This window comes from Symsagittifera roscoffensis, chromosome 3, assembly GCF_963678635.1.
Source record: "Symsagittifera roscoffensis chromosome 3, txSymRosc1.1, whole genome shotgun sequence".
NCBI classification, from domain to species: domain Eukaryota; kingdom Metazoa; phylum Xenacoelomorpha; order Acoela; family Convolutidae; genus Symsagittifera; species Symsagittifera roscoffensis.
In genome coordinates this window covers 72,698,063-72,770,151 of record NC_087064.1, presented here as the reverse complement: position 1 = coordinate 72,770,151, position 72,089 = coordinate 72,698,063, and the positions used below count along the sequence as shown (strand labels likewise).

The 72,089-nt window shown below is 37.1% G+C and overlaps 3 protein-coding genes and 4 non-coding genes across 7 annotated transcripts; 2 read left to right on the top strand and 5 right to left on the bottom strand.

The window, feature by feature from the left end:
- Window positions 1-10,130: 10,130 nt before the first annotated feature.
- LOC134841822 (carbohydrate sulfotransferase 8-like) lies at window positions 10,131-11,798 on the bottom strand. The gene is made up of 2 exons (XM_063857861.1): window positions 11,546-11,798; window positions 10,131-10,996 (listed from the first exon to the last, which is right to left on the bottom strand). The coding sequence occupies exons 1-2, from the start codon at window positions 11,796-11,798 to the stop codon at window positions 10,131-10,133; spliced, it is 1,119 nt and encodes a 372-aa protein (XP_063713931.1).
- Window positions 11,799-17,211: 5,413 nt separating this feature from the next.
- Window positions 17,212-60,654, bottom strand: LOC134842756 (glycerol-3-phosphate dehydrogenase, mitochondrial-like). The gene is made up of 13 exons (XM_063859236.1): window positions 59,900-60,654; window positions 38,372-38,496; window positions 37,455-37,552; window positions 31,481-31,644; window positions 31,033-31,182; window positions 30,525-30,669; window positions 28,690-28,883; window positions 28,204-28,338; window positions 27,296-27,459; window positions 26,701-27,012; window positions 26,065-26,253; window positions 24,980-25,078; window positions 17,212-17,825 (listed from the first exon to the last, which is right to left on the bottom strand). The coding sequence occupies exons 1-13, from the start codon at window positions 60,264-60,266 to the stop codon at window positions 17,724-17,726; spliced, it is 2,244 nt and encodes a 747-aa protein (XP_063715306.1). The 5' UTR covers window positions 60,267-60,654; the 3' UTR covers window positions 17,212-17,723.
- On the top strand, window positions 46,539-46,611 carry Trnak-cuu (transfer RNA lysine (anticodon CUU)). The gene has a single exon. It is a non-coding gene; the product is annotated as a tRNA-Lys (tRNA).
- Window positions 46,991-47,062, bottom strand: Trnam-cau (transfer RNA methionine (anticodon CAU)). Its single transcript has one exon. It is a non-coding gene; the product is annotated as a tRNA-Met (tRNA).
- Trnak-cuu (transfer RNA lysine (anticodon CUU)) lies at window positions 54,596-54,668 on the top strand. The gene has a single exon. It is a non-coding gene; the product is annotated as a tRNA-Lys (tRNA).
- On the bottom strand, window positions 55,055-55,126 carry Trnam-cau (transfer RNA methionine (anticodon CAU)). The gene has a single exon. It is a non-coding gene; the product is annotated as a tRNA-Met (tRNA).
- A 268-nt stretch (window positions 60,655-60,922) lies between the features above and the next one.
- LOC134841392 (large subunit GTPase 1 homolog) lies at window positions 60,923-65,953 on the bottom strand. Its single transcript, XM_063857353.1, has 3 exons — window positions 65,561-65,953; window positions 61,520-62,530; window positions 60,923-61,350 (listed from the first exon to the last, which is right to left on the bottom strand). Exons 1-3 carry the CDS (start codon window positions 65,939-65,941, stop codon window positions 61,021-61,023), a joined length of 1,722 nt encoding a protein of 573 aa, XP_063713423.1. The 5' UTR covers window positions 65,942-65,953; the 3' UTR covers window positions 60,923-61,020.
- Between the last annotated feature and the right edge of the window lie 6,136 nt (window positions 65,954-72,089).

Here is a 72,089-nt window from a genome sequence, read left to right as displayed (position 1 = left end):
TAGTGTATTGAAATTATCAACTATTTGTTTAGCAACTATTTGTTTAGTGGTTGAGTAAAAATGGCTCGGATTCCGGGACCATGTCCTGGATTCCGAATTCAAGTAATTGTTCGCTATACCATGGATTCCGGGATTTTGCCAATTTTCGGTGGTTTAATTGATTGTCCTGGATTCCGGGATTTTGCGTATATGCCTGTTCGTGCCGCCATGCGAGTATTTGAACGCGGAATCCATGGCATGTGCATGTTATATCATTTGAATTCGGAATCCATGTACACTAATAGTCAAATCTGACTATTGAAATAACACGGATTGGCGACGTAATGTCGACTGTCCTGTTGTCAAACTGCCAACTACATCGTCATCGGCCAACTATACTTATCGCAGTAGGTGAAAAAGTAAACAGTTTTTTCTTATTGTTCCCACTTTCGTAACGAAAGTAACGAAAAATTTGTGCTTTGAGTGGGTTTTTTTTCATCAGACAAATTTCGACTTTTTAACTCGCCATTTTGACTAGTAAAGTGATTATTATTTGTAAAGTTAAGGGGGTTTAAGGGGGAGCGGTCAAGTTAAAATTGAACTCAGGATTTTTGGCGTCAAACGCGTTGTTGGTACAACCATTTGAAAAATGGGGAGGAAATTTGTATTCGGGGTTTACCTTTTTTTCTTTTTGTTTTCCAAGCAAAATGAAAAAACACTAATCATTAATGGTATGGGTCGAGTGATTTATCACTTTAAAGCTCTTTTCGCATCCAAAAAAAAAAGAAAAGAAACGAAAAATTAATGAAAAAAAAGCTTCAATGGGAGAAAGTAAAAAATGGAATAAAAACAGGATTCATGTGCGAAAAAGTTTCGTGGGATGCAGCAAATGCGAAGAAAGTATTTTGAGCGAAGCTTTGTAGACAGGCACCAACAAAATGACAAAAACTGGAAACAACTCTATGACTAACTCGTAAAAATGGCATCCAAAGTAGACTGTGTGGACAAAAAGTACAAATGGTCAGATGGCATGTTCAGCGCACACATTGTAATCGATAAAATCAGAGACAAACTTTTTACAGAATAATAGACACTGATAATTCAATCGATTACTTTCTCAGAAAAGAAGAAGAAAAGAAGATTATAGATCAACGAAGATTACCAACATCTCATTCCAACAGTTGTGATTCTTTTTAGTATTAGTTCTTTTAATTCAGTTGTGCATAATTTTTACAAACCTAATTACAAGTTTCCAGTATTTTATTATGGCGCAGTCAAACGAACCGAACTTGCGGGTAATTTTTCCATTCTGGCCAAATCATACCATGGAGCCGCCACATTTTGGACCCGATGAAGCGACCAATTGCAATTGGCGATAATTGCAAAAAAAATTCTGGGCAATAATAGCCTTAGTGAACCAGAGTTCGCGAAAACTCAGATTCCCATCTTGGAACAAGCAACAGGAATTGAGCAGGACACAGAAAGAGCCGGCCAGGAGACAGGAATAAGAAAGTCATACAAAAACCGCCAAAGAACTGGCTCAGCTAAACAGTTTAACGGATTGAGAATATTAGAAGTCGGCAAAAATGCGTTCGATTACATTTCTACACGCCGGAAACGAGAGAAAAAGATAATCGTCCAGACAAACCCTCGAGTGAAAATTTTAGCAATCTCTTTTAGTGAGTTTTGGGGTCTATCAAACGTCGTTTTTAACAAAAACACAAATACCACATTTGAGAGGTTTAAATTTTAAAATCGCAAGCAAAGAGACCAAGAATCATTTGAACAACTTGGAGGTCGTTGACAGATCTAGCAAATACTTTTATTATCAGAGAGATAAACAATTTGGAATGGTAAAGAGATCTCTGCTTTTCTAAAATTAAGAGCAGTGAAAGCCAACGGAAACTTTTGTCAGCCACCATCCGTCCATCGAAAGCTCTAAGTCAAGCACTTGTCGACAAAAAGGAGTTACTCAACCACAAAAGTGAACGAACATGTCTAGATCAACGACTAGTGAGGCGGCTTTTAATTTTCTTAATGTAAAAAACCATATAAAGGAGGAACCGAATCTCCATAAGGAAAAGAGCACTTTGTGCAAAAACTTTTGGAGCGCATTCATCAAGGGACACATGAACATCTGAAAAATGTAACCATAAAGGACATCGCAAAACTCAGAAATCAAAAAACAAACGGTCCACTGTAAATATTGTAAATAACAATGTTCAGGTCAATCATTTTACATAAGTCTCGCCAAAAATCCTGGAGCAAAAATCAAGAATGTGGAATGATAAACGCATGGAATGAGAACGGTAACATCGACGGTGACGCTTATTGGGTGTTAAGCATAAGAACAATCTACGATGAAAACGGACTCGAATCCAAAAAATTTCCTAAAAAGTTGGGAAATGGTTGTAAATATGAACATTCCTGTAGATTCAGCACTCGCAGTCATTATTGACTACGCAAAAAAAGTTCTGCACAAATTGAATCTTAGATGCCCCAATTTGCGATTTTATCCAATGGATAAACAAAGAGAAGACCTGTATTGCGGATTAACAGTTGACAAAAACAAAATCTTAAGAAATTTTCATCAGGACCCAATACAACGGCTGGATTTGCAAAGAAAAGTCTTTTTTTATCACAATTGTCCACTAACATAACCTTCTGCAACCTACCGATTTTAGGGAAAGAAGTCAAACAGAAGAAATGCCAGCAACCAGTCTGTTCTTGGTCTGGAACCTAAGAATCAGGAATCAACCTTCAATAGAGTGCACTCCTTTAAAAAACTTTTTAATCGAACTAAAACTATGCTAAATCTAGATGAAAACCTTGGTTTCCTTTGATAATCGTTTTGTTAAAATTAAATCAATCCATTCGGAACAGCGGGCCACAAACTGAGAGTTGAAAGATGGGAATGGGGCAGATGGATAACCTTCCATTCGCATCTAACGAAACAGAGACCAATACCACCCATCGTTCAGGACCCAAGCAAATCGGCAAATCCCCGAAGAAAGTTGCCTCTAGAGATAATTTTTACAGAAGGGCTACTAGCCAAAAAAGGGTAACCATATTTAATCTGGTCAACGAAAGCATTGTCGTCTCTTCCGACTACACAGGAACGCTTGATAACGGCACTATTTTGCGAAAGTTGGATCTAGTTTTGAAAGATAAAGCGATCCCTGACCCTACTAAAATTTGTGGAAATCAACACCCAAGGAGCCAGTTATTGACATTTTACAAAATTTAGCCAAAAATAGGAAATTTTATCGATAAAAAAGGGCCTCATGAACGAAAAATTTTCAGACGACCTCAAGTTTTCGCAGATCGGCCTCAAATACTGGAAAATCTCGAATTCGAGCCGAAATATTAGTGATTCCCGAGTCGCCACAAAACACCTCAGGCTCCTTTACCGCTTTAAACCTACCCCTCTATCTTGTGATGGGATAATTGACGACTATTTCGACTAAGCCTAGTTAACGAATATTTCAAAAATCATGCTTCCATTCATTTGTCATGATTTACCGGCAAATTATAACCGTGATATGTGGATTACAAATGGCGAAATCACTAACCCACGCCGAGCTCACTTAAGCGGACCGGCGGTCTCATCCTCAGAATCCGACCTACAGGGAGCTTCAGGCATCAGAAGATTTAAGTCCGAACGAATTCAGTTCATTAGTTCGCTAGATAGACCTCCAATTGTCGAATCCCAAGCAAGACCATCCAGACCAAGAGATCTAGACCCTAAGGTAATTATCTAAGACGAAAACCTCTTTGCAGAACCAACTCGTATCCGCTTCACATATTGATCAACATCGGATTTGCGAACCCCACCAAAACGATCGCTTGTAGTCGAGACCACAGTCCTCATCAAATTCTGTTTCATCGGATCGAGTCCAATCGACGTCTATGCAGACAATCTTATCTATTTCACCCAGGAATTCAACCGGGTATTTCATCTAAGAACACCAACCAGCAATAAAGATACGGGCTATGCGAGCAAAAAATGTCAACGATCGACTCAGACCTTAGAAAGAGATTAGATGGCTTTGACACAAACTTCAACTAAAACTTTCCACCATATAACTTTCTTCGAAGTTTGAATTTTTTGAATTTATTTTTAATTTGTTTTTTGCTTAGTTAAATGTGTATTGTAGATTTTAGCTGTACACTTGGCAGATTAGATTTGTTTTTTAGCTTAGATACCATCATTTTAAAATCTGTAATTTCACCCAATTTGTACAACTCCGTACAATCTAAAGTTTCCATTGAAGAATCCTTATTTCAAGTCACGTGCAGTGTGTTAATTTTGATCATCCTACATTGAAGGGGGAAACAGGTGTGGATAGAATTAGTTTTATTTTATTCGGTAGTTTTAAAAAATTTTCCTCTTGAGAAATGTTGCGACTTGTTTTAATAATCTTTTCTTTTGACCTTCAGTATCGATTAGATAGCAGTCAACATACTCTATGATTTTACCATCGGTCGATCATTCACTGTTCAAGTTAATTTTAGAACAAACAGTTTAATTCATCACATTCCTTATTTCTTTTGTTCTTTCAGTTTAGTTGTACATAGTTTGTACAAACCTAGTTAGAGTTTTCCAATATTATATTATGGCGCAGTCAAACGAATCAAAGTTGCGGGTAAGTTTTTCGTTCTGGCCGAATCATACCATGGAGCCGCCACATTGCTGAGCCCAAGGAAGCGACCATTTTCAATTGGCGATAATCCGAAAAGAGAATCTGGGCATCAATAGCCTTAGCTAATGTAAGCCTGCTCACTCGCACGCAATTAGACGAAAAATCAAAACTTTTTCCCAACACTGGGAAAATCTTTTTTGAATTTTTTTTACATCGTTCGAATCATCACGACTGAAAGGGCTTCAATATGATATATCACTCAACCCAGTCCGATGAATATTTGTGGTAGCTAATTTTTCGTGGAAAACAAAAATACCAAAACACACCCGAAAACAAAGTTATTCACCATTTTTAATGGTCGGAAAAATAATGGAAGATGATACTCAATAGCAGAGGCCCAAATAGTACAGAACCAAAGATACGGATCAATACAACCGTCTCAAACCGGGGAAGAGGCAGCGGCCAGTAGAACTCAGACATGAAGAGTTCAAAATATGGAAACAACAACGAACAAAAAGAAGGAATTTTGCGAAAACTTGCGAGGTCTCCATCAACTAAATGGCAAATAACAAGTAGTATGAGGAAGAAAACGGTACGCGAAGTACAAAACACAATCTGAGTGCGAGGAAATTCCAATGAATAATAAGAACGTGTTATTCTTCAACAAAATTGTGAAAACGAGTTCATTCAATCGCAACGATCTGAACGAACACATCGTTAGAGTTTGAATGGCAAAAGAATTTGGTTGAGATGCTCGAAACATACCTGAAATTGTCGAGACCGCCGAGAAAGGCCAAATTTTTATCGATGCGGCGAAAAAATTTAGTGACTATTTCGGCCCGGTAATCTTGCTGAAATTTTCCAATTTCTTTAAAAATCTGAGCTTACTATTGCGGCGAGGTAGCAACAATTAGAATACACGAAAAAGGGCAATTGATTTTATATAGTGTTGATCAGGGGCGGATCTAGGATTTTCTCGAGGAGGGGCGGATTATCGAAAAATTTTCGAAAATTTTGTCGACCTTTTTTTTAGATCGACCAAATTGATTTTCTGAGCTCTCCCGAATCACTATGAAGACCCCATTTTATCCAAATTTTCTGTGCCGCAGGCAATTTTTGAAAAAAAAACAAAAAAGGCGTTTTTAGGCAATTTTTGGAAAATGTTGACCAAAAAATAGCGTTTTTTCGGCGTGCGCTCCACCCTCAAAATTAGAATACTTTGGCGCCCAAGGCGCCTTTAGAAAAATTTTAGGGTCAGTCAGCCAAAAATGGATATCTCAAAATAGTACAAAGGGGGACCCTTTGGGTCGGCATGGGGTTGAATCCCTGAGGTACAGTTTGAACCTAAGCTGTTTAAACTGTAAATAGTTTCAACAGTTTGAACATCAGCCTCTTGCCTCTGTCACCCATCTCCCGGAAATTTTTTGGGACCAAGTTAACATCCTCCCCCCAAAGCCATTTGGGGGGATGATGTTAACTTGGTCCTAAGCTGAGAATTTTCAGCCAATCAGAATACAGCATTATACATGTAGCAATTAGCAAATTCAATATAAATTAAATGCTGGTGTGGACATGGAGGGTCTTAACTTGGTCTATTGAGGGGAGGGGGGAAGGATGTTAACTTGATCCTTTGTTTTTTGTATGATTTTTAATTATGTCTTTGTTGTCTAGTTTGGTTTAGGCGTCAAAAAATAGGCATTTGATTTAATTAATTAATTACAATATTCGTCCACATGCAAACTCGTAAAATCAACGAATACGCTTAAGATTGATGTTTAAATCTGGCGGCAGCAAATGGTTGATTAAGCCAAGTCTGTATATTTTTCTTCCTTGGCCCTCTCCTTAGGACCATGAAAGTTTAAGGGGCCACCACGACATTGATAATTTAAACCATCACTGTTTGATTAGCTTTCTGTTTGATTAAAATTCGATTTGCCAGCGAATGACGGTAACTCGGCATCGAGCTGGTGCTACGGTTTGTAGCCCTCCCTCAAAGGCTACAAGTTTTCAATTTTTTTTTGTTACGCAGTATTTTGTACAATTAGATAATTTGGTCTTAAAATTCTGAAATCTTTCAAAGCAATTATTTGATTTTCATATGTTGATTTCTCCTTAGATAACATACCATTGTGTTCATCGGGAAATAAAACTGCACGAGAGTGCCAAGTAGCGGTGAACAAAGCCTATCGCAACAACGACTTCGTCTGCCCCTGTGGACCAGCATGTGATGACGAATTCTACACGAAAGAAGCATCCAGCGCTCATTGGCCCAATATACATTACACTCCCTACCTAATACAGCGACTGAGGAAATACACGACTTCCCCAAGAATTGTGCACTTTCTGGACGCCACTTTGTCCAATGCGAATGCATCAATTGAAGACTTGACTGAGGAAATAAGAGGCAATTTTGCTAGAGTCGCGAAGTGTTTTTCCAGAACCTGAACTTCGAGATAATTCAAGAGCGACCCAGGTACACTTTGACCCAGCTCATCACTGATTTTGGCGGGAATGTCGGTCTGTGGATTGGCTGAAGCGTGTTGACTTTCCTGGAAATTGTTGTTTTTGCTGTGAATATCATCAAAATATCCATATTTGGAAAAATCTGAAAATAAATTACTCAAAGAGGCTCAATTTGTAGATACAAAAACACGTTCTGTAGATTTGTAGATAAAATATTAGAGCTGCTAAGCAAAAAATTAACACAACAATCAGTAAAAATAAAAAAATTAGTACCAGCAACTTAAAGCATACCGGCTTCATAGTGAAGCGCTGTGCTTTCCATAAGTTAGCATATCTCTAACTGATTCCGTAGCGGATTTATGGGAGAGGCTGACGGCGCCTCTTTTTCCTCATGGATTCGACCCCCTGCGGACCCAAATGGTCCTCCGTTTAGTACTCTTTTAAGACCGACCAGAAGTTATTCCAAAAGCGCCTTTGGCGCCAACATATTATAATTTTCAGAGGCGAGCTCGCGCCCAAAATACACAATTTTTTGGTCACAATTTTCTAAAAGTGCCTAAAAACTCCTTTTTTAGCTTGTTTTTTTTCAAAGTTTGCCTGCTGCGCAAAAAATTTGGTCAAATAAGGTCTATATAGTGATATCGGGTAGCTAAAAAAAATCGACAGTATATTGAATTTTTTTTTTGAGAATCCGCCCCCCCCCTCGAGAAAATCTTAGATCCGCCCCTCAACCTACTATTCCATCAATTTTCTAATATAAAAAAAATCCAGAAATAAAATAAAGTTTTTACATACAGGCAATTTACATATTTATGCAGAAAAACAATTGCCGCTAAGTTTTGCTCGAAGCTTTCTTGTCATAGGTTGGGTGGCTTTTTCAAGGGTTGGATTGCTTTTTCCGCCAATGTATTTTCTCGATGATACTAAATCCGAGATTCCAACTTGCTTAATTCCTGGAAACTTTACTGGACTTCAAGTCATTAGTGACAGCCTGTGTTCATCATCAGAGGTTCAAATTCTTGTTATTTTTAATCACCTATCAAATCCTGCTTGCACACAGATCACGACTTTCAAAAGAACTCTACTTTCATTCAAAAAAATTTAATTGATCCAGCTTTTGTTTCGACAATGTTCTAGATTTTTTCTTGGGTCGGTAGTATTAGCCCAGTTGGTGTGGATTTGTGACTATATATTTATATCTATATGCAGCTATACAGACTCTGCTTTTCTTCTTGATGGTCACTTTTTTGCTGTTTTTCATTTATTGTTAATTAGTTCCATGCATTTTGAGAATCCAGGCAATCAGGCAACCCTTTCTCCAATTTAATTCTGCACTGACAAAAGAAAACTTAAATATGTGACTGAAAATGATGTCATTTAGTATCATGTACAGACTTTTAGGGTCGCTCCGCATCCGGACTCAGGCCCAAATTGCATAGTTGCGCCGAGAGTTTGAGTCTGGAAAGCTTGGACATGAGTCGCGCCGTAGGTCGCGAAAGTCTTGACTTGCGAAAATTTGGTCGCAAAATTCTGGACATGGATCGCGAAAGTCTGGACATACGAAAACTTGGTCAACATATTCTGGACATGGGTCGCGAAAGTCTGGGCATACCAAATTTTGGTCAGTACAGACTTTCGCGACCAAGTTTTGGTATGTCCAGACTTTCGCGATCAAATTTTGGTATGTCCAGACTTTCGCGACCCACGGCTCGACTCATCTTCAGACTTTCCAGACTCACAATCCTGGCACGACTATGCAATTTGGGTCTTAATGCGGATGCAGCGCGACTCATCTCCAGACTTTCCAGACTTTAGGCCCAGACTTTCGATACTCAAACTCTCGGCGCGACTATGCAATTTGGGTTTGGATCGGATGCTGTGCGACCCTCGAAGCAACCATGGCGCGACTCTAGCAAAGACGGTTCGACTTTTCAGACCAAGGCGTGGACGGCGCGACTTTCGCGACCAAGGCGGAAACGGCGCGACTTTGCAGACCAAAGCGAGATCGGCGCAACTTTCCAGACCAAGGCGAACGTGGCGCAGACGCCTATCAAAATTAGCGTATATTGGCCTCAAAGGCGCCTCTAGAAACATTTCAAGGTCAGTCAATCAAAAATGGATATCCCAAAATAGAACAAAGGGGGGACCCATTGGGTCGGCAGGGGGTCGAATCCCTGAGGGGGGGGGCGTACCCCCTAAATCCAGTGTTGCTATGGTTTGTGTTATTCGGAGAGGATCTTTGAAAAACTATCAGGCCTGTCTAAGCATAGTCTTTTTCATTAACAGTCCGTTTCTAAACAAAGTCAGTTTTTTCATTAAACTCATCCAGGGGTGGATCTAGGGTTTTCTCCCAAAGCATTAAAAACACCCTGGCCAAACGTTCTAAGCCGCAGGCAAAATTATAAAAAACAGGCCTAAAAAGGCAATTTTAGACACTTTTTTGAAAATTTTTGACCAAAAAAACCGCTTTTTTTCCGGCGCGCGCTCCCCCCTCAAAATTAGTATATATTGGCGCCAAAGGCGCTCTTCGAAATATTTTCAAGGTCTGTCACCAAATATGGATTTCTCAAAATAGTACAAAGGGGGACCCTTTGGGTCGGGAGGTGGACGAATCCCTGAGAAAAAAGAGGGTTCCGCCCCCGCCCTCCCCCCCCCCCCCCCAATTCCGCCCGTGATCTCATCATTAGGAACTGCGATGGTTCTGACATTTGAATTGGTGCTACTGAACATTTGAGCACGGGATCAAATATTGTATGATAGAGTTTCTTCATTTTATAACAACTTTTAAATCATATCATTGAATAGTCTACAGAATTAAACACAGAAAATAAACATATAGTTTCCTGTTATGAGAAAAATAAACAAAAGTCAAAAAACACGGTACATGGAAGAAAAATACACAAAAGTAGAATACACGGTACATGGATAGCTCACAGCTTTTAAACTGTATGAAGTTCAAATGATTTTGCCGACGACCGTTATAATTCACTCGATATTTTCAGTTTTGACAAAAATTTTGCAATATTTTTTTCGGCTGATTCAACTTCAATCGTCGCCCAACTCTATTTGCACATCAAGAATTTTGTCTTTGAAGTATTTAATTGTAGCTTCCGCGTCATACCCAAAAGCTGCATACTCTTGTCTATGGTTTTTTATCAGAGTTTTCACATCTTCAATTGACACATCTCGATAGGCCTCGGGGTTGTCAATTGAATAGCGGCAGTCTTCGAATTTGCCCGAGTACGGCGCATCTTCAACAGGCCTGCTCAACCCTTCGTGGAGAGAAGTTTTATTAAAAATGAGGTATTTCAGATCCCTCTGCAAAGTTTCAAAGCGACCAATGAAATCGTACTCCAATAAACATGGGTCACATTTGTCAAAATAACTCATAAAATGGTCGTCGTGGGTCGAATATAGAGGTAGATTTTCACCGCTGGCCAGTTTTCTCAGAACTTCTCCTAGCGTTGGTTTGTATTTTGCGTCAAATCCAAACTTTTTAGCGTATACTCTGTTCCATTTTGGATTGCAAAATTTGCTAAAGTAAGATGATACAATTTTCATTAGTGGCTCCCGTACAAAAATAACACCCAAATAGTGTCTAGTCATAAATGATATTTTTTCGGCGTCAAACCAGTCTAGTTTGGGCACTTTTAGATCTTCGGAAGGGTGCTGGTAATGATGAGTGTGAATATTTTGTCCCCCGTGAAACGCCTTCCACAAAACAACTGATCGCATAGTTGTGCCAGTTTTTGCAATCCTACATTCGTACAAATTGTATGGCGACAGTACACTTATTGCATCTCCGTGCTTCTTCTTGTACTGCTCTAAAAGTTCGTTTCTGGGCACAAACCCGTTTTTATTTGGTGAGTAGTTTTTGTCGCAGTGTTCTTGCAGGGTGAATAGTCGCTGGGCTGAAATTTCAATTCTCTTATTGTCAGCTAGGAGTTAAGCACTGAGTATTTTTTGATCAACAAAATTGGGAAACACCGATGCAAATTTTTCTGCAGAAAGCAAAATATTTATAGTTTCCTGCAAGCAGCTACCTGGGATCATACATAAACTTACTCAGACTTTTTTTATAACAGAGGAGTAAAAAAACGGGCGTCATTTTTTAAAATAAAATTTCTCCAAAAAATTCATAAAAAATACGCCACCTTTTTTCACACGCCCCCTCCCTCCCTCCCTGTAAGTTTAAAAAACAGTTCTCTTCTCTACACAACGATAATGGAAGTTTTTCTCAAGGTAGCTTTAATATGTTTATGTTTTTTTGTGACGAACTTGATTTTGTCCAACTTGACTACAGGTGAAGACTTTAGTGTAAAATTTTTGATCTATAATTTTCTCGGAATAAAAAACGAAGCAAACGGTCATCACAAATCCTATTTCTTTAAATAACCAATCAAGAACACGCTTCGCTGGCTCTGCGCTCCACTGTCGCTGATTAAATTAAAATTTGTTACCCAGCACAGCCTCAACGTCTACTGAAGTTTCGTTTTCAGGGAAGAATCCCCACTTTTTCACCCCACTGTCCTTTATCCATCCATTTTCAGCATACACATCATCAGAATTCTTTGAGTTTTTTCCTGCTCCCCAGTTTAGATACTTCATGAGGGAGTCAAACGAGTGAGTCTTCATGTAGAAATAGTTCACGTGACATGTCAGAAGGATCAAGTAAGTTAGAATCAAAAGAACCAGTTTTCTTCTCGAATTCATTTCACGAAAAAAATTTTGTCCTTTTTGGAAATTTAATAAAATCTAATCAGATTTTGGAAAGCAAAAGCAACCACTTAAACAAGTGGAAGTCAATGTGAAAAAATGAATATCACATTTCAGAGCAATGGAAATGTGTGATTTCATGAAATTATTGTTCGGTAAAAGACTGTATTATCTAGAGCGTACTTTATAGTTGCATCGAGCAACTAGCGCCTAGTTTCATGCACACTCGCGCGAGATCTATGCACTAATGTTGCGATACCAACTTTGAACTGTTTGCTGGATGCTAAATGCCACGCATCTTGATTTATTAAACAAAACTTCAAGAATGCAGAGAGCACTACTGCAAGGTTTGTTAATTTTGAAATTCGAGTCCTAAATTGGAGCAACCAGGCTTTAACAGCTTCAAATCGACAAAACAAGCTTCTAAGGAATAAAAAAAAATTCGTGTTAGTGCATATTTTTGTACAAATTCATCTGTAGAATCAGATCCGCAACCTTATGAAACCATCGAACCCATAAAATAAGATTTCTCAATAGTATCAAAATTTTAATTTAAGCAATATGATTGATTTTAAATTTTTTGGTCAATTTTGTTACAAGTTAGCGCATTACCACTAATTGTCAAAAATGAGCGCATTAATAGTGGGGTTCACAAGTTTGTATCGAGAAACTTTGTGGAGAAATCGAGACACGCAGTGACAAGATGTGAACCAAGTTCGAGTGCATTATAAGCTATTGGTTATCTGGCATGAAACACATGTGAAAAAATTGAAGAACTTATTACATTCTCTTTTGAAATGTTTTCATGATAACACGCAACTTTTTCTTTCTAAATTGTTCTGGTTCATAACACTAGTCATAAGGAAAAAATAACACTAGTGGTTAGAATATAGCACTAGTTTTTGAAAAGGGTGGCAATAGAACATACTGAACACGTATTGTGAGAGTTTGTTTATTTTCTGCTATACAATTAAAAGTTTATCTTTTTATTTTTTTGAAAATTGTACTGCAGGGCTGATTTAAATTATCCGGACAAACTGAAAAACATTTGATTTTAAGAACGCTTTTTTCTCAAATTGGGTTGAGTTTAGACAAAAATGATGACATTTAAAGCTGCATAAACGTTTAAAGAGTTATTATAGTGCAATTCATTTTGAAACTTTTGCGGCCAAAATTTTAACTCAAAAATGGGTTATTTTGGTTTGTTATTCAATTAAATTATATGCTGAATCTAATTAGTAAATTGATAAGCAAGTAATATCAAGCGAGCCTCTTATAAAGTCCAACAAATTTTTCGATGAGTATAACAGCGAAACATTTGCGCAAAATGTTTAAAAATTGTTTTCAGTCAAAGATTAGGATTTTATGTAGGACAAATTACGTTTTCTTGCTACCAAACAAAAACATTCGTTTATATAGATTTTGGGAAACTATACTTTTCTAAAACTCTAAATTCTTTTATAAAGATTTTTGGTGGTTATAATTTTCTAAACTTTGTTGGGCTGTATAAGGAGCTATATTTGATATAATTTGCTCTTCAATTGACTCAATTGATTTTGCGTAGTTTTTGATTGACTAAAAAGCCAAAATTACCCAGGTAAATTGCAACATAAAAATTATCGTAAGGTTCTATGCACTTTAGTTCTCATCATTAATGTCAAAAGTCAAACAATTTGGGAAACACGCGTTTTAATTGTCAAGTTTTGTTCACTTTGAACGGGTAAATTAAATAAGCACTGTAGCTTAAAGCGTTTTTTTTTTGGCTAATCGGGATCAAAATTTTTCTTCCGGCATCCATGAGCAAAAGTTTTATCAGTTTTCGGAACTATATAATAGCAGTCAAGTATCTCGAAAAGGAATGTGGCGTATAAAAGTGTAAAAAATCAGGATTTATTGGCTTTTTCCTCTGTCGCAAGCAAAATTCTTCCGGCAATTACTTAGTTTTTGGCTCACAGGAATCAAAAAATGTTTGCGACTATTCGGAGAGAAAATAATAGGCAAATCTGGATTTTTCGGACCTCATGTGAACCAAATCTTGTGAGAAGTTTTTCATGTATTGCTTTTGTACTTTTTAGCAGAATAACAAGAAAGACAATTTTGTGCATTTGGTTTATTTTTTAATCGTTTTTTACTTCCCTTCCCTCACTTTGAAAGTTTTCCACTTTCGTTAGACTTTGCGGCTATTACGGCTGAATGCTTACTTTTTTGGTAAACTATGCGAAGAAAAATGTGTTTCCATAGTTTTCAAATATATTATTTTCTTGTCGGCAAGAACAGCAATTAAAAAACTGGCTCTATTTTTGAACGTTTTATGTTAGCCGACGAATTGGTTTAGGCTAGAGGTAAAATCGTCTTGCTCTTGTACAATCGGACCAATGCGATAATGATCAAATTGCGCCAAGCAAGGTCAACAACGCCGTATGAGTATCGCTCCTGGGAAAACGCAAACAATCGAAAGCTCCGCCGTCTAGAATTTATCAATTGCGCAACAATTGATATGGAGCTCGTGTATGATCGAATCGATCTGTATATGTCTGGATAAACAATTTTAACTGTTTAATAGTTAGCCTTGTGATTAATTGTGGTTTCGAAAAGTTGGTTTTAAAGAAAATTAGCCTAAATAGTTACTTTCATAAAATTAGTCTCAAGAAAGCAATTCAAATGTCGAGTGTTGTTTAGACTGAAGATTTTGAGGCGATTTACATTGGCTTGTGACCATTCGCAGAAATCCAGATTTCACAAACAAACCTCGGATGAAAGCGAGCGAGTGATCTATTAAATTGAAGCCCTTTGTGTCGTGAAGAATGAGAATTTTTGACTTATATAAACCAAACAACAAAATAAGGTAGACGTTAACCACGTAAGCCTCGTCACCACTTCCTCCCCCTTTCGCCAAACGAAACTTTAGAAAAGGGAAAAAATCACTTTTGCTTACTTCCTCAACGCGAGTTAAATTTTGGTTTAAAATTTTCGCCAATTTTGTATCTTGACACTTTTGAATAATCCCCATAAAATTAAGACTAGAAAGAAGTGAAACTTGCTGCTACATTTAAAGATGATTTAATCGTTTTTTTTTGCAGGAAGCAAAAAATTTGTTTATTGTTTGTAACTTTTAGTTTTTTTTGTGATTATTAAAGCCTTATTATTGTTTTCAACTCAAAAAGTAAAGGTTTAAAGCGGTTGATTTACACATAATAAATTGTTCAAAATGTACGCTCAAGACATTATTTTTCGAATCAGTAAAAAATTGAGGTTGAAAAGAAGTTAAATTACATATGCAGTTTAAAATTTAACTTGGTACAAATGATTATATAGGAAAAATCATGAGGCCGTTTCAAGATTAACCCAGAGTACACATCCAACAACAACTATTTCAGTTGATAGAATTGTTTTCAAAACAAAAACGACGAGTTTTTGCAGATACACTGTTTCACTAAATTTAAGGTGCGATAAAGTCAGGAAAATAAAACTTTGCATGATGAAGGTCAAGAATAGCAATCACATTTTTTCTTCATACCTAACAGCAAAAAAAATTATTATTAGAGCGAAAAATCCGAAATGGCACGCAGAAATTTCTGAAATGAACAATTTTGATACTGTGAGAACGAAAACAAAACAGCGTTTTTTTTTTCAAAACACTGCAGTACGCATAGAGTTAGTCACAAAACATCCAATCGATGATATACAAAACCGATTACAGAATTGATACAAAAAGTTCTACTTAAGAGATCATCAAGTATACTATATAGATCAATTACAAAGTTATACAATGATATTATAAATGTTGATAAAACGTTTTCATGGTGACTTTGAAAACTCCGTCAGCTAACCAAAAAGTTGCTTTTTAAAGCATACGCAGCGTTTCAGGGTCACCGAATAAAATAATCCTCGTGTGATTATTTTCTCCACTTCAAATCTGAAAATTTTTGAACAGTTCGATTATTTTGAAATTTTTGGTTGCTGAGAAGACGGGTAAAACATGTTCTCGTTGCTTGCGTACTCATTGTGCAGTTCGAATTAAATTTTCTTTGCTTGGTAGAGCTAGTTGAGGGCTAATACTGTCTTTAATGAGTTGAATTTTAGTTGCGACTCCGACGGTTGGGGTATTACTGTCACTCAGATTTTCCAACTTTTGTTTCAAAATTAGTCAGTTATCAGGTTTTCACATAGAATCGCCGTGACGATTTTTACCCCTCGTTTCAATAAAAAGGTCTGAAACCGTATTTACTGTTGATCGACATTTATGAGATTGGTATTAGGAGCAGTTCCAGTTCGTAGTTTTTGCGTTTCCTTGATGGTGCATTTAATTAGAATACTAGTTTGATTGAAAAAAGACATAATTTGAGGCAAATTATTGGTATCTAAAGGGGTTAAATTGTTGTGGATTTGTCTTGTTACAGGTTTATAAAGCAGGATGTGCAAACATAAGGGGTAAAATAAAGTGGGGAGAGGAACACCAGAAAAATTGTGTGCGGGTTCTGAGCTGAAATTTCTCAAATCATTGTCATTTCAATTGCAAACTAATCACCATCAAAATGAATATACAGAACTCCCATGTTTTCAAATGCAAAAAAAAAATCCAAATTTTTTTCTCATTCAGCAAACTATTTCAATAGACGATTAACACAAAGTTTGTTTTACCTATTTTTACTGCTAACAAATTCAAGTTAGGAGGGACCGCTAATACAGCTAACGTACTTCCGTACAAACATCATTGCAGTCAAATTCTGGTTCCCTTTTGTCATTTTATACTGGAATTAGTTGTAATTGAGAACCGAAATTAAAAAGTCAATATAACAAGAGGTTTGTGCCTTGCCCGAAACATATGTCATACGATAGATCTAGCGATCTTATGTCCTCAATCTGGTGCCCAAGATAAAGTAATTTTTACGTATTTCAAGGAAAACTAAAAGAGTTAATAATAGGCGCCGATCTAGGATTTTCTCGAGGGCGGCGGGCTTTCGACCTTTTTTATTGGTCAACCAAATTGATTTTTTTGGTACCTTCCAAATCAAATTTAGGAACCTATTCCGACCGAATACACGAGCCGAAAGTAAAGTAAAAAAACAGGCCAAAACATAGCCATCAGACAATTGGACAAGAGTCATTGAGAGCAAGGAAACAAAAAAAATGATGAAAACGTCACGACCTATATGAGAGTCTGGACTACGTCCATCGACTCTTGAAAAGAAGTTTTTAGGCCCTTTGTGGAAAGTTTTGACAAAAAATTAAGGTCAGTCAGCCAAAAATGCTTATCTCAAAATAGTACAACGAGGGAACCCTTTGGGTCGGCAGATAGTCGAATCTCTGAAGGGGGAGGGAGGGCGTCGCTACCTCTAAACACGCTACTGCTTGCGCAGCACCCCTCTCAGCACATACGACAGTTTTTCTGTCGCTTATATCCACGAAATTTCAAGTTGAAAATAATTTATTAGCTTCAGAAGCGCTAATTTGGTTTAATTTGTAATTTATAAAACAGCCAGTGAAAGTGAATGCAAAATATTCTAAGATATTAGTTTCCAAAATGTGACCAGCATCTTTTAGCAAATATAAAAAATTTGGTTAAAATTGCTTCAAATTTACATTAGTGATCAAAGCAATACTAAACATCGCTCCATTAAAAACATTGTTAAACTTAAGTTGAGCTTTGAATAATTGATGCTACAAATTAAAATTGACAATTAATGATTGGTTTCCACTGTGACTAAATTATGGTAGTACGAATTCAAATTTAGGCGAAAAGCACAAATTGTTGAATGAATCTTGCAAAAATACTTGTCAGTACATTAGTAGAATTTTTCATATTTACGCTCCAATCTAAGGACCTTCAATGGTTAGTTAGACTAGTAAAGTTTCGTTGTTGTGCCTCTTGTAGCTGTTATATCGGCGCATTATGAGAAATCTGAGTGAAATATGGGTCTTCTACTGGTCTCTGTTGGGTAAATTTCTGGCCTTGACGCTTTCGATAAGTGGAGAAATCACTTTCAAACTCAGCACATCTCCACGCTTTACGCAACTCATCAGCTAAAACATTATAATCTATGTTGAATATTTATGATCCACTAATATACATTGAGTTGGGTGGCCCAGTCATCTCCGCCCCAGACACTTCCGCTCCAAAAGCAGTCAATCCAGAACTGGGAGCCATTGAGTTGACAACTTCCACCAGGTGACAATCTTCTGAACCGGTATTTTTCATTTTATTTCGTCGAAGATTCGGATAAAAACATCTGTATTGAAACCTTAAGAGTACATTAACAACACGACACACTGAAGCTGTACAAGCTATGAAAACAAACGGGTTTAGAGACGCGGTTATTTGAATCTCTTAATTTTGTCCCTCAGTGTAGAGATACTACCTCAGTCAACGTGATTTAACCAGATAGCCAAAAAAGTGCACTTAATTAAACATTAAAAGTAATGAACGCAAGTTAACATAATAAAAAACACTGTTTTTGCTAAAGAAAATCTCAACTTTTGAATTTCAAAGCAAAAAATAGATGCCCGTTAAGCTCTTTGAATTTATAGAACATTTTATGATTGGCGCTTTTTTGATAACATGAACCCAACTAGAAAAAGCTGGATCAATAGGTAAAGTTGCTATTCCGCTGGAAATCTCTATTAAATTCCACTTTCGAAACTAGAAATCATTCACATTTTTTCGCGCCTTTTCCACATTCGTATTTGGAGGGTGCTATTTACGTCCTTTTCAGCAGATGAATTTCAATTGAACTCAAAAAGTGCATATATACCTAAGTGCATCACTATTTTAAGACTTTTCCTAAAAAACAACAAAAAATGAGCAAGACCTATATAAGAATTTTCACTACGTGCATTACTTTTAAAAAGAAAAAAATATCTTTCAAGTAAGCATATATATAAAGCTGAAAACACGATTTACGATGGTTCGCTTTTTTCACTTTTTAATTTGAAAAAACTATATCGTGGAATTTCCAGAGCCATCTATGATTGCCACTTTATGGTAAAAACAAATCCAATTTAGGAAAACTGGAACCTCCAGCTCAATAAAAAATTACCCGGTGATCCAGTTTTTACATGTTGAGTTAGTTTTAGTAAACAGTGACAATCATAGATGATTCTGAAGATTCCACGATATTCTTTTTTTTTCAAATACAAAAGTGAAAAAAAGAGAACTATCGAAAATTGTGTTTTCAGTTTTATAGTGGTATACTTACTTGTAAGTTATTTTTTTCTTTTTAAGAGTAATGAACGTAGTGATGACTCTTATATAGGTCTTGCTGATTTTTTTAAATTTTTTTTTTCAGGAAACAGTCTTAAAATATTGATGCACTTAGGTATATATGCACTTCTTAAGACGATATAGTTTCACATCAAATTCACTCTTGAAACGAAAAACCAATCACATTTTTTTCACGCCAAACCGTTTGTTTTGACTTTTCATAAGGCACTATTCAAAATACTTAGTTTTATTGAAAGTCCACCACTTTTTATTCCAAGTAATGCATTGGTAAGACAAAAAACCCTGCCTTAGATCACTTTGGAATGACTTCTGAGACAGATTATTTCGCCGCTCACGCGTTAATACAACAGCACATACCGCTCTAAAACTGTCCCAAATTAGCCTTTCAAACCCCTATTGCTTTACAAAAAATAATAATAGTAGCAGAAAAAATCTTTCAAAATTTCCACTCAGGGCTATGATATCTATCAGATTCAAAAGTATATCATATTCAAAAGCTATAACTCATCTTCAAGCTCTTCTGAAACAAAAAGTTTGGAAATATTGGAAACGTGCAAACAAACTCAAGGATACCGAAAAAAAACTGATATTTTTTCAGAATTATTCAACTTGCGAAAATCGAACAGAAAAGAGCAAAAAATTGAAGCTCTTGGAAATTCAAAGACCTTTAAGGTTTGACAGTTTTTTATGAAACCAACCGAAATAGATGAAAGAGGGTCAATGGTTAATTTCTTATTCCACTAGGAAATCTAAAAATTAAAAGTTTGGGTTCCTTTTAGTATTTGAATTGACCTTAGAAAGATGTCAGAAATCAAACCAGGAAGGATCGAATTTGAGCGTGAGTAAAACATAAGACTTTTCAGATACCAATTAAGAATTTAAATACGTGCTACACTCAAAAAATTATCCTCATGCAAACAAAAAAAAACAAGAAACATTTAGCAATCAGGATGAGAATCTTTCAAAGCAGTTAACTCAACGTAGCAAATTCAGACAGCACTTGAATAAAACAACAAGCTGGAATTCTCAAAAATTGAGATCCCCACAGAAACGATATAAGTATTCAGTCCGCGTAGAAGCAAAAACATAGCCAACCGACGGTTAGAAAAATGTAAAAGAACAATGAAGCCGAAAAAATGATTCAAATGACCGTAAATTTTTTAATCTTCGAAGAAAAAAAGTATATCAGGTAACAGCTCTTCAATTTTCAGTTACAATTTGTGATTGAAACAAAAAAAAATAACCAACAGACAGTTGGAAACTGTCATGAACGCAAACAAATAGAAAAAAAATTGACTTGTTTTTTGAAAAAAACTTCAAGTTTCGAAATTTAAAGAAAAAAAGATATAACCTTTAAGCTATTTGAATTTCAAAAACAATTTATGATTGCACACTTTGGATAAAACTAACCTAATTTGGAAAAAGTGGATCACTAGGCAATTTTTTATTCCACTGGGATATCTTCAAAAAATAAAATCCAATTTTGAAACTAGAAGTCGTTCACGTTTTATTTAAGCTTTCGTAAATGGAGAGCACACTTTATCCAACATTTAGCAGGTTAATTTGAATCGAACACTAGCTGTGCTTCTCAAACACAAAAAGCAGCTCTATAAAGGGCAATAAGAACAAGTAGAAATAAGCCGCGAATTAGTAAAAACTCGGCTATGTCTCGGATTCGATCTGCAACCTAGAGATCTCACACATTAACCACTCAGCCCCGGACGCTTAATAAATCACAAACACTAGTCACATATAAAGCAGAGAACAGATGCTATGAAAGTTCTAAAGCTACAGATCGTGATTAGAGCAAAAGTGCCACCAAATAAGTGAACACTTTTCACTTTCAATAAACACTTTTATTTTTGAGTTAGATTAGAAAAAAGAAGGTTCTTACTAAGATACTGCTCGCCAGTGTAATAATAACTCTGCTTTATTTGAAAATAGATGAAAACTTTAGTATGATGGGCGAGCTTCTAGCAAACAGATTTGAAATTTAGGCAAATAAAAATCCAACAAAAAGAGCAAATAGCGCCTGAATATTACAAAAAGACAGATGAGACCATAAGGCAAAAAGAAACTTATAACCTATAGTTCCAACATATATCTTCAACATAGGTAAAGTAAACAAAAGCATGTTATATCAGAAACAAAAACCTGCCATCAAATAAGTAAGCCAACAATAAGTAAGTCGAAAAAGTGGAGCCGAAAAAAATTATGAAGTTTTAAGCTCTAAAAAACTTATCAAACCAACTTCCTGATAGATGAAATATTCTTATGTAACCCTTCTCCTTAATATTAGTGGGGATTCAAAACAAAGAACCGCAGGTATGACGACTAAAAAATAAACTAAAAACCGCGAAGCCGAAAAGAGCTCCATTTCCCCTTTAAATTTAATTTAAAATTTAACCAAAACTACTTCAGACATTAAAGGGCAGAGGAAACAGTCAGAACTTTGCTCTTATACGCGCAGTCTTGTTGATTTTCGGTGAGGAGAAACACCTCACATTCAGAAACCCCAAACACGAATAATAGTGAGGCTCAAACCAACCATCGACTTCCCCGATGAATATTTCGACCAGCTATTTAGGAGTTACATGCCTTACAGCAAGCAGCCAGGGATATGCATATTTGCTTGTACATAAAACACAGGCCGCAAAAGATGCACCTTCAATAAATTGATATAGCTGATAATATAGCCAAAACAGAAACGGGCAATGAAACCATACAAGGAAATGGTCGACTTGTATTTGAAAACTAGCAGCCTCTTATCATCAAGACGTTCCGCTGGTCAAATTTCTATTAATTTGAAACAAGAAATTATACAATAAGGTTTCCACTTTCCATTTATAGTGTTTCATTTATGTTTTAACTGTCACAAAATTTTAAATACTAACCGTCACAAAATATTCAAACATTCAGAAATTACAAGGAAAATATATGCGACAGAAAGAAGTGCAAACAACATGATTAGACTGTTGTGAAAAATGACGGGAATATCACTATAACAATACTAATACCTCTTTATTATTCCCACAAGCACAAAAGCGAATGTGCAAGGGGGTGTTTAAGTTTGTGTTACGAGTTGGTGGGCATTCAACAGGCGATGGGGTTTGTTATACCCCTCCCCCACTTCTGTCGGTGGAGTTCCGGGGGGTCGCTTTGCCCATGTTTAGGATGGTTTCTGACAGTTGATTGCCCATAAAGGATCCGCTTTTAACCACCGAAACGAACTGAAAGCAGTGGAGCAAAAGTGCAACACACATAAGAAAACACAACACAACACGACTATCTCAACAGGGGGGATATTCTCATGCCAAAAGGACCAAATCTGGCTCTTTTTGTGCAAACATCCGGTAATTCAAACTGGTCTAAGGCAAGCATGTCAAACTTCCGCTATGTCAAAAATCCGAACTTGGTACTAGTTTACTTGTTTGGTCCCTCAAAAATGCTGCGGTCCCTAATAAAAACCGAGGTACAGCAGGTGGTACGCTTTTTTTATTTCTCTATATTGCTATTGAAACGGGCATTGTTAGTATAGCGGGTTCGAATCAGGTTTTCAAACCCCAAGGCGTAGGTTTGAAACCCATGCTGGCTCTTCTTTTTATAAAATAGGCGGGACCAATCATCTAAACTAGTTTTGTCACCAAACAAGTAAACTAGTACCTCCGAAGTTTTGCACTAATTATGTAAACATAGCCAATAGACAGTTGGAAAAAAGCCCATGCACACAAATAAAAAATAATAATGGCTTCTTTTTGTTGAATCCGATTCCAATTTAGCCCACTCTCGGTGTAAGGTCGACGGAGGACACCGCGATAACCAGCTCTTATTTTCCTATAAACTATTTCCTTCTGTTGACAAGCTCGCAACACGTTGGCGCGACCGCGGCGATCCGTCTTCCTTTGAAGACTACAGCATTTTTAAGCGAACGGTAGAAATCGGATCTTTGCCCTGCTTTTTAAATGAAGTCGGATGTTCGCCCTAGTAAAGCTGATTTTCGGATGTTTGCAACATTATTTTTTCGGATGTTTGCACGATACCTAAGAGCTGAACTCCCACAATAGTAAATAATAATATGCATGACAAAATGGCGTCATAATCCTATATTAAGAAAGACTTCAGGGTATATTTTAGAATACAAATTAGTTGGAACCGTTTTACTATCCCCAGTGGCGTGCGCAGAAATTTTTCTAGGGGGCGAGGCGCTTTTTCGAAAAATTCTGCAAAAAATTGCCGGCCTTTTTTCAGGTTGACCAATTTGATTTTCCGAGCTCTCCTAAAATAGTATAAGGACCCTATTTTGTGACAAAATTTTTGCGCCGCAAGCAAATTTTTCAAAAAACAGGCCAAAAAAGCGTTTTTAGGAACTTTTTGGAAAATTTTGACTAAAAAACTGCTTTTTTTGGCGCGCGCTCCCCACTCAAAATTAGTCAGACTGGCGTCAAAGGCGCCTTTAGAACAATTTTGAGGTTGATCAGCGAAAAAAGGATCTCATAGGCAACCAGAATTGAGGGGGGGCGGTTCTGGTTGACTATGACATCCTTTTTTCGCTGAACAACCTCAAAATTGTTCTAAAGGCGCCTCAACAACCTCAAAATTGTTCTAAAGGCTTTTCTTAGGGTTTTGGTGTCATTTACGTTTTTGGTGACAGGTACACACGTACTGCTCGATAGTGGAACTTGACTTCCTTTTAACAAAAGAAACAAATTGTTTTCGTTTTTTTTACACTAATAAGCTTTTTTGGATGCTTGCTTCATTTTGCATGTTTGCTTCATTTGTTTTAAAAGTTTTCGTTTTTTGCACTAGTAAGCTGTTTTTTTTTGGATGTTTGCTTAATTTCCCTCCAAATTTTTCGACTGTTTGACTTATCAGATGTTTGGACGAGGAGTCCGGCTTTTTTACTGTTTTCCCCCGGATATCGAAATCAGTTTTACGGTGTAAATATAAGTTATAAACGGGGGTTGAGAAATTAGACGATAAGCAAATTAGACGGAGGTACTTAAAAGGAAATTAGACGCTTTTGCAAAACTGCAATTGTGAGAAAATAGACGAAAGTGAGAGAAATTAACTTTGTTTGCACACAAATTGCGTTAGAAAAAGAAAATTGTTTGTAGACAACAGTTCAATTTCGGTGGCCAAAATTTTTACAAGTCAATCATGCATAATTTATTCAATTCAAAACTCTCCTGTAATATTCAGATTTGACATTTTATGTTCATTTAAACTAATTGTTTTGATAGGTATTGACAATTTATGTTCTTTTTGTATTTGTGAAACTTGACTATTAAGAAAAATTTTTGTTGGCCCTTTCCCTTTCGTCTAAAATGCCGAATCTGTAAAAAATAAATTCCGTCTATTTTCGTTTTTGTAGCATCCGTCTAATTTGCTTATCGTCTAATTTCCTAGGCCCCGTTATAAACATAAATTGTGTTTATGTGTTTGTAATTAAAGAATAAATACACAAGCCAAATTTCACGAGAATTGAACGTAAACAAAAATGAGAAAAACAAAAAATTACTGATAGGCGGGAAACTTCAGAAGTCCCGAATAAAACAAAAACTTTAACCAATCAAAGCTTTCAAAGCTCGCCCTAAAATATCTTGTTTTCGAGCAGATAATCGAATCGCCAATTATGAGCCTCTTATACATTTTTCGGTCAATCTACAATGTTGAAATCCACTCAGCAAACATTTAATGGACAAGCCAACACCAATTGTCATTGTCATTAATAAAAAAAACACAACATTCTAACAGCATGCCACTACTAATGAGCACCAATTAAAAATATTTATTTGAGCAACTTTACAATCTTTTAGCAAAATACAAACTAATTTGTATCAAAAAGTGTAAAATTCTACAAACAGTAGATAAGTTTTCTGAATTAATTATTTTTTCACATGCACAAAAAGAACAAAAAATGGTTTGTTTTTGTTTCGGTTTAGCGAACATGTGTTACCTGCAGGAACTCCTCCAGCTCCAGTTGTCCGTTAGAATTTGCATCCACATCGTTCAGAATGTCTCTCAGAGTGCCCTCACTGATCTCTTCATTTTGATCCTGATGCAAACATTATTTATTAATTATTAATAACTATTAATAAACTACTCTTGAATGTCGGGTTGGCTACCGCCAAGTATCAACTTGCATGAAAAAAGAACCATCTGACAGCTGGCAAAGTGCGCATGACTGCCAGAACAATAGACTGTATTTTGTTCTGACCAGGATGTAAGTAAACTATTATTCGGGTGTTTTAGTTTTTTACTTAACTATTTTCCACGAAAAATTGTGTACAACAAGTTATTGTCAGACAGGTTCGAGTGATCGACCACATAAAAATCTTTTCAATCGCGATTCGATCGATATTTTGAAAACTTCGATAATTGAAAATGGGGGGAAAACTTTGTATTCGGGATTGTTTTAGTTTTTTTTAGCTTTCCACGCAAAATCAGCTACCAGAAATGATCATCGGACTGGGTTGAGTCATAAAAATCATATTAAAGCGTTTTCAGTCGTGATTCAAACGACATTAAAAAAAACTTCCAGTGTCAAGAAAATCGGTTTGAAATTTTTCGTCTAATTTCGTGCGAGTGAGCATGCTTACATTAGCCTATTTATGCTTAATTTGAGCCTTGAAAATTTAGTTTTACCCAAATGAAGTTAGTTTAGGAGTTTTTAGCTTCATTTTAGGAATCAAAAATTTCGAAACATTCGGAAAAAAATGTTAAATAAGAACGAAAATTCTTAAGCTCTACTTTTTTGCTCAGATTCCTTTATCACACACGCACGCCGAATTTGCAAAAATAGTTTCATTGTAATTTTTTAAGACTGGTCGGAACATTCTGTGCTACTTGCATAGTAACCGGCTATCCTCATTTGCTTTTAACATTGAATCAATAGATTAATTTTTAATTCAACTGGAAATTATTACACAGAGCGAAGTGCAGCGAATGTTAGTTAGGGCCTTCAAAAGTTTAAATACCTGAAGTTCTTTAGAACTTCTGCGGCTGCTACCAAGTGGTATGATATGTTTACAAAGATGGTACCTTGAAGAACTGTCTGAGGTCCTGCAGTGATATGTATCCCTTCCTCTTCCTGTCGATGCTGTTGAATGATTTCGAGTACTTGCTGATCTCCTCTGAGGTCAGACTCACAGGCACACTGGCCAGGTACTCCTTCCTCGCTTCGGCCCCCATCTGCTCATACACAAACGTCTGTGCATTCTTCACTTCCGTCTGTAATCATCGAAGAGAGAGGCCAATTATTAGGGTTATAGTGCACAACATATTTATAGATGCGAGAAAAGATAGTTGATTCAGACAAATCATAAATCTAAGCCACAGTAAAGCGATACCTCAACAGCTCATTTAACGCCACAAGCAAGACGCGGATCTCGTCAAATACTTATGAATGTCTGAAGCACTAACCCTTGCACAAGAATACTTCGTAACATTTTTTTTCAAGAAATGGTCAATCAACAAATGGGAAAAAAATCATCATCATCAAAATCAAACTATCGATCTATTTAAAACCTAACTATTTTGTCATGCTGAGTTGGTTAAGTTATGTTGGATAAGTTGCTCATATGGAATCGATTCGGTATAAGATGCTACAAGGGAAAGCGGCTGAGACTGCTCACTAGATTCATTATTAAATGTATGATGTGTAAAAAAAAAACTTGCCGCCTTTCTCTCGTTGGACCACTTCTTCTCTTTAGCCATCATATCAGCTATTATCGGGATGGCCTCCTGGGCACTTTGCGTATTGAGAAAAGCGACTCTGGTCCTCCTGGCTAAGACATCAGTGACCGATTCGGCGTACTCCTTCATTGCATATGTGACCTCTGCCTCAATGTAGGGGAAGTTGGACACCAGACGTCTGCCCACTAAAGGCCATCTCTGCCCTGTGGCCTTGGCCAGTTTGGCCACCTCTATGGACCTCGTGCCGTATGTCTCTGACAGGTGACGGGCAACTTCAGTGTCCAGACCAAAGTCCTAAATAACAAACAACGTACACCTTGCTTGAATGCAAATCTTTTCATGCAAGGTGAATGGAGGTCAATCATTGCAATACGAAATAACGAATGCTACTACAGTAATTGCTTCATGAAAAAAATTCAACGAGCAACCTGTTTTTTCAATAAGCGAGATTATTTTCTTCGGACCTGTCAAGTTTCAGATACTCTAGTTTTGACTCTAAACAATTTTGGCTGGCTGTTTGATGTGTTAAATTTCATTTCCAGGGAAAAACGAACTCGTCTTCCTCTTTTGAACTGACCTGTACGAGCCGGATGTAGAAATTGGCCGACCAGCCCTCCCCTCCCTCTAGAAACAGTCCGTCTGTCTGACTCTTCTCACTCAGCTTCGGCTGCAGCCCACACGCCTTCACTGCCGCATCCACAGTGTGCATGGCCATCGCCCTGTACGTAGTCCATTTGCCCCCTACATAATCATTATCAGGAACCTAGGATCATAATCATCATCGCTGAGTTCTTTTGTTGTATTCTCGGATATCTTTTTAACTATATACCCCCTTTTGCAAAAGGGGGATATTCGTTACTAGGTATAAAATTCTCAAATGCTTATATTTGATTTATTTCTTTATAGGGGATATTCGTTATTAGGTACCCGAGGAGGGCTAGTTAAAAAGATCCGTACTCTCACTTGAACCTCGAAAGCAGAACTATCGCCTTCTTTCACAGAAAAAATCGTTGAAAAACTCCCCTTACCTAGCTCATAAGGAGAGCTTATATTGGAAAGAGGTTGAACAATTCCTAGTTATCGCTTGGTCTCAGCTTTTTCAAACGTATTTCCATTTTCAATAAAAACGCGAGCTCGAAATAAAATATTAAGTTCAAAATTTGCGTTTTCAAAATTCATATTTCACGCCAACTTAATTTAGCGAAGCAAACATCTCGGAAGATAATTTACTTTTCACAGGAAAAATTTATGTATCAAATAACCTATCTTATTGTACGATCACTTATCTGAAATATATGTTTATCATAATACGAAACTCAAGAGCGCCATTTCTATTCGTTTGATAAGCTATTAATATAGTCGTTATAACCAAACCTTAATTAGAACAAATGAATAAGGGTCCCACTTCCTTGTTCAATTATCTACCTAGTTCTATATATTTTAGATTCATATCATTATTAAGATGTGTTCAGTAACAGGACTCACCTGCGATGGTGACTAGATTGGCGTCGTCCACTTCGACCACGTGGTTCCTCGCCAGCGACTGGGTGTCTCCCTTGCTGGGGTCCTTGACCAGAGGTCGGATTCCACTCCACGCCGCACGCACGTCTCCCCTTCTCACTGCAACAGTCACCAATCAAAGCACAAATTAAAACAAGTCAAAAACAGAACTTGAAACTTCAGCGTTTCGATGCAAAAACAGTCGAGGCAGAATTCGACTATTAGGCTATCATCTCTATTAAATCCTCATATTGATCCTATTTAATTTAATAAGGCGTAGGCATTTTGTATACCTTCATCGGGGTTTTGGTAGTTTTTGACTGATGCATAGCAACATATCAAAAGCTTACGGCTGTGTTCAACGCTCATTTATTAGTTATTTGATCTCATGAGTAGTAGTTCAGAAAATTTCATATGGTTTATTGGTTTAACAAGGTAGTTGATGACTTGGTTGCCATATGTTATAAGTACCTTGTACGTCTGGGGACAAGTAGTGTCTCACTTCATCCAGAATGAACGAGATCTCTGCCTCTGATGGCTTGGGGTTGAAGGTGGGTTCGCAGGGCAGATCAGTGGTGCCAGCGATAGTGTGGTTCTCCCATGGCAGGAAGAAGATCACTCTCCCGTCACTAGTCTCAGGGTCCAACAGGCCCATCTTCTCAGGGCTAAAAAACATATTCAAACTAAACTTAAATTCAAACATTCAACTAAAAAAAAATGCAACTGTCACGCTAACTTCTATAAAACATTATGTCCGTTTACCTAAAAGATATTCGGTTTCATTTTAATACGAAAATCAACTGTGCATTGATTTCATTTCAATTTAATTTGATGGCTCGAATAGGTTCACAAAAAAACTGAGTTTTTGAAGCCATATATTGAAGCAAAGCAAGGGAAACTTGAACAATCCAGGATGCTTGCAATGGTTTACAAAGAACTAAATGTTTTGAAGCAAATTATCACGCAATGAAACATTGAAAACTTTCAAGTTGTTTCGAAAGCTTGCATTCGTGTGCAAAAATGATAAACCTTTTCTGAAGCAAGCTATTTAAGCAATGAAATTTTCACCCCTTTCTAAAACTCAAATTTTTGAAGCAGGCTATCAATCTTTGTAACTGGTATGTTTCAAGTTGTCTAATGCCTTAAATGGATTCGCAGAAAATTTGTTCTCAAAAATAGCAAGCAAGTTTTTTATAGCAAGCTATCAAGTTAAGCAACTTCGAAAAATCAACTTGTTTTGATTGCCTGATTTTCATAATTTCTTTGAAGCAAGCTTGCAATCATTGGAAACGTGAAACAACTCAATTTATCTTGATAGCTTCGCAAAATGTTTGGGAGCAAATTATTCAAGTGATGATACTTTGTTGAAACTTTGAATCAATTCACTTTCAAATTATTCGAAAAAATACTTTTTTTCTAAGTTAACTATTAAAGCGATAGGTTTAGGACTAATTCATATTGTTTTGATGTTTGATGGCTTGACGGGATCAGAAAAATTGAAAGTTTTTTTGATACAAGCTATCAAAGGATTGAACTTCTCGAGACTAGGTCTGTATTCATTACAGCCCTCAACCCCTCCCCCCCCCCCCCCCTCATACCATACAAGAGTGATAGAGGACCCCTGTTAAAGCACGTATGAGAGATGGGTCCCAAGCATCACGAATGCTGAGCAAATGGGTATAATTAATAAAAACTAAGAGACATTTCTCAATCGTTTTCAATACTTTCTTGCAGCTATAAAGTTAGCTTCATTTGCTCTATCATATTTGTTGACATCGCCGAAGCGAAAAAAATGACTTTGAGACTTTTCCAGATTGAGCTCCGTTAGTTAATTGGTAACTCTCGATCGCTTATGTACCATCCCTATCCCCTACCTAATAGAAAACTATACACTGACACGTTTTCAACATAAGGGGGATTTAAATTTTCCGTGGGGACTATGATGGAAAGGAGTTGGTATTAGTTATGAGGAGAACTTTAAAGGAGTAGTTTGAAATATGGCATTAATCATTAAAATCTAGAAATTAAAATTATTTATCAAAACATCAAGACAATCTGTTAAGACATTTTTGCCTTGACCGGAATAAAGATCTTAAGATCAAATAAAGACTTCGGATTGAAGTAAGTTCCGTACTAAAATTGTACTGCAATACAGATATGAACTGTACTTCATTTAAAAAAAGTCTTTACAGGAACTTTTAATGTAGGTGTTATGACTCTGATGTCGTGATTCTGTTTGCATCATGTTATGAACATACAAGCGTTTGTTAATACTATTACTTGGTGCATATATGTATATTTTGTACCTGTAGTAGTCTGGCAGTATGATGTGTACTCCAGAGGATGGCTGGCAGATGGGTCTGTTCTTCTCGCTGCCCATCTGGCGGATGCTGTCAGTGAAGGGCCCAGTCGCATTCACCACACACTTCGCCTTCACTTTGAATACCTCTCCTAAAAACCCAAAGCATATCGTTATGTATAATATTTTATGCCAAACTAGAGTTAGTGTCGGTAAACTTGAGTAACCTGAAAAGCGTTGGAGAGCGTATTTTTTGTTGAGCGTAATTTACCTTCCATTTAGCAAATTAATTTTAATTGAACTTGAAGAGAAATCAAAAATCGAACGAAACTTCAAATAAAAACTTGAGCGTGATCAAATTTCAAGATTTAAACCTGAAAAATCAAAACTATTTAAACAAGCGCCTTCATTTCGTTCATAATGACACGTAAATCTGCAATCTTCTTGTCCACCAGAAAAAAGTTTTTGCAGTAAAAACAGAAATTTCCTTTCACGCTCCTTTTGTTCTGCCTAACCTGTGAGTAGGTCCTTGCAAACAGCCCCGCTGACCTTTCCCTGTTCGTCCTTGAGGAGTTGGGTGACCTTAGCGTGGTTGGCACACTGCGTTCCATACCTAATAGCTGTTACTATCAGAGACAGATTCATTCGAGCATCATTCTGCTGGCCTGAAGAACAATTCAACGGGTACTAAATTTGACAGAAAACACGGCAGAAAAACAATAGTTTACGACATCCATTTTTGAACCAACTTTGAGCGCTCATATATTAAGCTTTTGAGAACAGATTGCTTGACGAGAAAAACGTTTTGATGGTTCAAATAATTCTAAGAAGTGCCGAACAATTTAGGCTAAAAGTGAAGAACATTTTTAGTACGACTCCAAAAAATCATCCAAGAAAATGTGGAGGATGAAATCAATCTAATTGTCAAATTGATTAATCGTAGTAATAAAAGGACAAACATACCGTCGTAGTATACGATGCCGCACTTGAGCTTATCCTTTTTTAGCATAGGAAAGACATCCAGGGTCCTGTTCTTGAAGAGGATGTAGCTGGGCTTTAAGATCTTGGACCCACTGACCAAGTCATAGGCCTTGATTCCTGCGTAGTAGTAGGGTATCTGCCAGTATCTATCAAAACAAAGCATTTCATTCTACAACTGAATATACTGTACTGCAGATTGCAAGGACAATAGCCCTGTTTTTCTCTGTTTTTGAAATCAATACAGTTTCATCCAAACGTGCAATCTTAGCAAAAATTTGCAGATTTGCGCCCATTTACAGATTTGCGTCCATTTACTGTACATACGCCATCAGCCCGAAACAGAACACGTATAGTATATCACAAGAGTAGAATGTAGGAGTACAAGAAGGGTAGGATAGAACGTTCCGACAAGAAATACATTTCAGAAGAAAACACAAGTTAAAAATTAAGTAACAGTTTTTGGGAATCAACTTGCCTTTTTATGTGGGGTCCAGGAAGTTTTGCGTCATTAATTAACAATTCACAGTTCAAATAAAGAGTCAAAAATTGATGATCGCAAGGATAACACAGAGGCAAAGTTGAACTTCGCACCACTTGCGATACAAATATGAATCACTATGATTAAAATCAAACGGAAATTGAAAAATTCAAAAAATCGATTTTGTCAATAAAAATAGCAGCAAAAGACCAAAATATTCGGAACAAAATTGCCTGCACCATTAGAAACTTTACGAAGAGCTTTGTGAACGCTAAACAGAAGCCAAGTTTTCAAAAAAAGTCCTTTCTGTGGAACTAAGCAGACAAAAATAAACAGACAGACAAAAATCTAAATTAGGCCAAATTTTCTAAGTTCAAGAAAAACAGGTCTCAACTGGACTCGAACTCCCGGACTTTGTAGTCTCAAGCATGGGGAATACAACAACTTGGAATAAAGCTGAACGATCGACCTACGGGAACTAAGCCGACAAAGTAAACAGACGGACGGTAGTCCGAAAAAGCACAACTCTATTTTGCAAAAAAGGGCCTTTGCCGTCCCAAGCAGTTGTTTTACCTTTATGTCAGATGCGCCGGATGGGTGATCGCATTTGAATTTATAATTAGAAGCAGTAACAAAGCCGAAAAAACCTGAGCAGAAACCCTTCATGCCGAAAAGAAAATTTAAAAAATTCTAAACTTATCAACAAAATGTGAAGTCCTTTTTCCCTTCAGAGCACAAGCACACGCACAAAAAATTTTCTGTCGTAAAGAGACCCAATGAAAGGCCACTAAGTCGATATTGATTAGGCCGAAAATTATCAACCCGATAAGTAAGACAAAACGAAAAAAAGGAAACTTTAAAAAATCGAGCTGGTAAAATTACAACCAATGTGAAAAGTAAATTTCGATTCAGCTGTATTTTTGAAATGCTAAAGATAACTGCAGCAAAATTGTTTACAGCTAAAATAAACGATTCTCAGATGTTGCAACTAAGCCGACAAAACATGAGCAGACAAATTTTAGTTCGAAATTTTTTTGAACCGGAATATTTACCGTTTGCAAAAAAAAAACTGGTCCTCGTGAGATTCGAACCCAGACCCTTTGGCGTCCCAGGCGTATTCGTTACCGCCAGGCTAAGTGTGCAAGATGCACTACAAAATTTGAATTCATAATGAACCAAGGTACCACCAAGAGCCCAATGAGTCCTGTGGACAAAGTTGTTAAGAAGAAAAAAAGGCTAGTACCCAATTGCAATACCCGTGCTTATCGCAAGGGTGATGTGTTTTTAAACTTTACAGTTTTACTGTAATTAGCGAAGACATGATACCGTTTTTTCTGATCCAGATTTAATTGCAGGTCTAAGCCCGAATGAAATGGCTTCTATGTGATATATCAGTTGGACCTTCAGAGTTTGCATAAAAAAGGTCTTACAATGATCGGAACAAAAAGGAGCGCTTTCAAGGAGCGCTATTAGAAAGGATAACGATACTAAATTACTTACACATTTAGCCTGCAGTTACGTGATAACGAAGCCACAAATTTCAATATTCAACCAATCTAACAGATATCAACTTTTTCTAACATTTCGTCGCTATCTCTGCTAAATCAGGGCTGAAATTCTGCCATATCTTAGACATTTTGTTTAGTAAGATCTTTCCTATAGGGTCGAAACAAAAAATTGTTGTTTAAAAGGCAGTATTTGGTCATTGGTTGTTGAAAAATATTCAATAACAGCAATCAGTTTCGATTTTTGGGCTCTTAGTTTTTCTCGGAAAAGCTGAGCCTCTTGCTTATCCCATCGTATAATTTTGATCAACATAAGGAGGAATTGTAAATTACTCAGCCCAAAAGCAAATTACATCTGATATCATAAATCTATATAAAAGATAACAACACTTTTATATTTTGTTAATGAATAACTTATTCAATTCCTTATTTTGTGCTAAAATTTGAGAAAAACGCAAGATCAATAGCCTAAATGATTGAATTTGAGTTCAAAACTAAAACGCTTTGGGGGATTATCCAGGATTTGTCAACCCCGTACTTTTTTTTAAATAAAAACGACATTAATGAGTAACGGCTTCTATGTCCTGGAACTCTGTTCCATGAACAATAATTAAACAGTCGAACTGAATAAACTTAACCGCTTTGGATGATTAACTACTTCTCTCAATACTGAGAAAGCCATACTAAAGAGCATTATTTGGCTCTGGATCAATAATTTCTTTCGCTCGGAACAATTAATTTTCCACAAAGAAAACATCTAAAACGCAACCGATCATTCTTCCGCTTCGATAAAAGTTAATATCTGAAAGTTTGTCTGTTTTGAGAAAAACTGGTCTGAACATTTCCTATTTGCAGATAAACTTATCATAGGTTTTGCATTTTAACTCAATTACTACCATTTAGTTTTATTACAGGTCATTTTTTATAGTTGAGCATTAAATGGACAGCTGTGCCTATCTTTATGCACAATTTGAACAGCTATAAAAAAAGGAGAGTGAAGCCTACATCAACACCATCCTTACATTGTTTCTATTGGTTAGTTAGGAGACATTTCTGATCAAGACAGTGAACTTCCTTGTCGATTAAAAGACAAAGATGAAAAAAAAAAAACAGAACAAGCTTGTTTCTTCAATTAATTGCAACGGCAACAACCAGCACAAAATATTAAACAAAATATTTGGCTGCAGATGTCCCATCTCCAAGTGGCGGAAACAACAACCTCATATCTGTCTTCAAATAGCTCAACTTCACTCACTAAATGTACAGGGAACGCTGATTGCTTGCAAAGCCCACGTTTTTTGGTTTGGAGCGTCTGAAGCCGTCCGGACTATTTTGTCTAATTATCCTCACTCTTCTCCGCCGTTCCGGCAATTTTCCCGACCCAGGTCTCTATTCTTGCTCCCAAGTTCCACAGCAATTAAGCAAAACGAAAAGATCACGTGGTGTAACATTTGCAGGTGGATCCGCTTTAAATGTTGTGGACTCGCGCGTGTCAAAGACCATTATCGAGATCTCTTCTACTCACACTGCTCTAATTACTAAACACTTCCCTTTCTTGTAACCAGCAGCCCAAACATCTCGCTACAATTATCTAATTCCCAATATTATAATCACGCATTTAACTGACCCACGCCTCACAGTTAGATAACTCAAACTGTCCCAAAACTTGGCTCAACTCACCAAGACTACTGGCTCTAGCCGGCCGAAGTAGCGAAGTTCTTCAAACGCAGGCCTCGCTTACATGACGCACCTCATCGGTCAACTTACAACAACAACAACGTGAAATATTCAGTCAAAAAATTAGTAGGAATTTGTTAGCCAGAAGCTTTCAATCATCGATTAAATAGATACCCTTTTGTTTAAACTTAAGGGACTATACCCGTTGGGCTCATTTTCGAGCAAATTAAAACAGACAGCTAGTGTTAAGCAATTTGTTGTCTAACTAGTTTTTCGCCAAAATTCGCTCACTTTATTTGTCCTATTGGTTAATAAATGCTCTCTAGATCAAATCCGTCTACTTGACACAAACATTTTTTAAATTGAATATTGCTATTTTAAATCTTTTAATCAGCGCCTCTATCATTTCAATCGAAGAAAAATTAGAATTAAACGCAGTTTACATATAACTGGCAATTGTTTTTGTGCAAAAATATTGTACAAGAAAAAAACAGAAAACACTTTTATTTTAAAAGACAGCAAAAGACCAGTTTCATAGAGAAAGTTACACCCCGTAAAGCTCTTTCACTTTCGAAAAATTTAATGGAATCAACCATACAATCTCCTCCCCAAGAAAGCAGTAAATTTGAAAATCAATTCTGTATAAAATTTTGAAACATTTATTCAGTTTAAAATTGGTAAACTACACAATCAATTAAATTAACGTTTTATTATGTTTTGATAAATAAATGATTAAATAGTATCCCTAGTTGCAACTACCCGATCATGATCCATCTAAAAAACCCATAGACGCAATCATGATCTATCTAACAACCCAATAGACCCAATCATGATCTATCTAACAACCCCATAGACTCAATCATGATCATCTAACAACCCCATAGCCCCAATCATGATGCATATAAAACCCCGTATACCCAATCATGCTCCAGCTCACAATTGCAACCTCGCAACTATAGAAATTTTGAGACTAACCAATTAAGACCCCGTATACCCAATCATGCTCCAGCTCAATTGCAACCTCGCAAGAAAACCTCGCAACTATAGATGTTTTGAGACTAACCAATTAAGAAACAAGCCTATCCAGTCAAAAAAAGATAGCGTAACGTACTGGAATAACCACAACTCATAAAATATATTTGCCCAATTATTCATAGTAAAAAAAAACAAATTTTAAATATTTGCAAGGTTCGCCAAATTATTACATGAAAGTCAGTAAACATTGCACAGAGACAAAGCTGCGCTCCGCAAACACGAGCGAGAACACGACAAAAAGCAGTTCTACAGCCCTAGAGTTCTAAAAAGTGCAAAAAGAAAAAGCAAGAATAAAAAGTAAAATTAGTGAAAATTCGGCGACGACTCGGACTCCAGCCTACGACCTAGAAATTTTGAGTCTCACGCACTAGCCACTCAGCCACGGACGCTCAAACATATGCGCTCAATCTCTGTAGCTAGGAAAACCTTGGTAAGCCAATAAAGTTTTATTCGTATTTTCGGCAATACGTACCACTCATGCCGATAATCGGTAAATGATCCCAAAAACTCATATCAATTGTGTTCATAAATTCACCAATATTCAGCTCGTGTGTTTAAAAAAACTTGGCGCAAGCTAGCCACAAGAACCGGTAATCTTCTTGAGACAAATTGCTCTTTGTGACGGTCCGCCTTAATCAATGCTGAACCGAATTAGAGCGAAAAAACGGTCAAGTGAGGCTATTTCCCCTCGGGTTAACATGTAACGGTCAGAGTATGGAGGGGTTCGAACCCGCGTCAACTGGCAAGTCTGTATATAGTACATTGAGAATAGTCCACTAGTCCAATTGGCCATATGTCTGGTCGTTCACATAATAAGTAAAGCCGAGAACAGATGCTATGAATTTCCAATGCTACAGACCGCGATTATAGCAAAAGGGCACACAAGTGAAACTTTTCGACGAACTTTTTTATTTGCGGGTTAGGTTAGAAAAAAAAGAATATTCGTACTAAAACACTAGCTGCTCGCAAGAGTAACCATCTGAAAATTAAGCGATGGAACTTCAATTGGGATTATTCCTTTTTATCAAAAAATCCTTATTTTTTTTTTGAAAAATCATTAGTCTCCGAAACTCCCGCTTCCCCAGAATCGATTAGGGGGTGATGGCAGAAGGCCCGGGAACAGCAGATATTTTGTTCCAGGCGATTGTAGCATTGATCCATTTAAAAATTGAAATTTCATTCTTGAATCTTACTTTCTATGCCTAATGCTATGCCATGTATGATTACTACACTGCTTTTAGTTTTGTTTTACTACACTCACTTGTAGACGGGTAGTAAGATGGGCAGTGCTGTGGTCAAGTGAGGGGCTATTTCCAGCAGATTGCGTCTCTCATGCAGGGCCTCCTTCACCATCCGGTACTAGAAGAGCACACACCAATCAAACATGAATATACACCCAGTAGTTGAAAAATGCTAAACATACTCTAATGCGCCGATTCATAGATGAGAAAGCGACTACATTTCCATTTCAAATAGGAAACCCTGATACTAAACAAAGACGCGCAGTAGAAGATACTGAGCACGCAGTTCATTTCAACAACCCTTCATTTTCACAATTTTTGTCGGATTTTAATTCTGATCTTTTTAGTTGGATTGGTATACTCTCAGATCCCCCATTTCAAAAATATATTGTCAACAATCCCCGTATTATGGAACCCTTCACCGATGATCAGCAAATGAAAGCGGTAATAATACTTCGAATTGGAACTCGTCCTGAAATCAATAAATCTCAAGCTATAAATATTAATTTCATTAATTTATTTATTTTATTTTTATTTAGCTTGAGATTTATTGATTTCAAGTTATAAATAAATAAATCTCCAGCAGAAATTTAATTTCAAATAGAAGTTAATTCGATTTTTTGGGTTGTATAACAGAAAATTCTAGGATTTACATCACAAATTATTCATCCAAATTATTTCGATTCAGATTGACCTGTGAATGTTAGTTTCTTAAACCGAATCAGGTAACAGCTCGAAACTCACTTATTGTTCCCACGAGCTCAGACGAATGTTTGATTTCTTTTCCCAATTTTGATTACCTCAAGGACAACTAGGATCAAGTTTGGTATCAGTTTTAAAATTTTTTCTCTTATTTTGAGATTCTCTTAAATCATGGTGATCGGATTATTCGGTGCTATTTTCCCAGTAACAGGTTATCCTTGTGACGTGTACTGACCTGTTCGGTGTCTAAGTTGAAGATAGCCTTCTGCAGATATCGCACTCCTCCGTGTATTAGTTTGGTTGATCGGCTGGAGGTGCCTGCCGCGTAGTCGTCACATTCTATCAGTCCCGTCTCCAGTCCTAAAACAATCAATTTTAAATAACCAGACAGAAAATAACAATTACAGATTGACTGAAATAATAATTACAGATTAACAATGACTGAAATAACAATTAACGATTGATCGTCCATCCATAGAAGCTATTTAAGGTCCAGAAGCCTCTTAATACAGTAAAGCAAAAAAGGCAAAATCTTTATACAATAACTTCAAAGCAACTATAAACTTAACAGTTGTTTGTGTTTTGATTAGTTAAATGCTGTTTTGATTAAAAAATTTTTGACGTAAATGACTATGAAAAACAAACCATTTTCAGACAATTTTATATAGGAAAATGGATGAGCTCGATGGACCAAGTGAACAATCTCTCCCACCCCCCCCCCCCTAAATCAATTTAGGGGGGAGTGAGTTCACTTGGTTCAAAGTAATACGTTTCAGCCAATCAGATTTTAGCATGGTACATGCAGGCCTTACGGCTTGAATTTGCCATTTAATTTTAGAGGGAGATTGTTCACTTGGTCTTTTAAGGGGGAAGATTGTTCACATGGGCCAGCCCATTCACAAACAATAAGCGAGTTTTAATTTTGGGAGCTATATATTAACACCATACCACAACAACACAATCCACTTTTATTTAAGGTGAAACGTTGCGCCTAGATTTCGCTTAATGGTACCAGTACTATAGTTGGCTAACTCGAAGCATCATTTATTAAAGATACGCGCCACCCCCACCACTTAAGTGCAATATTCATAAATGAAAACAAGGATAGCCTGTTGCTGTGGAAGTAGACTAGCATGTTCCGACCACATTCGGAAAAAAACTACAAAAAATTATTGTTAGCTTCAGATTAGCGTCGTGTCTTCTGCTTGGTGTGATATTAGAATTATACAAACACGTAGAAACTTAGTGAATAGGGCATAAAAAACTACAATTGTCTTCAATAAATAGTTGAACAAAAAATTGAATTAAAAAAATTTATGGCCGAGAAAGCGCTTAAGGAAGCTTCCAAAATTAGTTTTCATTTATGTAGAATCAAGTTTTTAGCCTAAATGGCAGATAATTACAAAGAGGCGAAGCTGTACTTCGCATACACAAGCAACAATATGACCGATACCGCTACTGCGAAAAACTGAATGAGTAAAACTTCAAGTGACGCACGCCAATTACTTAAGTGACGCACGCCAATGATGAGTCTACAGAAATGCTAAGTGACGCAAGCCAATTATGACGCATGAAAAAAACAATCAATTTGAAAAACAAAGTAATTTACCAACTAACAAGCCTCAATTTATAGAGCGCACGCATTTTAACTAGTATACAAAAAAGTTCATTAAAAACATTCGACCCTACCCAGGTCGAACCCCCTTATTTAGTTGCGGGTCTCCTTCCCTACCTTTATGCTACAGATCCATGATACTTTGAAGCTAAAGTGCTATTTGTAATACAATAGTCTGTGTTAAAATCCTTAGCATTTGCTGTACTTAATAGCTGGTTATTGATCAAAATTAAATTCCACTTTCGAAACTAAAAATCGTTCACGTTTTTTTTTGCGTTAATTCCATGTTCGTAATTGGAGAGTTCTATTTACGTAACTTTCAGCAGAAGAATTTCAATGAAACTCAAGAAGTGCATATTTACCTAAAATCATTCATAAATGCATTAATACGTATGAATGTACATCGTAAATATTAGAACGATTTAAGATTTTTTTCCTGAAAAAATCACCAAGACCTATATCAGAGTCTTCACCACGTTCAATACTCTTAGCTAGTCGAAACACATTTAGGTTCTACTATGACAGAGTGGTACCTTGAAACTAAACAGGTATCTTGATAATAAGACGCTAGAGCTTTCAAAACATGTAGACAGTACAAATTCGTTGTTCAGAGCGACGTCACAGTATATTTTTGAACAAAGTTTTTGTTTCGCTATTTCCTAAAACATCCATCCTCGTCATTATGAGGAAAGTTTATGTTTTTAAAGCGTCAAGGTCGAAGCGAGCATTTTTCTTGATATGAATACTTGTGTGATTACACTATTTTTAATCTGAAGAGTTTCTGACTCAACATATTTCGCGAGATTTTGAAATGCATAATTTATACACAAATTAGTTTTAAAAAATGTAACATGCTAAATGCATGTAAAACCTGTCTATCATAAATGCTTTCTACATGTCTAGCATAAATGCGAGGGACTATTATATCATAGTAGTACAAACATACTTTCATACTTGCTTTTTCCTGTGACTCAAAAATCAAACCTGCCAAAAACTGTTTGAAAAGTTCAAACTGAAATTTCCGTGGACAAACTTGGTCGAAAGAAAGTATTTTTCCGATTACGCCGGTCGTAACACATCAGGATTGGTTGAACTTGGTCGGAATATGGAAGTTTTTGGTCGCGACGCCGTTGAAAACATAGGCATTTGTGGTCGCACCGGTCAAACCATAACTTTTTTTGTGGCGCTGGTCGAAACAAAAAAGGAAACCTCGGCTTGGAAGGCTATATTTTTGCCATATACTCTAGATTTAAAGAATTTCCTATTAAGGTTTGTTCTCTCTTTCCCACTCTCTCTTAACAAAACCGCAACGTGGTTCCTTGGGTAGTGAACTCAGCAGGGCGACCAAGATTCACTAGTATCCACAATCCCGTTAGGGTTAAGATGGCGGTAACTTTTCTGTATTGTATTATGTTAACTTCCCTTTTTTGTACTGCTTTAAAGGCCGTCTAGTCTGCCCTCACGATCGCAAGAATTTCCGGTTGTAATTAAATTTGGATAAAAATCAGTCCAAATACAGAAGACTCTAAGTGGCAAGAATAATCTAATAATCTGATCAAAAGCAAAGACTCCGCGATCAATCTACACAATTGCCTAATTGCCATCCAACTCTCAACTAACTTAACTAAACGATTCTTCCTCTCTCTCTTTTCTTTCTCTCTCTCTTTTCTTTCTTTCTTTCTCTCTCTCTCTAATCCAAGTTAATGAATTACACACAGTAGCTCTAAGCAAACACTCAGTTCAGTTCGACGAACTAAAATTTTAAAAAAATCGCTCAGGATCACTATGCCTTTGAGATAATTTAACTGAGTTCTCTGACTTAACAAATCACTGTTCTCAACTTTGATGGGAACCTACTATTTTCATCAATAGCTAATTTACAAGTCCCCCAAGGTTTTTATTTAACTATCTTATTGACGATCAGATCTCCCGGGAATAGGGGAAGATCCTTTTTCCATGGGTCGCTGATTCATTCCAAGCGTCTAAAAATCCAATCTATACTCTTTTCAAATACCGACCTTCGAGCTATTATGGGAACGTAAATGGTTTATTCGGGGGCAAAATGTGCCGAAAAGCCATCTCCAGGGGAGCCAAGTGGAAATCTCTTCCAGTCAAGTTTTTCATAAGACCTAGTTCTCATGCCATGCTCCTATTACTGCCAATTCCCTCTAGGACTACTTTTTTGAGTGTGGTTGATATTCTAAAAATAGAGCATTCGCCAAATTAAGCTGAACCCAATGTTTGCCAAGTCCGCTTTAATTAGTTCCACTACTTCAATGTTAAAATGTAAAAACCATATCCCTTTCAGCTTCTGCTTCAGTTCACAAAAAATAACTTCCCTCCCAATTACAAGTCAGGTGATCGATTCCTATTTCCTGATGGTTGGTGCTGGGAATGGAGCCACTTGTCGGTGTTAATCACGGGGTTTTCTATGCGATTTTGGTCATTAACGCCTAAAGGTCAATTAGAGGTTACCCCTGGGTCACCCAGGGTCAATCTTCCATATTGGGGTTCAGAATCCCAAGGGGGTCCTAACTACCAAAACTCACTCATATCACATTAGTACTTGCCAAGTTACCCCATTTCTACGGTCCATTATCCCTTTTCCCGGGAAAAGGTTATCGGCACCGGAAGAATTCACCGGAGGGGTTTCACTCAATATGTTTTTTTTTCGGGGATAGTATCTAGTGTCTATTGCCGCCACAAAATCAATATGCCCTCATCAATATTTTGCGCAAAATCCCTATTTCCGATTTAAGCTTTGTTTTTCCCAAATGCTAAAATTTTCCGGTCCAACCATCCGATTTGGTTCAAATAACAACACAAAATGTCCCTTGTTGCTACCTATCATATCCCTAAGTTTTGGCTCCCGGCATTCAGCTGCGCTAGTGAAACGACTTCCAGAAATAGGGGTGGGGACTATTTGCTTGGGGCATTACACAGGAAGTAGGGGTTTCCGGTGGTCTGGGGTTTCAAACATGGGGCAGGGGGGTCCGAGGTTTTGCATGACTGGGTCAAATCATCTCTAGTTTCCGTCCAATGAGTTTCATAAAGTTAGCTTCCTTACTTTCCATGTAGGAGGATCCCCATATTAGAACCGTTTTATAATCTTCTCCAAAGGATTGACTAGTTCTAAATTCAAACTATTTTGGAGATTGGTCATTTGTCTAATTTAGGGATTGCACTTCTCATATTGGTTAGTCGATAGCAAGCTACGTACTATTCATTAGCTCACGGAATATAGTAAAGTTACCTTGCTTAACGAATTCTAAGACCTACAGTGAAAATCTATGCTTTCGCAAGGCCGAATCTTAGCGACGGTTCGATTTTTTCCTAACCTATCTAATGCGCAGTGGTAAGCGTTCAAGCGCAAGGCTTCCCCTTTGTCGTTTAAGTTGCATAACTTATACCGGGACGGTAAAACTGTTCTGACCGATCAGACAATATTACCCCTATCTTATACAATATTCACGGGGACGATTTGAACCACAAATGGTGCAGCGAACAATTTGAGAGTGAGGTCCGGCCTCAGTAAATCGCCGACTCTGTGTGAACACTGCGGGAGCATTTGCATCAGTTGCTAAGAGCGCGAAACGCGACGGGCGGTTTTGCTAAATGACAGCCCCATGAGACACTTTAGCCTCGAGACCCGCCGCCAGTTATGCCAGCGTCTGGGTTTGGCCATTGGCAAAACCCCCGTCCCTACTGTGGACTGATTGTCAATAAACCAAATTACGTAAGAGCCGGTTATTATTGAGTGCGCCTGCCCCAAATCAAGAAACACGTCGTTTCCAACCAGCCCCAGTAAACACTCAGAGAACAGCAGCGGAAACAACCACCCCGGTATCAATCACTCTATTATCCCCCTTCTGACCCTAGGTTATCGCTATTGGACCGAAGAATTCTCGAATCAGATTTGCATATTTTGGCGGAACTCCCGGTTTACATATTTACGAGCATCGGGACGACGTCTTCAATTCTACAGTTTTCTCTCCTAGTCTATTATTATTATTAATCTCCCGAATAATTGTTAGCTGCTTGGCTGGGTTATATCTAATTTAGTTGTTTTACTCTGCCTTTATCTATACTGAACTTTACGAAGTTCATGGTGGCTTTTTGTTATGTCTATCCATTCCCTTTCCTTCCGTTTTTCATTTCTTCCTATTTCGTTGTTCCTATTTTTTGATATATTTCGGGATCGGATAAGCTTCTTGTAAGAGAGTGGCAGAACCCTCTCCTATCGACCGTGATTACCTCAACCACATTTGTTCGAAAAGAGTAATGACCTACCTTCGCAAATTATTAAATGGATTCGAAATTTAGTTTTGTTACCCTCTTGTCAAACTCCGCTCGATCGCTCTTCGAAAGTTGGTCCAATCTCAACACTAATATATCCGCTCAGTTACTGTGTTCATTCAAATTACCTGCTGATCACATCGCTGGCCTATACAGCCTCTTATTATTGACCTATGATACCGCAAATATTTACCAGCGACCGAAACGATGCTCTCGCCCATTCCTTCCCTCACCGGATTATTTCGCATCTTAATCATCGCTGAAAGCAGTAAGCTGAGAAGGAAGCTCACAACCCTTGCATATTTTTACCCTCTCCATACTTTTGAATAATAGTGAACGAACTCTAACTACTTTTCTTTTCTTAGGTAAGGCGGAATCTTATTACATATGTTAACTCACTTCCGTGTTTTTGCCAACATGTTCGGGCGGCAACTAACACTACCCACTTATCCCATCCTAAAGTTCTTTGGCCTAGATGTCATGTCACTGCTGGTGGTAGCCACGCTGGGCGATGTCAAGGAAAACTGCGTGATCCACATAGTAGCCGTGGTCACAGCCCAGCGTGGGCTACTGAACATCACACAGTCCTCTACGTTATCGCGAATGCTGGGGGAACGGATCGTGAAGTTATTTGAAGAGAACGGTCAGGAGCAAGTCGCGTGGACCCCCGTTGATCTCACGTAGGCAGCCTTGGTCATCGGGATCCCATTCAAACTGAACATTTTCGAACACAAGCAAACGAAGTCGAACAAGGTCCGGTAAAGTCGAACGAAGTCGACAACGGACATTGTTCGACTCAAAAATCAAAAACGGTCATCGTTCGACGCGAAATGTCGAAAATGGAGATCGTTCGACCGTTTCAGTCGTGTCATCAGTCGAGCAGCTCAGCGCGGGACCAAAATTTTCACCTTAAAATGATGAGATGGGAGGTTATACGAATAAAGGAAACATGAAATTTGAAATAATAATATACTGAGTGATAGTTCTGAAAAGCGATCTTTAATTGTTAAACGCCTTGAGAGCTCTAGGTGTCTAATTCTCAAGGGACCAGCGCTTTTTTCTAGCTCCCACCCTTTGATTTTTTCTTAAATTCAATATATGAAAGTATATTTAAAACAACTCTTGGCTCTTTTTCGTAGCATTCGGATAATGTGAACAAAATTTCACTAGTAAAATTTTGCAGGTGGGTGGGGGGGGGGAAGCAAAAAGAGCCCAACTCTTCATGGTATAAAGTCCACTGAAACGTGTGAACCAGGGCTTTTCAAAAATTAATTGAATTTTAAATTAATTGCAATTAATTGATTTTTAACTAATTGTTGGGCATGCAATTATTTCAATTAAAATTTTCTCATGCCCAGTTAACTGCAATTAATTGCAATTAATTGTTGTTGAACAGAAGCAAGTTCGTTTGTTAAGCGTTGGTTGTTGAGCAACGAATTACATCTGGCGGTTGATGTAATTGGCCGTCATAGAGAGTTGCTTTCAGATTTAATTATTGGATTTTCGTCGCTGTTGATGCAAAATTCACTTTGTTTTGTGAATCATCCATCAGCATCATGCCACGGAATAACGAACAAATTGTGCATAAATACTTCACGGCGTACAAAGAAGAAGAATTTGCGAAATACTTGTCTGAAGATGGCGATTTAGTTCATGTGCCAGTTTTCCAGAAAGCAATTATTAAATTGTTGAAACACAAAGAAGCTGATTTAACAATCGAAGAAAAGGCCGCTGTTGAGTCTCTGAAACTGCCAGTTGTCGAAGTGACACATGCGGTGAATGTCGACGAAGCGGTGAATGTCGACGAAGACGACTTTGCGTCGGGTCTTCTGAAAATTCGCAAGTTAGAGAAGAAAAATTCACGAAGTGAATACATGGATCCGACATTTCTTCTTCCAACTTCAGATCTCATAGAACGTTTTTTTAGCGTAGCTGGATACGCCTACAACGATCTTCGCAAAAGTCTACTACCAATAAATCTCGAAATGCAACTTTTCCTCAAAGTCAATCACAGATTCTGGAACGAGTCAACCGTGGACAGTCTCGATAGCGACATCTGAACTTTTCATTGATAATTGCAATTAATTGCAGTTTAACTTTTGTTTTTTTCAGTTATTTGATAATTAATTGCTGAACATCCAATTAACTGCAATTTAATTGTTTTGATCTCAATTAATTTTTGAAAAGCCCTGGTGTGAACAGCGTGAAGAGGTGAACAAATTTTTACTACAATTCTCACATGCAAAATGTGAATAATTTTTGAGCAGCTCTTAGTTGCAATTTTACGAGGTGGTGGGAAACTGGAAAAGACCAGAAAAAAGAGCTATGCTATCGATCTGATCTTCGTTGCCATTGTGTGTAATTTGCTTTCCGTACCTAAGAAACTATCGTTCAAAACAAATACTGACACAAATAATGGCTTATGAATTATGAAAATAATGAATTATCGCACGAATGTCGTTCAGGTAGAGCCGGAGAACAGTAGCAACAAGCCCGGCTAGCTCAGTCGGTAGAGCATGGGACTCTTAATCCCAGGGTCGTGGGTTCGAGCCCCACGTTGGGCGAGCTTTTTTGGTTAGCGCTTTGTTTTCCGAAACTAACTTATTTAAATACATCATCTTAAACTGAAATTGTTCAACCAACTGTTGAACATGTAACAACCAGCTTAAATTATTACTCATATCTAGTGAGCTGCTTAATGATGTAATTAAATTAATTTGCATAATTCCACTATCACGTTGTAAGCTTCGAGTCGGAATATATATTTATTTAATTAACCTTTGTAAAAGATTGTGTATGTTATCTTTTGGTCACCTTCATTATGCTTTAAAACAACATTTTTTGTTACTTTATTTTTTGACAACGATATTAGAGGTTGAAAAGAGAAACCTTCTTCAAAAAGAATTCAAGCTCTCTAAAGAAAAGAAACAAGATAAAAACATTTAGCAGGAGGTAGTTTCGATCTACCGACCTCTGGGTTATGGGCCCAGCACGCTTCCGCTGCGCCACCCTGCTTACAATTCAAGGCATCTATGTACAAATTGTAGTTAATTGTTTGCATCGGACCAAAATCTCGTCTCAGGCTGTCAGAAAATGCATCGCAAGTAGCCCATTTTCTAAACCAACGATCATCTGCAAAATATTTTTCAGCTAGAAATTTTGAAATAATTCAAGTTATTTTATAAAACGAATCAACTTGCGAAAAGCTTAAGTTTTCTAAGGAAGCTATTAGAGGCATTAGAGCTATGCAACTTTGAAATTTTTCAAGTTAATTCATAGAGCGAATCAGTTCGCGAAAAGCTTTAAATTTTTCAAAGCTAGCTGTTCAAGCCGCGTCCAGACAATTCGGCCAAAGACAATTCGCACTCCTCCGTGTATTAGTTTGGTTGATCGGCTGGAGGTGCCTGCCGCGTAGTCGTCACATTCTATCAGTCCCGTCTCCAGTCCTAAAACAATCAATTTTAAATAACCAGACAGAAAATAACAATTACAGATTGACTGAAATAATAATTACAGATTAACAATGACTGAAATAACAATTAACGATTGATCGTCCATCCATAGAAGCTATTTAAGGTCCAGAAGCCTCTTAATACAGTAAAGCAAAAAAGGCAAAATCTTTATACAATAACTTCAAAGCAACTATAAACTTAACAGTTGTTTGTGTTTTGATTAGTTAAATGCTGTTTTGATTAAAAAATTTTTGACGTAAATGACTATGAAAAACAAACCATTTTCAGACAATTTTATATAGGAAAATGGATGAGCTCGATGGACCAAGTGAACAATCTCTCCCACCCCCCCCCCCCCCCCCCCCTAAATCAATTTAGGGGGGAGTGAGTTCACTTGGTTCAAAGTAATACGTTTCAGCCAATCAGATTTTAGCATGGTACATGCAGGCCTTACGGCTTGAATTTGCCATTTAATTTTAGAGGGAGATTGTTCACTTGGTCTTTTAAGGGGGAAGATTGTTCACATGGGCCAGCCCATTCACAAACAATAAGCGAGTTTTAATTTTGGGAGCTATATATTAACACCATACCACAACAACACAATCCACTTTTATTTAAGGTGAAACGTTGCGCCTAGATTTCGCTTAATGGTACCAGTACTATAGTTGGCTAACTCGAAGCATCATTTATTAAAGATACGCGCCACCCCCACCACTTAAGTGCAATATTCATAAATGAAAACAAGGATAGCCTGTTGCTGTGGAAGTAGACTAGCATGTTCCGACCACATTCGGAAAAAAACTACAAAAAATTATTGTTAGCTTCAGATTAGCGTCGTGTCTTCTGCTTGGTGTGATATTAGAATTATACAAACACGTAGAAACTTAGTGAATAGGGCATAAAAAACTACAATTGTCTTCAATAAATAGTTGAACAAAAAATTGAATTAAAAAAATTTATGGCCGAGAAAGCGCTTAAGGAAGCTTCCAAAATTAGTTTTCATTTATGTAGAATCAAGTTTTTAGCCTAAATGGCAGATAATTACAAAGAGGCGAAGCTGTACTTCGCATACACAAGCAACAATATGACCGATACCGCTACTGCGAAAAACTGAATGAGTAAAACTTCAAGTGACGCACGCCAATTACTTAAGTGACGCACGCCAATGATGAGTCTACAGAAATGCTAAGTGACGCAAGCCAATTATGACGCATGAAAAAAACAATCAATTTGAAAAACAAAGTAATTTACCAACTAACAAGCCTCAATTTATAGAGCGCACGCATTTTAACTAGTATACAAAAAAGTTCATTAAAAACATTCGACCCTACCCAGGTCGAACCCCCTTATTTAGTTGCGGGTCTCCTTCCCTACCTTTATGCTACAGATCCATGATACTTTGAAGCTAAAGTGCTATTTGTAATACAATAGTCTGTGTTAAAATCCTTAGCATTTGCTGTACTTAATAGCTGGTTATTGATCAAAATTAAATTCCACTTTCGAAACTAAAAATCGTTCACGTTTTTTTTTGCGTTAATTCCATGTTCGTAATTGGAGAGTTCTATTTACGTAACTTTCAGCAGAAGAATTTCAATGAAACTCAAGAAGTGCATATTTACCTAAAATCATTCATAAATGCATTAATACGTATGAATGTACATCGTAAATATTAGAACGATTTAAGATTTTTTTCCTGAAAAAATCACCAAGACCTATATCAGAGTCTTCACCACGTTCAATACTCTTAGCTAGTCGAAACACATTTAGGTTCTACTATGACAGAGTGGTACCTTGAAACTAAACAGGTATCTTGATAATAAGACGCTAGAGCTTTCAAAACATGTAGACAGTACAAATTCGTTGTTCAGAGCGACGTCACAGTATATTTTTGAACAAAGTTTTTGTTTCGCTATTTCCTAAAACATCCATCCTCGTCATTATGAGGAAAGTTTATGTTTTTAAAGCGTCAAGGTCGAAGCGAGCATTTTTCTTGATATGAATACTTGTGTGATTACACTATTTTTAATCTGAAGAGTTTCTGACTCAACATATTTCGCGAGATTTTGAAATGCATAATTTATACACAAATTAGTTTTAAAAAATGTAACATGCTAAATGCATGTAAAACCTGTCTATCATAAATGCTTTCTACATGTCTAGCATAAATGCGAGGGACTATTATATCATAGTAGTACAAACATACTTTCATACTTGCTTTTTCCTGTGACTCAAAAATCAAACCTGCCAAAAACTGTTTGAAAAGTTCAAACTGAAATTTCCGTGGACAAACTTGGTCGAAAGAAAGTATTTTTCCGATTACGCCGGTCGTAACACATCAGGATTGGTTGAACTTGGTCGGAATATGGAAGTTTTTGGTCGCGACGCCGTTGAAAACATAGGCATTTGTGGTCGCACCGGTCAAACCATAACTTTTTTTGTGGCGCTGGTCGAAACAAAAAAGGAAACCTCGGCTTGGAAGGCTATATTTTTGCCATATACTCTAGATTTAAAGAATTTCCTATTAAGGTTTGTTCTCTCTTTCCCACTCTCTCTTAACAAAACCGCAACGTGGTTCCTTGGGTAGTGAACTCAGCAGGGCGACCAAGATTCACTAGTATCCACAATCCCGTTAGGGTTAAGATGGCGGTAACTTTTCTGTATTGTATTATGTTAACTTCCCTTTTTTGTACTGCTTTAAAGGCCGTCTAGTCTGCCCTCACGATCGCAAGAATTTCCGGTTGTAATTAAATTTGGATAAAAATCAGTCCAAATACAGAAGACTCTAAGTGGCAAGAATAATCTAATAATCTGATCAAAAGCAAAGACTCCGCGATCAATCTACACAATTGCCTAATTGCCATCCAACTCTCAACTAACTTAACTAAACGATTCTTCCTCTCTCTCTTTTCTTTCTCTCTCTCTTTTCTTTCTTTCTTTCTCTCTCTCTCTAATCCAAGTTAATGAATTACACACAGTAGCTCTAAGCAAATACTCAGTTCAGTTCGACGAACTAAAATTTTTAAAAAATCGCTCAGGATCACTATGCCTTTGAGATAATTTAACTGAGTTCTCTGACTTAACAAATCACTGTTCTCAACTTTGATGGGAACCTACTATTTTCATCAATAGCTAATTTACAAGTCCCCCAAGGTTTTTATTTAACTATCTTATTGACGATCAGATCTCCCGGGAATAGGGGAAGATCCTTTTTCCATGGGTCGCTGATTCATTCCAAGCGTCTAAAAATCCAATCTATACTCTTTTCAAATACCGACCTTCGAGCTATTATGGGAACGTAAATGGTTTATTCGGGGGCAAAATGTGCCGAAAAGCCATCTCCAGGGGAGCCAAGTGGAAATCTCTTCCAGTCAAGTTTTTCATAAGACCTAGTTCTCATGCCATGCTCCTATTACTGCCAATTCCCTCTAGGACTACTTTTTTGAGTGTGGTTGATATTCTAAAAATAGAGCATTCGCCAAATTAAGCTGAACCCAATGTTTGCCAAGTCCGCTTTAATTAGTTCCACTACTTCAATGTTAAAATGTAAAAACCATATCCCTTTCAGCTTCTGCTTCAGTTCACAAAAAATAACTTCCCTCCCAATTACAAGTCAGGTGATCGATTCCTATTTCCTGATGGTTGGTGCTGGGAATGGAGCCACTTGTCGGTGTTAATCACGGGGTTTTCTATGCGATTTTGGTCATTAACGCCTAAAGGTCAATTAGAGGTTACCCCTGGGTCACCCAGGGTCAATCTTCCATATTGGGGTTCAGAATCCCAAGGGGGTCCTAACTACCAAAACTCACTCATATCACATTAGTACTTGCCAAGTTACCCCATTTCTACGGTCCATTATCCCTTTTCCCGGGAAAAGGTTATCGGCACCGGAAGAATTCACCGGAGGGGTTTCACTCAATATGTTTTTTTTTCGGGGATAGTATCTAGTGTCTATTGCCGCCACAAAATCAATATGCCCTCATCAATATTTTGCGCAAAATCCCTATTTCCGATTTAAGCTTTGTTTTTCCCAAATGCTAAAATTTTCCGGTCCAACCATCCGATTTGGTTCAAATAACAACACAAAATGTCCCTTGTTGCTACCTATCATATCCCTAAGTTTTGGCTCCCGGCATTCAGCTGCGCTAGTGAAACGACTTCCAGAAATAGGGGTGGGGACTATTTGCTTGGGGCATTACACAGGAAGTAGGGGTTTCCGGTGGTCTGGGGTTTCAAACATGGGGCAGGGGGGTCCGAGGTTTTGCATGACTGGGTCAAATCATCTCTAGTTTCCGTCCAATGAGTTTCATAAAGTTAGCTTCCTTACTTTCCATGTAGGAGGATCCCCATATTAGAACCGTTTTATAATCTTCTCCAAAGGATTGACTAGTTCTAAATTCAAACTATTTTGGAGATTGGTCATTTGTCTAATTTAGGGATTGCACTTCTCATATTGGTTAGTCGATAGCAAGCTACGTACTATTCATTAGCTCACGGAATATAGTAAAGTTACCTTGCTTAACGAATTCTAAGACCTACAGTGAAAATCTATGCTTTCGCAAGGCCGAATCTTAGCGACGGTTCGATTTTTTCCTAACCTATCTAATGCGCAGTGGTAAGCGTTCAAGCGCAAGGCTTCCCCTTTGTCGTTTAAGTTGCATAACTTATACCGGGACGGTAAAACTGTTCTGACCGATCAGACAATATTACCCCTATCTTATACAATATTCACGGGGACGATTTGAACCACAAATGGTGCAGCGAACAATTTGAGAGTGAGGTCCGGCCTCAGTAAATCGCCGACTCTGTGTGAACACTGCGGGAGCATTTGCATCAGTTGCTAAGAGCGCGAAACGCGACGGGCGGTTTTGCTAAATGACAGCCCCATGAGACACTTTAGCCTCGAGACCCGCCGCCAGTTATGCCAGCGTCTGGGTTTGGCCATTGGCAAAACCCCCGTCCCTACTGTGGACTGATTGTCAATAAACCAAATTACGTAAGAGCCGGTTATTATTGAGTGCGCCTGCCCCAAATCAAGAAACACGTCGTTTCCAACCAGCCCCAGTAAACACTCAGAGAACAGCAGCGGAAACAACCACCCCGGTATCAATCACTCTATTATCCCCCTTCTGACCCTAGGTTATCGCTATTGGACCGAAGAATTCTCGAATCAGATTTGCATATTTTGGCGGAACTCCCGGTTTACATATTTACGAGCATCGGGACGACGTCTTCAATTCTACAGTTTTCTCTCCTAGTCTATTATTATTATTAATCTCCCGAATAATTGTTAGCTGCTTGGCTGGGTTATATCTAATTTAGTTGTTTTACTCTGCCTTTATCTATACTGAACTTTACGAAGTTCATGGTGGCTTTTTGTTATGTCTATCCATTCCCTTTCCTTCCGTTTTTCATTTCTTCCTATTTCGTTGTTCCTATTTTTTGATATATTTCGGGATCGGATAAGCTTCTTGTAAGAGAGTGGCAGAACCCTCTCCTATCGACCGTGATTACCTCAACCACATTTGTTCGAAAAGAGTAATGACCTACCTTCGCAAATTATTAAATGGATTCGAAATTTAGTTTTGTTACCCTCTTGTCAAACTCCGCTCGATCGCTCTTCGAAAGTTGGTCCAATCTCAACACTAATATATCCGCTCAGTTACTGTGTTCATTCAAATTACCTGCTGATCACATCGCTGGCCTATACAGCCTCTTATTATTGACCTATGATACCGCAAATATTTACCAGCGACCGAAACGATGCTCTCGCCCATTCCTTCCCTCACCGGATTATTTCGCATCTTAATCATCGCTGAAAGCAGTAAGCTGAGAAGGAAGCTCACAACCCTTGCATATTTTTACCCTCTCCATACTTTTGAATAATAGTGAACGAACTCTAACTACTTTTCTTTTCTTAGGTAAGGCGGAATCTTATTACATATGTTAACTCACTTCCGTGTTTTTGCCAACATGTTCGGGCGGCAACTAACACTACCCACTTATCCCATCCTAAAGTTCTTTGGCCTAGATGTCATGTCACTGCTGGTGGTAGCCACGCTGGGCGATGTCAAGGAAAACTGCGTGATCCACATAGTAGCCGTGGTCACAGCCCAGCGTGGGCTACTGAACATCACACAGTCCTCTACGTTATCGCGAATGCTGGGGGAACGGATCGTGAAGTTATTTGAAGAGAACGGTCAGGAGCAAGTCGCGTGGACCCCCGTTGATCTCACGTAGGCAGCCTTGGTCATCGGGATCCCATTCAAACTGAACATTTTCGAACACAAGCAAACGAAGTCGAACAAGGTCCGGTAAAGTCGAACGAAGTCGACAACGGACATTGTTCGACTCAAAAATCAAAAACGGTCATCGTTCGACGCGAAATGTCGAAAATGGAGATCGTTCGACCGTTTCAGTCGTGTCATCAGTCGAGCAGCTCAGCGCGGGACCAAAATTTTCACCTTAAAATGATGAGATGGGAGGTTATACGAATAAAGGAAACATGAAATTTGAGATAATAATATACTGAGTGATAGTTCTGAAAAGCGATCTTTAATTGTTAAACGCCTTGAGAGCTCTAGGTGTCTAATTCTCAAGGGACCAGCGCTTTTTTCTAGTTCCCACCCTTTGATTTTTTCTTAAATTCAATATATGAAAGTATATTTAAAACAACTCTTGGCTCTTTTTCGTAGCATTCGGATAATGTGAACAAAATTTCACTAGTAAAATTTTGCAGGTGGGTGGGGGGGAAGCAAAAAGAGCCCAACTCTTCATGGTATAAAGTCCACTGAAACGTGTGAACAGCGTGAAGAGGTGAACAAATTTTTACTACAATTCTCACATGCAAAATGTGAATAATTTTTGAGCAGCTCTTAGTTGCAATTTTACGAGGAGGGGGTGGGAAACTGGAAAAGACCAGAAAAAAGAGCTATGCTATCGATCTGATCTTCGTTGCCATTGTGTGTAATTTGCTTTCCGTACCTAAGAAACTATCGTTCAAAACAAATACTGACACAAATAATGGCTTATGAATTATGAAAATAATGAATTATCGCACGAATGTCGTTCAGGTAGAGCCGGAGAACGGTAACAACAAGCCCGGCTAGCTCAGTCGGTAGAGCATGGGACTCTTAATCCCAGGGTCGTGGGTTCGAGCCCCACGTTGGGCGAGCTTTTTTAGTTAGCGCTTTGTTTTCCGAAACTAACTTATTTAAATATTTAAATACATCATCTTAAACTGAAATTGTTCAACCAACTGTTGAACATGTAACAACCAGCTTAAATTATTACTCAAATCTAGTGAGCTGCTTATAATGTAATTAAATTAATTTGCATAATTCCACTATCACGTTGTAAGCTTCGAGTCGGAATATATATTTATTTAATTAACCTTTGTAAAAGATTGTGTATGTTATCTTTTGGTCACCTTCATTATGCTTTAAAACAACATTTTTTGTTACTTCATTTTTTGACAACGATATTAGAGGTTGAAAAGAGAAACCTTCTTCAAAAAGAATTCAAGCTCTCTTAAGAAAAGAAACAAGACAAAATCATTTAGCAGGAGGTAGTTTCGATCTACCGACCTCTGGGTTATGGGCCCAGCACGCTTCCGCTGCGCCACCCTGCTTACAATACAATGCATCTGTGTACAAATTGTAGTTAATTGTTTGCATCGGACCAAAATCTCGTCTCAGGCTGTCAGAAAATGCATCGCAAGTCGCAAGTAACCCATTTCCTAAACCAACGATCATTTGCAAAATATTTTTCAGCTAGAAATTTTGAAATAATTCAAGTTATTTTATAAAACGAATCAACTTGCGAAAAGCTTAAAGTTTTCTAAGGAAGCCATTAGAGGCATTAGAGCTATACAACTTTGAAATTTTTCAAGTTAATTCATAGAGCGAATCAGTTCGCGAAAAGCTTTAAATTTTTCAAAGCTAGCTGTTCAAGCCGCGTCCAGACAATTCGGCCAAAGACAATTAAGCCGATTTGAAATTCAGACAATTCAGCCAAAATTATGCAGACAATAGCCAAAGACAATTCAGCCAATAATAGTGACCGCCGCAGTCCAAAATTTTGCCTTTTCAGATTTACTTCAATCTGAAACGAACCAACTAAAAACAGCGAACTCCTTGCGCGAAACTTTGCCCACAGCTAGATTTTCTAGCAAGGAGGTTGCTGTTTTTAGTTGGTTCACTTCTGATTGAAGTAAATCTGAAAGGGCAAAACTTTGGAAACAATGGACAAGCACTGTCTAGCCTTGAAAATGAATTGAGTTCTTCTTGTCTAAAGAAATGAATATTCATTCTATAATATTCCAGACAATTTGAAAGTTCTAGAACATGCCCGACCTTCTCTTAAATATTGAGCCTTAACAATTTTCTTAAACATTGCACTCCCAAAATTAACGCATTGAATTCAGTTAAACATTGCGTCCATAGCTCATACTGACTTTCATTTAATATATAAGATACAAAACTATTCATTTCAAAAATCTTGCAATTAATGTTCAGTCAGAAACTTTTCAGATTGAAGATTGGGGTCTTATGCACTAAACGGCCCAAAATTATTGTTTCTTCATCTGTTGAACTGAAATTTTCTACATCTGTTGAACTGAAATTAATGTGGTTGAATTTGTTTGGCTAATTAGCCAATCAAGTTCCATCAACATTTTCTGCCATTTTAATTGAACTAATTCTGCCATTTCAAGCAAATAAAATTTTTAGCCGAAATGAAAAAAAAAATTGAATTTTTGTTTTGTTAAGCCAGTTTAATAAATTTTTCTTGTCTGGGCAAGGTTTCACAAGTATATCGAAATTAATTTGATTACTTAACAAAGTTCCACCGATTTGGGAAAGTTCGGCTATTATTTTTATCTGCTGGAAGGGTTGACTGGAATGCCTGACCATGTAACTTGAAATTGATTGACTAAAATTACCCAATCAAATTCATCGCATAATTTCCAGCTTACTATGTAAAAAGTTTCATTTTGGACCGTTTAGAGCATAAGACCCGAAAATTGCTATTAATTCATTGTTTATAAAGAAATTTGCTCACTTCTGTTTATTTTACAGTTTAACAAACATAATTGGGTTACCTTATTTGTCATTAAAACTCAATTTTGTCTGTTTTTTTTGAATTTTCCTCCTTTAAAATGGTGAGTGAATTGAATTGAACCCAAAATCTCAAATATGGCAGGGCAGTTTTCGAGAATATTCAAAAAGTTAAAAAACTAACAAAAAAGTTTGACTATTCCGACGGCCATAAACACTATTCATTGAAACCAAAAACTCAGATTTGAAAGGGATATTTTTCGAGAAAACAAAGACCAAAAATATGGGTCAAATAATCCCCCACAGAAATTTTCGAACGCTGTAGACAGATGGGTCAAATAATAAGAAACTCTAGTGGAGTATACAGGCACATAGGGGAGTAGGCGGTCTTTCGATTAAAAACCCCTTTGAAACTAAATTTCTTTAATAAAAAAGGAATGTGCAATTTCTTTAAGCAGAGGGAATGTGCAAGTTAGGTTTCCCTTGAAATGACCCAAAATTAGGTCATTTAGCCGATAAAAAATAGAAATACGCAGGAGATCGAAATACTTAGATCGAAATAGGAGATCGGAATGAACTTTTTTAAGCGAAACAAAAAAACAGGAAATACGAAGTCAAGTAAAGTCAAATTACAAGTTGTTGGTGTAAATCAAGCACTAAAAGCATCATTAAAGAAAAATGCGCGCAAAAAATTTCATGATGTGCTAACTAAGCCGAAAACCCATAAGCAGACAAATAATTGGCCGAAAATTTAAAGAAACAATATTTCCCAGTTGAAAAAAAACAGGTCCAGGTCAGATTCAAACCTAGAAATTTTGCCGTCCCAGGCATATTTTCTTTAGCTTCATGCTAAGTTGGCCGGGAACGCATATAAGTTTGAATTCAATATGAACCAAAATACAAGTAATTCTGTTAAACAAGTTGTTATCCCGAAAAAAAGTAACGAACGAATGATCTTTTTATTCGAAAACAAATTTGATATTAGCAGAAAATGTTTTTCTATCAAGCAAATAAACTTTCGTAACAATTGTTTTTCAAAAATTTTGCCATTACTAAGAATGGATCTGTGATTTGATTCAATTCACCATATTAAAATAGAACAATAGAGTTTTTGCCACCTTTAGAGACATTGGATACATTTGTGTTAAATCTATTGAATAAAAATGAACAAATGGACTTGAGCAAACAGCAGGTTTCACTTGTTTTGAAAAGAAACGGGGAAACATTTCCGGATCGAAAGTTTTTGTTTTTCACACGTTCAAAACCTCATATATTTTTCGCTCACTTATTTCGTATAAGACCTACATCTACAAAAAATATATATTACAGGTTTCTGCGTCAGTTGGCTGCTTTGGTTTTGCCTTTTTGTAACACCTCATTGAAGCCAGCGAAGAAAAAATATTGGTTTAAAATTAATTGATTTCTTTTCAAAATACTTCCTGGTTGTCTGTCTAACAAATGGTTTCACATAATTTCTTTGATACAAAAACTGAGATGTTGCAGCCCCTCAGTTTAACGATACAAGCGGTTTCAAAAGCTTACATTTCAAAGCGTAAATATTAATGTTGACTTCGTTAACACTCATTTGACCTTTTTGTTCCGACATTTGAAAATATTGAGGAACTTTGTATTCGGGTATCAGGTGTATTTAAGTTCTTTTTGTTTTCCACGCAAAATCAAGGACCACAAATAATCATCGGACTGGGTTTAGTGATATATCATATTAACACCTTTTCAATCGTGATTTGAACGAAATGAAGAATTTCCAAAAAAAATCCCAGAGTCGAGAAAAACCGGTTTGAAATTTTCGGTTTTTGTCTCGACCAAATAAAGAGATGATAAGTTGTTAAATTTGTCATTTAGGCTAATTTTTTTTGAATTTTTTTTTCTTTTTTTATGTTTTTTTTGCTGACAACTGTTGTCGATTATGCCTCATCGAAGTCCCTTTGTCATTTAGGCTAATTTTTTTTGAAATTTTTTTTCTTTTTTGTATGTTTTTTTTTGCTGACAACTGTTGTCGATTATGCCTCATCTACTAACTTTTTATGTGTTATGTTTTCTCATCACACCACTAATGACACTAACTTAGTACTAAAATCGACACTAATTTGAAGAACTTAAAAATTTAAAGATTTTTAAGTGTAGTTTTTTATGAATATGCTCCGCATAGTCAGTGTTACTTGCACAGCAATTGGCTATCCGTGTTCAGAGACCCAAAGAAAAGGTCAAATACATTACATTGTTTTTGAAAATCATTGTTATTATCTATGCTGGACCTGTCCATTACCTTAGCTTTTTCGAAAAAAGTTTTTGAGGGGACAAGCGGTTCTTCAATTGTTTTTACTATTGTCGATTTTCTTGAGGTAGATTATGTCTTTAGTCATGTTTTATAATTTAAACCATAAATAAAATTAAACTCGAAAAAAGGAAAAACCTCGAAGACAACAGGGTTTTATATCCGACTTCCTGCCGAAAAGAAGCAATCCCTAACCACTTAGTGAAGGCGTCTTGCAGTCAACTAACTTCTAGTATAATTTATTCTAAATAAAGCGGATATAAGCTGTTTAAGCAGCGCATACACTTTCGAACAAAATTTAACGACTTGAGTTTAAAAAAGTAGACTACTCTTATACCAATTATGATTGGCACTTTCTTCGGAAAGTTATCCCATTTGGAAAAAACTGGATCCATAGGTAACTCTTTTATTCCGCTACAACTTCAGAACATTCAGTTCATTTTTGAAAATAGAAGGCATTCCTATTTTTCGTAATCTTTGAACTTTTGCTGTTTGGTGGAGGAGTTTGCATTCGTTTTAACAATGGAAGTTACCTGGACTTGAGAAATCAAAAGTCAAGCAGCGATTAACCAAAATTAAGCGAGGACAAACTTAATTTTTTTTCTAAAAAAAATCATCATACCTTTACGGGCGAAAGGTTGAATTCAACTAAAACTAACCGAGCATGAAGAAAGCCTCGACGAGATATGTATCAGTTGATAGAGAATTAACTCTGTCTAATACAAGCGAAGTTGCACTTCGCATAGGCTAACGAAAACAAAACAAAAACTGAATAAACAATCAATCGCAAAAGCCGCATGGCAAAATTTCGGGATCTATGTTAGTTTTTTGACAATCGACAACGTTTTTCGTTAAGCTAACCCAAATAGAAACAACTGGCTTTAAAGGTAATTTTTTTTATTAAGTTGGAAAATTGGCAAATTTTATCAATTTTCAATTGCATAATTTTGAAAAATTAATCAGTTTTGTATATCTTACTTTGCTGACATTTACCTAAAATCTATGAAAATCAGAGAAAAAAAACATTCAAAATATTTCGCATTGAACTAACCCCTTGTTACTGCATCAAGTGCAACCCCTGCCCCAGACGCCCCACCACCCACAATCAACACATCGAAGTCCCTTGTCTTCAGGTTACCGATCATCTCAGCACGCGATGGTAACTCTTTCTTTATTTCGGGCAGATTGTAGTTATGCTTAGATGCACTTTCGGCTAGGAGAGTGGGTTTTCCTAAGTAATACAAGGTCACACCTCCAGCCACAGTTCCAGAGATTAAAACTGCGACTACTTTTCTTGTGGAAGCATTTCTGAAGGCGGTCGCACTCAGCGATCTGCTATGGGCTACTCTGCTCGGACTCGAGTGACGAATAGCCGACGATTGACCGAGACGAAGAGTTCGGAATATCGAAGAATTCATTGCGCTGTTGGTTAAATATACGAAGCTAGAATCGACTCGTCGCAATGCTTTTGAAAATAATATAAATGGTCATGAAAATAATATAAACAAAATTTTTTCAATGAACTTTTTCTTCGCCTATCTTTGGCTATTAATAAAATTATGTTGAACGCAGAACGTTTTATAATACACGCTCCAGATTGTACATAACTTGTAAGTAAATTTTGTGTGCGCGTTTGAACATTGAACGCTGTGAGCTATTTGCAAATTTAGCTTGATGACGATGACTATGATAATCTGACCATGCGGTAGCTGAACAAATTAACCTGAAAATGGATATCCCCTTTGTAGTAACATTCAGAGAGGACAGTTTCTTATCTGGTGACTTGATAATGATCGCCATTGCACATAATCAAACCTTAAGGAACATTATTTACAATTTCAATACAGGCCTAATGTTGAAATTGTGTCGATTTCAAAAGATGAAAACAGGAATATAATTGCAAATTTAAAATCATTGATGGCGCAAAAATCAGAAATTAAGAACTCGAATGATCGTTGCCAATAATTAGCTTCAAGCTTTTCCTAGACTTTATTCCAATTCTCCGAAGAAACATTGAAATTTTGAGAAAAAAAAACTATTCTTTTTACGGTCACAGCTTAAATTTTTCAAACGACAAGCTGGTTTTCCTCTTCTCTGTATAGAAACTTATATACTGATTAAGAATAAACTCTACTCTATTTAGTAAATATTGCCAATCATCAATTTTACAAATCAGTAGGCATCCAAGTCTCTGTACACCTTCCTTAACTTCTCCTTCTTGTTTCTGTTGTGATGCTTCTTCGACAGTTTTCCATTGTCCTCTAATTGGGATCCAGCCCTTCCCTTCATATGCGCATTTCCTCCAGCTGAAGCGAAAAATTGCGAGTCGATTCGTGCCTCGAGAGCCTCGTTAGTTCGCTTTACGGACAGAGGCGCGGGAAGGATTTCAGCCTCCACAGAGCAATAGGATGACTGATGTACCGTGTGTGTCTCTGAGGCCTTTTGAGGTTCATTTTCAGACGGTGGTTTGTGACAGAAGACTATTTTGCCGTTCACGAAATCCTACAATGAAACAAAAATCTATCGACACTAATAGAACTAATCGAACGTGAATTAGAACTCTCAAATTATTGTTGGCAACTTTTCATAGGAAAGATTTATTCGGCGATTTTTTAAAGTGACCCTATAAACATGAGCTGATATCTCAGTGGCACAGAACAGATGAACAAACCTTCAAAACATGCTTTGCACTTGTTGAAAGATCCGGATTGCCTCTTGATGTTCCATAGCCTCTGGTGACAGCAAAATGTGACAGAAAACCCTCCGAATTCAGTTTTGTGAGCCGGTCAGATGGAAAACCGTAGCTTCTGCACAACTTCTCCCATCCAACTTGTTGGCCAATTAACTCGATTGGAGAAACCAGTTCATTTGCTTGATCAATTGGTAGAATCCCGTTTGTCAGCAAATCCGATTTCGACTTCACAAAATTTGGCATGACCAGGCCGGGACAATCACATAGACAGAGATTTGAGTCAATAAACAGAGTTTGAAAGTGTTTAGTTTTTCCAGGAGTTGCCGACGTCGATGTCTTGCTGGCTCCAACTAAATGATTAATCGTGCTACTCTTTCCGACGTTCGGATACCCAATAAAACCGCATGTTCTATAAGTCTCGTTTAACTGACACTCCAAATCAATAGACTTGATGAATTGAATTAGTTCATTTCCTGATATGATAGAGCTCTGACTGTTATCAATACTTGAACCCTGGTCGGTGTTCAAGGCACAGAAGAATTTGAACTTGATATTTCTTTCGTTGAAGTAACTAGCCCACATTTTACGCAGATCTTCTGTCAAGAAGTCGGCTTTGTTAATTAGAAGGAAGAACTTTTTGGGGTTTTCGAACTCAGAGCAATAAGCGTAGAGATCTTCGGTGAAAAACAAAAGTGGGTTCCTGGCGTCTACAATTTGCGCAACTATATCACTTCTTTCTACCACACGCCACAATTGTCGCCAGAAATCCAAGTTCCTCTCAAATGGTGTAGTTGCACAATGTTTCAACATCTGAACTGTCTGTGATATTTTGTACTTCCACTCTGCAAATGATTGACTCTCCATAAGAGTCAGCTGGTCTGGCTTGGTCTCAGGAGTCCATTTTGGACGTCTAGGAATCACTAGAAACTTCCGTTTGTCCTCTGACTCTTTGTGAGCCAGTTCACGTTCCATCTTGGATATAGGACCCTCCTATAATAAATAGCTCTAGTTTAATGCTGAATTGTGATTCAATTCTTCACGATAAAGATAACATTCTACAATTATCCAGAAGGTTTGGTTTAAGCATAGAAGGTTTGGTTTAATTTTTGCTAAATTTGAAAAAGATTTTTTTTCAAATTATTTAGTCGTTTTTCTCATGAGCATGAAGGGGGAGAGATTGTAAACTAGCTTAGAATAATTTACCAATGGCTTTCTTAAACAAATAACTATTAAAATTCAGCAACTTTACCTTAAAATGTATCAACATGAAGAGTATTCTTCAGTCTAAATTCGTGTTAAACTTCAGACCGGACCGATTTTTTTGGCACCATAATATTTCGTGTTCAGAACAATAACTAAGATAACCTCATTTTCTATTACTGAGTTGAATCGAGAAAAAAACAATAGAAGAAAAAGTAATTATATGCCCCAAAAAGCCAAAGAATAGCCATTCGAACATGGGGCCTAGGAAATTAGACAAAAAGCAAGTTAGACTTGACAAAAAAATCTAATTTAGACGTCGATGCAAAACTACAAATATGGGAAAATAGACGTAATTGTATTGTTAACGGTTGTGATATTTGTTAACTGGCTACAATTAACTTAGTTCTAGCTTTCTTGAACGCGAATTAGTTTTTCACATGTCGCAATTGTACAATTTATGCATTTCGAAAACGTTTTCAAAAATGAAATTTGCATTAACAATTGATGAATCATCTACAAAAAAAATATTTTGATATGCAAGTGGATGATAAACTCTTTTTGTATTTGTGAAAATTTGTTTCAAGCAAAAAGTTTTGTTGGCCCTTTCATTTTGGTTCAAAAAGCGCGTTTTACAAAAAAATGAACATCTAAATTCCGTTTCCTTGGAGCCGTCTAATTTGCCTGTCGTCCAATTTCCTAACCCCGGTGTCCTACCCGTACATTTTAACAACTAGTCATTTTACCACAAAACAATTTAAATCCACAACAAATGAACCCCTTTTTTCCAGTTTAACACCGTGTTTTTTAACATCTAGTCATTTCACTACTAAAATTATTACTGTATGAATTCCTCATCTTAACTCTTATTACATCAAAGTTATTACTGCAATTAACGCACAAACCATAATGAAAACCTTGTTTATATTAGTCATACATGCCAAAAATGAGGCTTCCTAAATTACTTAAGACCCTTGTCGACAAAATCATAACTTGTTTTCAATTAGACGTTTCGCTAAATCATTATGCTCACTAAAAAAACCTGCTTGTGCTAATTCATAACAATTTGACGTAAAATTTCTGACAAAAAAATTCGGACAGTCAATTTATACTTTACTCAATTGATAAACAAACGCAAACACAATAACCACATTATGATCGAGTCTTCTTTCGAATTCACAGTTTCATCTAAGAAACAAGCCAATTATTATAGGGTCCCGGCCACGAATATCATTTCAAGCGAAAAAGATGTTTACCGAAAACTGGATTTGCTCAAATTATCAAACACATAAATGTCGAGCAACTGCCTTTACAGAAAATAGTGAAATGACCGAGACGCGCGGAGAGCATAACCCTGACTTTTTAGTGGGAAAATCGGATGCCCGAAATGTCATGCAGCATTTAAAAGATCTCAGCGAGAGATTTACCCCGTCTGTCGCAGTTGCCAGTGAGGTTTTGCCAGTTAAAAACAATTTGGCCACTCAGTTTGCCCTACCAAGTAAAGGCAAGCTAATCCGAACGGCTGCGCGCACACGTAAGCAGCTAGATGTAAATATGCCGCCCATCCTTGCGCGAAATTGCGAGATCCCTGAAACTTTTGAAATATTTATCCTGTATGAGAGTGGATTAAATGATCAGTAGTGAATCATTTTGCCCGGCGACACCGAAATGCTGAGATTTCTGGATAAGTCAACTTTCTGATTAGCCGACAGAACTTTTAAAATTACACAAAAAATGTTCTATCAGCTATATTAAATTCATGTTAGTGTAACTGGCGTTGCGCCAGCTTGAATTTACGCCTTCCTTCCTAAAAAAAAACGAAAAAACCTATTTTCGCTTTTTGCAGGCGTTAATTGATTTAGCACCTAACTGCCAGTCTAAACAGCTTGCTCAAAATCTGCCTTTATGTGCCAGCAGTTCAAAAAAAACTGACAAAGCGATCAGGTTATAAGCTTAAGTTCGAGAATGATTCCGAAAAATAATGAATTTTAGGCTTTTGCCATTGATTAAACTTTTTTAAAATTTTTACACTGGCTGAAAACGTCTGGAAAATTAGATCATATTAGTCAAAGGCTGTCTAATTATTTGCGGGCTTTTGAAGTTCATTGACCTATTGCTTGTTTTTGGTTCATTTTGGAATGATTCATTGAAAATATTGGCAAGGTCAATTCTATTCAAAACTCACGCGAATTAAGAAGCGCAAAATTGTCTGGCTTTAAATGGGAAAATTTCTCTCGTTTAACTCTTCGATGTTTATCGAAATCCCCTTTGAAGTAAGTTTTCTTTTCATTTTGGATTCAAACGGTTTAAAGTTATAGAAATGGTTTTACAATATAGCGATATAAAATGCTACGGAAACAATATTTAGGGAGTGAAATTGTATGGTGTTAAGTTGTTTAGCTCGGAACAATAACTAAGATAAATTCATTTTGAATTACTGAGCTGAATCGAGAAAAAAGGACATACCTGAACGGGGGAAGATTGTTAAGTAGATCACAATGGTCGATTTTTCGACCGATCAGAATGCAGCAAATTTCCAATTTTCAAAAAAAGCTATAACGCTAATTCGCTGTATCTGTTTATAGGGGTGGAAATTCTTTAGTAGATAGCATAGGAGGGGGGCGGGGGGGGGGGGGGGTGGGAGATTGTTAAGTAGATCTAAAAAAAAACAATTGTATACAAGTCATTATATGCCCCAAAAAGCCAAAGACTAGCCACTCGAACAAATCCATAAACGGAGTTAGAAATATATCGGCGAAACAGGAACAACTCATGCTCTTTTAATACACATAAGAAATAAGCCGCGAACTAGCTGTTTACCATATCTGGATATCTGATTACTAAAGTTGCTTCTCCGTCTCCAGTTATATTCGTTCTAGAACATTCACCATCCACATCTGACGTCACTTCCTCCTCCTCATCTCCAGAAGAAACGTCTTGGTAATCTTCACTACAATCACTACCTTCTTCAATTGCCACGCTTTCTTTCGGTTTTGTTACGTAATCCGGATTTGAGGTCATCATGCTTACGTAATCTAACTTATCGATCACTTCGTTCAGATTGTTCTGATCTGTTATCGAAGAGTGGCCTAATACTTTGGCTGCGGACATTTTTGCCTTCTGTGAGCGAGAGGGTTTTGGAGGCTTCTTTGAGTTGGTCAGTGAACAACCGAGGTTGTTCTTGTCTTTAGTTTTGCCCATATTTTCTTAAAAACAAGTAACAATCATTTGCGCAATGTATCACACAGCGGCGATAAAATCCTTCAAGTTTTTGCGAATAGCTAACGAGAATATCTGATAAGCAGTACAACACAAATCGAAAGCCTTTTTTAAAACTCTGCAGCTCGATCGAAAGTGTTAGATACTTACTTCATAAACCTAGAAACTAACATTGCTGGTTGCATCTACTGTGCTGATTGTTAATACCTTGTATTTGATTTTGCCAGTGCTCTCTAAAATATACTGCTTGGTGAAACTCGAAAAAACTTCAAGAAACCGAGAACAGTTAAATTTAAGAAAAAATTGAGAACAACCTAATACAAAGGCGAAGCGGAACTTACTTCGCACCACTTGCGATATAACACAAACATAAATGATAGGTCGCAAAAAAACTTAAATCTTAAAAAATAATTAAGGCGAACCATAGTTTTCGTAAGTATCGATAAGAAACAACAAAGGACCCAGCTAAAGCTGGAGGTACAGATTTGAAATTGAATAAATTTGCTATACTGATGGGGCACGAAAAAAGTGATTTAAAAAATGGACTTTGCCCACAACCTTAGTTGTTTCTCTACTAAAATAAGTGAGAACAGTAAAAAAAAAAATTGGGGAGCCGCTGCTTCTACAGGAACAAAAATAACAGCCGGAATTGAACTTTTTATCTTAGATTTGATTTTTTAAATTACAAGAAACATCAAAAAATTTCTTGAAAACGGTCTAAAAACTCTTAAAAAAGATCACAGGACTTTCCAAAATCCAAAAATTTTAACTGCAAAAAGTAGGTAGCGGCCACTTAAGCAGAGAAGATTCCCAAAACCAGGTTTCATGATTGAACACAACCTGAGATTTGGCACGGTAGTTTTGGCGTAAAGTCAAACAGTTTCCAAACAACTGCCAAGAAATCAAAACAATGACTTTTATGGGGCCATAACTTTTTCTTAGACAAACTGCGACCAGTCGAATACAAAGATCAGCTTTCAACAACCTGCAGTTTAGATTAAACTTATGATATCCGATTTGGCAGAATAGTTAGCGAGAAAAGTCTAAAGAACGGTCAAAAATCAAAACTTCCAGAAATCATAGCTTTTCGTGTGAAAAATAGGGCGTAGCTGCTTATGCTTACGGGATTCAAAAAACTTGTATTTTAAATTGAACCCAAAATCTTAAAAAATTTTGAAGTTCAAAAAATCAAAACTTTGACTTTTCCGAGGGCCATAACTTTGTGTCAAAAACTTTTTGGGCGTAGACGCATCAGCAAATGAGCTGACCAAAACCTGTTCTTTGGATTGAACCTAAAATCTCAGATATGGAAAAGTAGTTTTCAAGATTTTTCAAATAGTTGAAAAAAACTTTGTAAGTGGCCCCTAATTTAGGGGAGCTTCCCACTACCCGCGATCTCCACTGAAGCCAAAATATCAGATTTGCGAGGTTAGTGTTCGAGGAAAGTCGAAAAGATTAACAAAACGGTCAAAAATCAAAAACTTGACTATTGTGAGAGCCATAACTTATTATGTAATCAGAAATATGGGTCAAATATTCCTCCATAGACTTTTTCGAAGGCTGTAGACAGAGGTGTCATGTAAAAGAAGACTCAAGAGGAAAATACAGGCACACAGGGGAAAAGGCTGCCTTTCAACGGATACCCAGTTTTCGAAATACAAGATAAAATCTGGAAAAAAAGTTTCATGACAAAAAGATAAATTTCAATAAACCGATTGGTAAACATAAACCGACTTCAAAAATGAGGAGGGCAGTGTTTAAATTGTTTTTCCCTTCAAACGACCCAAAATTAGGTCATCAAGTTGATGAAATGTATGCAAAAAGCATGTTGCGGCCACGATAAAAAGTCTGCAAAAAGTATGTTGCGGCCACTTCGCAGAGAAGATTCCCAAAACTGGATTTCACGATTGAATAAAACCTAAGAATTGGCACGGCAGTTTTAGCGTACCGTCAAAACGTTTCCAAACAACTCTCAAAAAGTCAAAACTTTGATTTGGTTGAAGGCCATAATTTTTTCTTGTATTAACTGCGACCACCAGATTACAAAGATAGGTTTCAACAACATGTAATTTTGATTAAACTTATGATATCAGATTTGGCAGAATAGTTAGCCAGAAAAGTCGATAAACGGTCAAAAAATCATAGGGTTTGGGGTCAAAAATTAGGGCGTAGCTGCTCATGCCGAAGGGATTCACGCAACTTGTATTTTAGATTGAACCCAAAATCTTATTTGGGAGAGTAGTTCTTCAAAAAAGTCAAAAACTTTCAAAGAAGGTCAAAAAATCAAAACTTAGACTTAATCGAGGGCCGAAACTTTTGTCAAAAATTTTTTTTGCGCGTTAATCGCAAAAGCAAATGAGCTTCCCAAAATCCGATCTTTAAATTGAACACAAATTTCAGATATGGCAGGGTAGTTTTCAAGATTATTCTCAGAGCTTTCAAAAAAACGTTGTGAGTGGCTCCTAATGTAGGTGAGCTTCTCACTACCCGCGATCTCCACTGAAGCCAAAACATGAGATTTGAGAGGTTAGATTTCGAGAAAAGTCGAAAAGCTCCATAAAACGGTCAAAAAACAAAAATTGACCATTCTGAGGGCCATAACATATGTAATCAAAAACATGGGTCAAAAATTCCGCCATTGACTTTTTCGAAGGCTGTAGTCAGAGGTGTCAAGTAAAAGGAGACTCTAGAGGTAAAAAGAGGCACACAGGGGAGTAGGCTGCCTTGCAACAGATACCCATTTTTTGAAAGCCAAGAGTAAATTTGGAGGAAAACTTGCACAAAAAAACAATAAATCGATTGGTAAACAGAAAACATTAAGAAAAAATGAGGAGGGCAGTGTTTTAATTGTTTTTCCCTTCAAACGATCCAAAATTAGGTCATCAAGTTGTTAAGTGTATGCAAAAAGCATGTTGCTGCCACGATAAAAAGTCTGTAAAAATATTGTGCGGCCACTACGCGTAGAAGATTCCCAAAAACGAGTTTTACGATTGAATACATGAGAATTGGCACGACTGTTTTAGCGTATAGTCAACAAGAGCCCGAAAGAGTCAGATATTAGATTTGGCGGAACAGTTAGCGAGAAAAGTCTACAAAACGGTCAAAAAATCAAAACTACCATAAATCATCGCTTTGTGCAAAAAAGTCTGGCGTAGGAATTCGCGCAACTTGAAATTTCGACTGAATTCAGAACCTCATTTGGGAGAGTAGTCACCGAAAAAAGACAAAAATTCGAAGAAAGTCTAAAAAATCAAAACTTTGACTTTTCCGAGGGCCATAACTTGACGTCAAAAAAAAAAATTGGGCGCGGTCGCATAATTAAATCAGCTTCCCAAAACCCGTTCTTTGAATTGAACCAAAAATCTCAGATATGGAAAGATAGTTTTCAAGATTATTTGAAGAGATAAAAAAAAATTTTGCAAGTGGCCCCTAATTTAGGGGAGTTTCCCACTACCCGCAATCTCCATTGAAGCCAAAAAATCAGATTTGAGAGGTTAGTTTTCGAGAAAAGTCGGTATTCAAAAAACGGTCAAAAATCAAAAAATTGACTATTCTGAGGGCCATAACTTCATTTGTTATCAAAAATGAGGGTCAAAAAATTCCGCCATTGAATTTTTCGAAGGCTGTAGACAGAGGTGTCAAGTTAAAGGATACTCTAGAGTGAAAAAGAGGCACACAGGGGAGTAGGCTGCCTTTCAACGGATACCCATTTTTTGAAAGCCAAAAGTAAATTTGGCAAAAAATGTGCACAAAACAAATCAATAAACCGATTGGTAAACATAAACCAAATTGGAAAATGAGGAGGGCAGTGTTTGAATTGCTTTGCCCATCAAACCTTTCAACAATCTGAGATAAACTGCGACCAGCCAATTACAAAGATAGGCTTTCAACAACCTGTAGTTTTGATTCAACTTATGATATTAGATTTGGCAGAATAGTTAGCGAGAAAAGTCTAAAAAACGGTCAAAAAAACAGAACCTCCAAAAATCATAACTTCTTGTGTTAAAAAATCGGGAGCAGCTTCTTATGCTGAAGGAATTCACGTAACTTAAAATTGCGATTGAACCCAAAACCTCATTTGGGAGAGTAGTCACCGAAAAAAGACAAAAAAGTTCAAAGAAGGTCAAAAATCAAAACTTTTCCGAGGGCCATAAATTTGTGTCGAAAACTTTCTGGGCGTAGACGAAAAAGCAAATGAGCTGACCAAAACCTGTTCTTTGGATTGAACCTAAAATCTCAGAATGGAAAGGTAGTTTTCAAGATTATTCTCAAAGAGCTTTCAAATAAACGTTGTGAGTGGCTCCTAATGTAGGTGAGCTTCTCACTACCCGCGATCTCCACTGAAGCCAAAATACGAGATTTGAGAGGTTAGACTTCGAGAAAAATCGAAAAGATCCATAAAACGGTCAAAAAAAAACAAAAATTGACCATTCTGAGGGCCATAACTTGATATGTAATCAAAAATATGGGTCAAACATTCCGCCATTGACTTTTTCGAAGGCTGTAGACAGAGGTGTCAAGTAAAAGGAGACTCTAGAGGTAAGAAGAGGCACACAGGGGAGTAGGCTGCCTTGCAACGGATACCCATTTTTTGAAAGCCAACAGTAAATTTGGAGAAAAATTTGAACAAAAAAAAACAATAAATCGATTGGTAAACACAAACCAATAAGAAAAAATGAGGAGGGCAGTGTTTAAATTGTTTTCCCATCAAATGACCCAAAATTAGGTCATCAAGTTGTTAAAAGTATGCAAAAGCATGTTGCTGCCACGATAAAAAGTCTGCAAAAAATATTGTGCGGCCACTACGCGGAGAAGATTCCCAAAAATGAGTTTCACGATTGAATACATGAGGATTGGCACGACTGTTTTAGCGTATAGTCAACAAGAGTCCGAAAGAGTCAGAAATTAGATTTGGCAGAACAGTTAGCGAGAAAAGTCTACAAAACGGTTAAAAAATCAGAACTACCATAAATCATCGCTTTGTGCAAAAAAGTCGGGCGTACGAATTCGCGCAACTTGAAATTTCGACTGAATCCAGAACCTCATTTGGGAGAGTAGTCACCGAAAAAAGACAACATTTCAAAGAACGTCTAAAAATCAAAACTTTGACTTTTCCGAGGGCCATAACTTGACATCAAAAAAAAATTTGGACGCGGTCGCATAAGCAAATCAGCTTCCCAAAACCCGTTCTTTGAATTGAACCCAAAATCTCAGATATGGAAAGATAGTTTTCAAGATTATTTGAAGAGACAAAATTTTTTTTTTGCAAGTGGCCCCTAATTTAGGGGAGTTTCCCACTACCCGCAATCTCCATTCAAGCCATAAAATCAGATTTGAGAGGTTAGTTTTCGAGAAAAGTCGGGAAGATTCAAAAAACGTTCAAAAATCAAAAAAAATTGACTATTCTGAGGGCCATAACTTCATTTGTAATCAAAAATGAGGGTCAAAAATTCCGCCATTGACTTTTTCGAAGGCTGTAAGCAGAGGTGTCAAGTTAAAGTACACTCTAGAGAGAAAAAGAGGCACACAGGGGAGTAGGCTGCCTTTCAACGGATACCCATTTTTTGAAAGCCAAGAGTAAATTTGGAAAAAAAATTTGCACAAAAAAATCAATAAACCGATTGGTAAACATAAACCAAATTAGAAAATGAGGAGGGCAGTGTTTGAATTGCTTTGCCCATCAAACCTTTCAACAATCTGAGACAAACTGCGACCAGCCAATTACAAAGATAGGCTTTCAACAACCTGTAGTTTTGATTAAACTTATGATATTAGATTTGGCAGAATAGTTAGCGAGAAAAGTCTAAAAAACGGTCAAAAAAACAAAACCTCCAAAAACCATAGCTTTTTGTGTTAAAAAGTCGGGAGTAGCTGCTTATGCCGAAGGAATTTACGTAACTTAAAATTGCGATTGAACCCAAAACCTCATTTGGGAGAGTAGTCACCGAAAAAAGACAAAAAACTTCAAAGAAGGTCAAAAATCAAAACTTTTCCGAGGGCCATAAATTTGTGTCGAAAACTTTCTGGGCGTAGACGAAAAAGCAAATGAGCTGACCGAAACCTGTTCTTTGGATTGAACCTAAAATCTCAGATATGGAAAGGTAGTTTTCAAGATTTTTCAAATAATTGA

Coding starts and splice junctions, on each gene's coding strand:
- LOC134842756 (XM_063859236.1), bottom strand. CDS start 60,266: ATGAATTCTTCGATATTCCGAACTCTTCGTCTCGGTCAATCGTCGGCT. Junction 28,884..30,524: donor ATACTGCCAGACTACTACAG/GTACAAAATATA, acceptor TATGTTTTTTAG/CCCTGAGAAGATGGGCCTGT. Junction 26,254..26,700: donor GGTCCAACGAGAGAAAGGCG/GCAAGTTTTTTT, acceptor CGATGATTACAG/ACGGAAGTGAAGAATGCACA.
- LOC134841822 (XM_063857861.1), bottom strand. CDS start 11,798: ATGAATTCGAGAAGAAAACTGGTTCTTTTGATTCTAACTTACTTGATC. Junction 10,997..11,545: donor AGACGTTGAGGCTGTGCTGG/GTAACAAATTTT, acceptor TTGAAATTTCAG/CCCAGCGACTATTCACCCTG.
- LOC134841392 (XM_063857353.1), bottom strand. CDS start 65,941: ATGGGCAAAACTAAAGACAAGAACAACCTCGGTTGTTCACTGACCAAC. Junction 62,531..65,560: donor TAATCAGATATCCAGATATG/GTAAACAGCTAG, acceptor TATTTATTATAG/GAGGGTCCTATATCCAAGAT. Junction 61,351..61,519: donor GTGCAAAGCATGTTTTGAAG/GTTTGTTCATCT, acceptor GTTTCATTGTAG/GATTTCGTGAACGGCAAAAT.